Source organism: Parus major, chromosome 7, assembly GCF_001522545.3.
Source record: "Parus major isolate Abel chromosome 7, Parus_major1.1, whole genome shotgun sequence".
Lineage (NCBI taxonomy): Eukaryota > Metazoa > Chordata > Aves > Passeriformes > Paridae > Parus > Parus major.
In genome coordinates, this window is record NC_031776.1 from 17,881,560 (window position 1) to 17,933,816 (window position 52,257).

Sequence of the window (52,257 nt, forward strand, 5' to 3'; positions counted from 1 at the left end):
GGCATTCCATCTGAGACTTTAAGACTGACTAAGCTCAAAAATAGACATCTTCTGCTCCTATAGTTTTGAAAATGTTTGCCTGAATATTGGAATGGGCTTAGTAAAGTAAAATCAATGTCCTCCCTTCCTTGTCTCCATAACTTTTGAACTTGCAATCCTTACTCTAGTTTGTTCTATTTTGTATAGACATTGGCCCCCAAATTCTGGCCTGAAGCACAGTGTTAAGAATTCTTACAGAGTGTATTATGAAGAGGAGACATAATAGAGAAGAACCTTTTAACAGATGTATTCACAGTAAAAGATGCACTGGTGAATGATTTAGAGAGGGCACAGAGTTTATGACAAATGTCAAAATGTTTCAAAGATTCACTTCATTATTAAGCAGGAAATAACACAATGTATGTGAAATCGCTGCTAAAAAAGAAAAGAAGTCTCTTTAAACTATACTGAGCTGAAAACAGGGTTCATTATAGAAACACAGATAGAATCTTAATTATAGAAGCAATTGCATAGACTAAGGTTCTGGCTACCCAATTTAGGAATCACAATGCAAGTATTTAAGAGGCTTAATGTGCCTGCTTCTATTCAGCTGTAGATAGCAGCTGGCTTTGGGAGTACTGCAGCTAGGGATGTTGTGAAGAAGGGTTCATAATGAAGGATAAATTAAGTAATTTCCAACCAATTCATTACATGATACTTACATGCATTGTCAGTCATTTTTGACCCAAGTGGTTAGCCTAAAATCTGGAATTTTGAAAACTGCTTATACTAAGAGATTTTGTTGATAGTCAAATATTTGCTCCTGCACTCCTTTTTATTTACCAAGGATGTATACCTGTTTTCTTAAATACAAAAAATCAAATGAGAAAGCTTTTTTGCTCACAAAATCCATTCTGCAGTGTCTTAGGTGCTCAGTATTTTGTATGGTGATATGTACTACTCCAGCTTTAGTTCTATAAAGCGCTTTACATTCTTTTATTGTGAATTAAGAAGTCAGCTCTACATTTTGCTTTGTCTACAGTTTCTCTAGAGCCCTTTATCTAAAGTACAGGCTGAAACATTAATGACAGATGTTGGTCCACATGAAAAACCCCAAAACAAAAAATATATTTTGGAGTTTCCCAACTCAAATTTTACAGTTTAAGATAAAAGAGCAGTAAGACAGGAAAGCAAATGTACACCTTGACAGTACTATCAAACTGTCAGAGTCTGCTGAGGGATGTTTAGAACAGCTGTTGATGAAGACTCTTCTAGAAGAAATCAGTACTGGAGAAAGCCTTACACTAAAAATCCCCTGTATTTAAAAATGCATCATATATTAAATCCTTTAGTTTCCTGTTCTGAACAGGGTCCCATTTGTTGAACCTGACACAAAGGTCCTTCTTGGAAAAAATTCCAGACCTTTTTTTATAGGCTTTACAGAGTTATTGCAAACACGTTGAACATTAAAAAGAGAAATTACACCTGGCCTGACAGATCTGACCAGGCAGAAATGCCAAATGTAATTCTTGAATATCAGGGATAAAAGAAATCCCTGTGATGGTTTCATCCACAGTATTTGATTTTATAGCTTTGGCCTTCATAGATTTGGTTGTCAGAGTAGAGGAACAGTTCTAAAAGCCACAAGAAACAGAAACTGCCTTTGTACCAAGGCAGAGTTACCAGAGAGTTGCCTCTCCCAGAAGCCAATTATCTTCTGCATCCCTAAGTCCAGAAGAGGAGCTTTCTGAAACCAGGCAGTCTATAAACACTGCCTTGGGCTACACATGTGCTATTACTGTGCTTTTCCTCTTTTGCCTAACCTGCAACACGTGAATAGGGTGAAAGAGGGAGAAATACAAAGGTGCTAGAAGGTCGTTCTTTACAGAAAGAAAGAATAAAATATTATTACAGGGAATTTGAGATAAGTAGGACAGATACTGCAGTCTGACACAAGGATGATCTGACCCCATGGACTATACAAGTTCACTAGACTCCTCTTTCCTGCCCACAGAGCCCCAGCTCCCTGACAGCCCTGCTAAGTGCATTCATTAGTCACAGAAGGGCACATTCCTCCATCTTCTGGACAGCTACAAACTAAGCACCATTAGCCTCTTTCCAGCCATGCTCGAAACAATACATTGCTAGCTCAGAGAAAGCTCAATCTGCTTTAGCCTCAGGAAAATACCATTTTAGTCTTTGTTATATTTTTGAATTGTTTTCATCCTGACATATAATATGAAATATTCCACGATTATACATTTCTGAAGTTTTTTTTAGTCCTCCCTTCAGAAAAAAAAACCCAACAAAACCCCCCAACAAAACCAACATTCAACTCCCTGTCCTTTATCTTTTCTTGTCCTGAGAAGTCTTTTGTGATTAATTTTCTTCTGCCTCAGTAGCTGATAATTCCTTTTCCTGCAAGTATTAAGTAGAAGGATTCTATCTTCCACAACAAGGAAATGTATTTTTTGAGCTTCTGCTGGTATTTATCACATCCCTGAGAAAGCAGGAGGCCTCTCCTTGTGAACATTATTTATTTTTGGATTAGGTTTGGGAGCTTGAATACAATAAAACAAACTGGTAATGTAATAGATGCCATGGGAGTGGCAATCCTCAAATAATGGCCTTAAAATCCTAGGAAGAATACTAGTGGGTAGAATTATTCTGTGGGCAGAGTTTGTTAAAGCCAGATGACCGTTCTCTTAATGAGCTCTTGCGTGAGGGAGCAAATAAAATTGATTAAGTAGAGAGAAAAATCCTAGGATGTAATCAGATCCTGTAAGCCTAGCCAGAAAGCAGTTTCAACTCAATGCAGCACCCTACCTTTCTCCAAAAAAAAATTGGAATTTCCGCTCTCTCACATGTACTAATGAGAGCAGCTAGAAGCTGGAGCTTAGGTTTATCTTTCCTTTGCTGGCTGTATGTGTGCTCTTGGCACCACTTCCAAAGAGGAAATGCTAAAGCACTTCCTGGGTGAATTAGCGAAACCAATGAGTTATAGCATGAGAAAAAGTGCCAGAAGTCATTTTCACAGCTACCTAGGTATGTTAAACTGAGTTAAAGAGCAGTTTATGACAAGAATCACTGTCCCTGGAAAAGCATCAGTTTGATGTGGTTTCCATTTCGCTGCAGGCAGATGGAACCCTCCCTGCTTTCTGCAGTGTCCCAAAGGCAGCAGCTGAGGATGTCACCCATGTGTTGAGCTTAAAAATCAAATTAGCAGTTTGTCATCAGAAATCACTGCACTGAAAGCCAAATGACACAGAACAACGCTTTCCCATAATGCTGTCAAGAATGATTCAATGGCCCTTGCTAGTGCCACCTGATCAGATTCATTTCTCAGCAAGCACAAAGTTTGGGAGACAAGGGCTGGTGGGCCCAGGATGTGCTGGAATATCTTTTTATTTATTTTGAGATGGGATTTGCAGGTGTCAGTGCAAATGACAGGACTGGTGATATAGTACCACTTGGAAAGACCCAGCCAGTTTCTGGAGCTGCCCCTTTATTCCTGCTGGCACTGACTCCTCTTCTAACTGTTCTAGGTAGATCACTACTAGACCCAAGGGGTTCAAGTCCTGCAATACCTCCTTGAATGTATAGACCAGGTTTTATGCTATAACATACTGTTAAGAGTGTGGTGTCATTCACAGAAATGACTGAACCTTAACCATGAGGGCTTCCTTCTGACTCATGGGATAGTGTTGAGTGTGATGTTAGAGAGAAATTATGTACAAAGCATTAGTTAGGACTTTCAAAGATGTTTCTGGAAGATGCTTTATTTGTTTTCAGGGACAGACATCACCTACCAGGTGTATTTCTTTGAGTGTCTTTTCTTCATGTGGTGTCGGATTCAGTGAACTGTGGGATGTTACATGGGGCTTTTAACTTCCAAAACAAACTTGGATATTGTCCTAGGCCCAGGCACTTCTGGAAGAGGGTTTTGGGCCAAGAATCTGCTAAGGAAAACAACATCAAGGATAGAAAGAGTTAAATGTCTGAAGAAAATTGAAAACAGATGAACATTTGAATGTTTTTCCTACTTAAGTCAGCAGGAAGGGGAAAAATTGCGGTCACCATGAAGAGGCTAACAAACAGAAGCACAGAGGAAATTGCTGCAGCCAAGAAATGAGCAGAGGAAAGGCAGTTTACCCACTGGTTTTGGTGAAAGCCACAGAACTGCTTAGAAAAGGAACATAAGAGTGCTGCAAGAGCCAGAAATTGCAGGCTAAGGCCCAGATCCAGCAGGAGCTGGAAGAGGTACAGGCTCACAGCCACAGGCCTGCATACAGGAAATTCTCAGATCCAGGTCTTGGATCTCACCCATACATCTGTGTGCTGTTTCGCTGCCCTGGCCTTCTCTCCAACTGCTTCTTCCTACTGCTTCTCTTCAATGACCACTGAAAGCCCAGTGGGAAACAGGAAATCTGCTGACTGGGGACCATTGACACAAGCTTTACGGCTGTATTTTTTCGTATTAGAATATCAAGGACAATGGGTCTATTTCCTGTATGGCCCCATTTTGTACAAGCCTATTTTGTCCTTTAAAATACACAATGTAAGATTTGTAGGGGGTTTCTATGTCATCTCAGTTTGTTTTATCTCCTTGTACTTTCCCTGGTAAAACTGGCTACTCCCTTTTGCTCAATCTTTAATATGTCCCTTATACAGAGACTAAGATGGGAAAATGTGAACTAGAAAGTAGAAATTATAAAGTCTTCTCAGTGCAAAATGAAGTCAGAATGCAAAATTACACAGACATCCTGGAACAGTGAGTCTTGTTACAGTTCTTCCTTTTTTTTTTTTTAAATACACAACTCATGACCAAACTCTGCCATAATGAGAAACAGATATTAAGAGCTCTTGAATTAATTACTGTAATATGGGTAACAGTTTAGATAATCCCACTCAGTCAAAAAGCAAACAAAAGAAAAATGCAGGTTAGCTTCTAGTTGCCTTAAAAAGCTATGATTGCAAACTGTTCAGTGCAAAGTGTTAGCAAAGCTGTTGAAACAAATCTAAATACAACTACTTTAAGAACACCAACAACACAAACTGACTGTCTCAGTCAGTACCAGTCATTCATGAAGAAGTCCAAGCACATAAGGCACAGAAAAACCTGTCTCCTTCCTCTTCAATAATTTCATTGTTCTTAGAGAAACCCCTGACCCTGTATAAGAGTTTTCTAATGGTTAACCCTTATCAAAAATATTGAGATGATAGTGGGGGATGATTTTATTTCTCCATTGTAAATACACAATTCAATTCTTTATCACCTGTGAGATATTTCCAGCATGTTTAGTATTATATTTGTTCAGGCCAAATAAATATAAAAGACTAATAGATCAATTTGAAATTTGATTCTTCTGATATCTGCAAAGAAGATGAAAATATTTAGTCTCCTTTTACACTGGATCTCTGTTTGTTGGTTAGGGTTGGGGGATGTTTATTTGTCTTTAGGGGGATGTTTTGTTTTGTTTTTTGTAGGTCTCTAGATTTTAAGGTGGTTTAGATTTGATGACTTTGCTAGTCAGGTCTCCCTCCTAACTGCAAGTGGAATAATCTATTCTCACTTCCAGCTATATACTTAGGCTTCACCATCACATACAGAAGGAAAATAGGAGACACCAGGTATTAAATATATCCTCATTCTTCATTCTTAGAGATATTCGAAAGAAATCTGGACATGATCCTGATTAGGGGCCTTGGACAATATAACCTGAGTATTCACACAGGAATTACTGCGCCCACCATTCTTATACATTACCTGCAGCTGTGCAGCTGTACCACAGCAGCAAAGTTTGGCAGGGTAAAGTCACTGGATGTTCAGCCATGAAGTATGACCCTGAAATAGCTGGAAACCAAGGTGCAGACTGACAATAGGGATGCAGAGCATCTCTTGTGATCACCCTGACCTTATTTTTCCCTAAACTACTTTTTTCTTCCTCTACAGTCATGTCCCTTTTAGAACCAGGGCAGTACACCTGGTTCTAGTTCATTCAGTTTCATCCTAGTTTTCCTCTACGTAGCTGCACTAAAATTCAATAGCATTACACCAATTTTTTTAATGTTAGGCTCTAAGCTACCTCTTTATTCATGCTGTTAGGTCTTGATCTGTTAGAGAGCCATTAACAGACTACAACATAACTGCATAAATTAAGAATGTCATTTATCAACAGTTTCCTGTTTTGTTGTTTTTGTTTTTAAATAGCAAATCAACTAAATCCCAGGAATTACAGTCAACTGCGAAACAATTGCAACCATTACTGAACCAGCTAAAAGCAGTTCAACAGCTGCATCTTATAAAATGTTACCAAGTCCAGAGCTCTACAAATAACACAGGCTCATAAAACTAGCTACAATTACAATGTGACTTATAGAGCATGGATAAATACAGAAGAAATTATAAAGATCTTCAATTTATAAGGTAGTTTAAAAGCTATTTGTAGGATGTAGTGCATAACAAAAGAATGTACAATCAAAATACTCTGGGTAAGATATTTCTATCATTTGATTTATTTTATATGCATGCTTTAAATCTATTATTTTATATTGTTTTCTTCATTTCTTATATAATAACTGATCAAGATATTTGGTCTGATTTTGAGATATACATCCAGTTCTCCATGAGAAGATTCTGCATAACTTACTATGTAGAAGCTTTTCAAACTGTAATTGATTTATTTTAAAAAACAGTCAGTCTGAATGTGACTTAGTTTTAGTTTTACCAAATCACATCTCTCATTCACAACTACAGATAAAAGCCTGGTTTTACAGTATAATAGGTAAATGGGCCTCAATTTTTCTAAATCCTTGGTATTCTTTCTTGTAACTGCTGAACAGCTGCTCAGATTGCTGAATCTGCATTTCAGAGAGCACATCAGACTCAAATCACATAGAATAATCTGTTAGCTCGAATTATTTGCTCTACGAATCTGTTTCTATACAGTTTATTTTTCACTGTTTAACTTTGCCTTTTGCCATTTCAAATTCTTTTTAGCAATGAAACTTGTATTATTTAGCCTAGGAAACGTAACTTGACAGGTATCAACACTATTAGAAAATTAACCTGACTTAACATAGATAAACATAAGTTTAAAAAGTGGGTTGAAGAAAGATCTACCTCTCTGTACAATTCCTCTTAGTACCCTTTGCTGAGTGATGTAGATGGTTAAAAATGTTTCTAGTGCCTGTGGATGTAATGAAAAGATGTTACTGCCAGAAAAACCTTATGCATCTAAAATTATATAAGTAAGCAGCTAGGACTGGTAAATATTCATCTACATTCCTATTTATTCCTACAAAATAACGTACTCTATGTTGGTGCCTATTTAAAACTATATGCAAAGAGCATCACTCAACTGGTATCAAATTATTTCTTGGCTTCAACCAGGAGTGTGCTGTACATTTCCATTCTGCCTGCTGGGCTTTACTATTTTGAAATTAGCCCTGTGTGAATGTTCTTTGGTGAACCAGTTCTCTTTCCCTATTAATTTGTACCCAAGAAACCCTGTTGGGTTTTTTTTCTCATGTTAGAACAACTTCACAATCTGGTCTTCCATTCAAAGCTGGGCATAAGAGACTGGCTTGGCAGCGTGGCACAGAAGCTTTCCTTGTACACTCTCCACTATACGCACATTTAAAAGGATCTATTGATCCATTCACTGGAAGGATGAGAAATATGGAGTGCTGGGAAGACAGATAATATATAAAACATTATTTACTTCTAAAATTTGGTGGACGTCCTATATTTGCAGAATAATTTGTTGTTACAAGCCTTGAGATGTACACTTGTATATGAATTGTGCCTTTTTAGAAATTACCTGGGTAGACAGATGAATTATGTAGCTCACTACATAAACCCTAAACTGAGGGCATGCTCCTAAGTAAGGGTCCTATGTTTGTTTAAGCTCTTTTAACTAAGCGTATTTGCTAAAAAATGAGAGGGGGACAGGCATTCCTGTTGTAAATTCAAGCCATGTACGTTTTTCTGAGAATCCAACAAAATCGCTGTAGTATAATCCAGTGATTTCAGTTCCTTTTTTTGACTGCTTTACCAACCTAATGGAGACAGCTCTGGTCTGAGCTAAGGAAAAAATGAAAGAGCCTTCAAACTCCCCTGAGAACCTCTATTCCACCTCTGGCCTGCTTCCAGTACAGCAGTAATTGTACAATTATAGCAGCATTATATATAGAAAATTAACATGAATTCTTAAGTCGTTCAACAATAGTTAGGCATAATTATTTACACTGTAGTCACAGAATCTGTGAGAGGAAAAAAAAACCTCTAGGCTTTTAGGGAAGGAAAATTGTAGCAATTACTGGCCTAGTAGTTCGTTGATATATTTGAAAGAAAGAGATTTTTTAAACTACTTTTACCTGCAACACGAGCTCTAATGCTGCAATCAGACTGCACGTGCTCACTTCAGGAAGCAGAGGGAGCTGTCTGATGGCAATTACAGCTCTTACAGCCAGAGAGCCAGGTCACAATTAGCAATCTGGGACTTCACATCATAGCTTGCATAAAGACAGGCCTCATATGCTTGGGAAGACAAAAGAAGACCCCTCACATTATACTGTAAGATAAAGCTGGTATTTAATTTGTACCTACAGAATAATTACATTTGCTATGACTGAGTAAAAACTAACAACTACTAACTGATATAGGGTATTTACTGCAGGGAAACTAAACTTGATTCTTTTGTAGTGGGAAAATCCTCCACACCTCTTCTTGAGAAGTTATAGGCTAATAGAAGAGCCATGATGATCAAAACAGTATGAAGAAATATAGTACCCCTGAAACATAACTGAGTCAGGTACAAGTAATAGACTTTTAAAGTGCAACTAAGATATGTGAACACAGTGAGTTATCAGCACACCTACTGGCAAATTAAAACAATGAGTTATTAAGAGTCCTGGTTATAATGTATTAGTAAAAGTAATTTTTTTCATAGATAGGAAATCCTGCTGTAATCAAAACAGCTGTGGTTCTTTGGTTCAGCACTGTTAAACCCAGCATATGGAGATGTCATCCTGCTGCCCAGTGAAGCTGTACTCCTTGAGATAATCAAGAGCTGTGCTAGCGTGTTTAGTGATGGCCAGTGCTGTGCGCCTGGCAGGAGAGTGAATCACCTGGAAGAGACAGTCAATAAGGGCCTCGTCTTCAGAGGCTGCTCACAGCCAGAAAATGCAACAAGGAACCAGAAAAAACCTCACACTAATGGAAATAAAGAGTTTATCTAGTGGTAAGGCTGGATGTATACCCACAAGAACAAATGTCAGTCTTACCCTGCGGGCAGCCTTCCCAAAAATAAAGGAAGAAGCTTAATTGAGATTAATGGCCTTTTTTGCTGAGGCCTGTGGGATGTCCTAATAAGGCAATGTGTTAAACAGTGAATGTAATTTATAATTCATGCAAACTTTAGAAGATATAAATAACATATGACACTGAATGAGAAATGTCTTATGCCTTTCTCATGTTGTTTTTAGAGACACTTTCACCTGTTGGAGTTAAAGTAGGATTCAAGTTTCTGTTTTTTGGAAGGCCAGCATGCCTGCTTTATGCACCAGCACAGTTGAAATTCTTAATGATGTCACAGTGAGCAGACACTGCTTCCAACCAGCTTACACTGTGGTCACAGATGATAGACTTCCATAATCTAAGCTGAAGTAATTGTACTTACATTAGTGTTGATTTTGCCTGTAGTGACATTTTTTCTAGGTTTTCTTGAATGTTAAACCTAGTTTTTCTCCATTTCCTATCACCTTACATCTTTGTGCTCAGTCAGTCGTGACACAACACCTTTCCACAAAAAACAAGGCCAAAAAATTTTACACAGTAATTCCTGCATCAAACCAACTATTCTTAGATGAACCAGACTGATATCCTGTAAAAAAGTATGTAATTTGAGAATTTCATAAGATAGAGGTTTAATGATTTGTATAAACATCCAACACACACACATACATTCAAGGGTAAGGGAAAATAATTTACTATTTCCTTCACTGTATGTTTGTTTAATATTATACTTCAGCTGTCCTGAAAAGTCCTACACAAAACACTCATCATCGTGCAAAACTTAATTTTTTCTGATACACACTGAGTATGTAAGGCATGTACATGTTCTTTTATACCAAGACACATAAATGCACTCACAAATACACATCTCAAGTATACAATCTGAAATAATTACATTCAGATGCTGAACAGAGTACTTATACATAGCAGAAATAACTCAAGGTCTTTAATACTTTGTCTTCAGCTTTTTTCTGTTATCATCATTACGAAACAATGTTCCATTTTTCCTCAGTAGATAGATCTATTAAAGCAGAGAAACAGAACTTTATTTTTACCTGGTCTGCTTATAATCTTCATCTTGCATCTTACCTTTTCTTCTAACTAAAATTTTAATTTTGCTTTGTCCAAAAGCAATTCTTTCTTTCAACTGCTCTAATGAAACACAAATCCCTCTGTGTTTTGCAGCAATCCTTCCTTTTACCCTTTGCTTTCAGACAGTGCTTGCACCTTCTCATGTCTTCCTCACTTAGTTGCTGTTCTTCAGTGAGCAATACTCCCAGTTCATGTATCGTCACCCTCAGCACAACTGTCATAGCTTGCATATTATAAAACACTGCAGAAGAAATTCAGGCAGGTGTAATTCTGTTGACCACAGAGAGCTGTACTAACTGCAAACAGTCTTGTGGTCCTAACATTTTACTGAGCAGTCTGTGCGTAAGATGAACATTCCTTAATACTCAACCACACAATCATCTTCCATAATTTTTAGTGCTTTACATGATGGCATTTGTATGCTACACTAATTGACTTAATAAGCTTTTTTGCATTTACTGTTCTCATGACTAGTTTGTTTCATAAAAGATTTAACTTGGAAATAAAACTGTTCTTAAGAAAACCTATCCCACTTGAAGAATGTTCTACCCTAAAGCAATCAAAATCAAATTTCCTATATACTGTTAAAATCAATGACAGTTCTATGGATAATGCATAGAACAGCAATTAATCAGAATTTATCTATAAAATGAAAAAAAAGAATTATATACTTTTATGGATTCAAAATGCACTCTTATTTTTCAATCTATTCGGTATAAAAAAACCCTAAAATTACTTTATCTCTTACAAGGGAATGGGGGGTTACCCCAAAATACGGTCTAGAATCCAAAGTTTAAAGCACGTTTTTCATATTATGCACAGTACTAATGTCTCAACAATCCTGTCCAAACTGACCAAGGTTTTGTGCTTGTGGTTCTTCCTTAGTCTCTGTTGGTACAAGCTCACATTCAATCCACAATTAAAATTAAATAGTTGCCTTAGCATTTGCCTTACTATTTTTAAGGTGAGGGATAATGTTACATGGCTTTTGTCTCATATTTTTAAGGAAACAAAAGATCTCACAAAAATTATATGAGACAAATCAGTCATTTTTAAGATAAACTTTTATTGAAAAATTAAAACTGCATTGCATAACTTCTTTATAACTTCAACATTTCTTAAACCACAAAACAGAGATTCTGTTTAAAAAATCTCTTCATATTTGTCACCATTCAAAAAACAGATTAAGAGCTTACTCCATGATGATTTTAAAATTCTGGATTATTCCCAAGGCCCCTGCTTCTAGCTGTGTGTGTGTGTACCATGAATGGTATCATCTATCTTCTCTATAAATTACTTTTAATAACACAATCAGAATTTTTCTCATTCAAAATCACCAGCTGCTCTTGATTTTTATCCAGTGGTCAGTCTTTTCCAAATAAATTGTATCAGTTAATATGCACTGCAGCTACCTGTTCAGCTAAGATCTTGCCTATTGTTTAATTCACCCATGCAAAGTTACAGTGATTGTCCGTGTAATTTTAGGGATAAAATTGCTACCTCCAAGTATATTTTAAACCTCTGAAAAACAAAGTTGCTCACCTGGAATTAAAATGCTTCACATTAGTCAATACTTTGAAATATCCATACATCTTAATCTCTCACAGTCAATAGCATATGGATTAAAAAGAAGGAAAGTTCCAGGTCAGCATTAGTCTGAGAAGTGTGGCATATTACTCAGATGGAAATGACCAAATAAGAAAACAGATGAGTTTTCTCACTAATGACTATAACTGCTCTGTTGAAATCAGCTATCCAAGTCAGAAATTAATATTAGCATGGTGCCTGTTGAACACAGTATATGTAATAGGAAAACACCCCAGAATTTGATACTAGAATCAAAAGCTTTGCAAAAATGTAATTGTAGTCATCTGTGTCAAGACACAACACTGCAGAAAAGCAAGATAAATGCAGAGAGTAGAAAGATAAACTTAAGACCTCTGTCTTTAGAGACAACACCTATGCATTAACTGTCTCACTTCCAAAACAAGCAGGAGGAGCTCCATTATTCCCACCTAGCTGCAAACCATCAATGACAATAGGAAGAACATCATGCTTTAGACCTTCAAAACACAAGTTACTCCATGAAATGAAGAAGCAGAAATTTTAGTTAGCAAAACATTATATATGCACTGAAGAGCTCTAGATCTGTGTCTGACTACATCACAGAACTGTCAGGGGCTTGCTGTATGAATGCCAGTCAGCTGTATTATGGTCTTACCTACAGCTTCATGATTAGGATGAAGATGATTCTCTTCATCTAGTTTATATGCATCAAAGAGAATTAACATCTCAGATAAATTAAACTATTATGAGAATATTGAGATGGTGATCTGGATACAGGGTTCATGAGGTTAAAATATTAAAATTAGAGGATGAGGGGCAAGTTAGAGCTTTAGTAATACTGTTATTGACAAGGGAGGTGGAGGAAATCAGAAATTCCCATCTAAGAACCGGTGAAAATCATAAGAACCATGGTGTTTGAGTGGAAGACACAAAATCCTCTAGTGAAGTTAAGTCACCAGTTATATCTCTTTGGATTAATTATATTAGTTCATATTGTTTCCCATGAACAAGAAGGACTGAAAGAATTTTTTCAGTCTTCTGTAACTGCCCTTTGAATAAAGTAAAACTGAGACCAGATTACAGACAGAAGTCTGAAATAAAAATGTGACACGTGCTTCCTCAAAATGAACTTCTTTCTGTACTCTAAGATCAACTCTCAATGAGAGGTCCTCTAGTTTTGATGAATAGCTGGTATCTATAAAGAATGGCATTTAATATTATGGAAGTTAGTACTGAAGTCAGTGTGCATGCCAACTACATCTGTATGCAGGCCTCAGGTCATACAGCATGGATGTTTACACCAGAAAATATCAAGTATTGAATACACAGTAATGCAATAGGCTTATAATTGAGGAAGATTGAGGTTTAAGATCAAGAAGACAAGAAACCAACTACACTGTCTTGAAAAAAATCTAATGAAAGAAATACTGTACTGGTAAGATTACTAGGGAGTTTAATGATATGAAGTAGCAATTCAGATCTGTTTTGAAAATCATACATCTAAAGGTCAGTGACAAATTGACAATAATTTTTAGATTCAACTCAATTTTAAGAAAAGATTTTACAGAAGGTTATGAAAGAGGAATAAGCAAGAGTCCTATGAAAAGCTGGACAGGCTGTGCTGTAGGATACATTTACTGTAACAGCTTCTTTCTTCTCCCTGTGCTAACACAGCCACAAATGTGAGACACCATCCTCCAGAGACAGCCAGTGGGACCCGCAGGATGGAAACCTCTCTTGCCTGTACGTGTCCTTCCACAAGACTGACAGGGGCCAGAGAGACTGTAAACAACTGCACAGCATGACTGTATTGCACTGAAAGTTTCTACAATAATTCAGTTTTATTACTGAGGTGGAGGGGAGGGAGAAAAAGCAGTTAATTACTGACTTGCGAAGAATCACATATGAAAACACTTGGAATTAGCATATTCCATTTATCACCATGACACTAACTCAGTGAACAGAGGATTATTGAATCTCCATTTTGTTCCACTACTCTGTTTCCAGTATGGACTTTTCCACTCAGTAATATTGATTATCTAATGATTAAAATTGATCAAGCTGCAGATGAATCTGGTGTCTATACTTTGAAAAGCCTAACCAGTTGAAATTATTGGGACAAGCTAGCTGTATTAAAAGATACTGAGATTACTTCTGGTTTTAGTTGTTTTATAAGCTCCAAATAGATAGTGAATTCCATTTCACTAAAAGAATGATGTTGGTTAAAACTCCCACAGAATTTAGTTAAAATGGTCACAGAGGTCAGTTCTGAAATAAAATTCAAAAACAGGGGCCTTGGTTAGCAATCAATATTCACTAGAAAAGCATTCAGAACACTGAACAGACAGTCTAACATTACAATAAATAGAACTGAAATTTCTAATAATTCTAATAGATTAAAGGGATCCCATAATTTGATAGTCTGTACACAATGTCAGGATTCCTTATCTTCAATAAAATTATCTGTAAGTTATTACTTTAAGGGCACTAGGATTTAAAAGAAAGTGTCAACTAATATTTTTGTATTTTTTCTTTGGCTCACAAAGACACTAAAATACCATAAACATTATTTAGAACTTCAATAATATATAAATAGGTTACATTACAAACGGAAGAAAATACAAGACAACTCTTCAGCATGGTAAATCTCTGCATATAAATAAGCAAATATTTTGGATACCTACAATTAAACAGTTATCTTGCTGTAAAACTATTACATTTAAATCCCTTTACACAAAGTCATTTAACAATAATATACACAATCTACACAAATTAACCTCTAAAAATACAGCAATAATATACCTGTTACAATGACTGCTACTGTCATCCCCTGATTTGACACTAAAGGGCAAGTACAACTATTTTACTCAAAGGTGCTCTTAGAGATTGCTGTTTTCTATGTGAGAAAAGCACCAACAATAAGATCTAATACTGTTATATGTTTTCTTTAGCTCCTAAGAATCTACATTTTAGAAATGTTTCTGTATGTCTATTTCTGTCTGGCAGAAAAACTTGTAGCACATTATCCACATCAATGTTGTTGAAGGAAAACTTAATTTTCTTAAAGTGGAAAACATGCTGTGGCTTAGATCTAAGTTTATAACCACTTTATATATATATATGTATGTATATATATAATTATATATATATATTTATTTATACTGTACATATATACTGTGCAGAGTTCTTAATTTGCTATTTTAATACTTATTAATTTTCTGCTGCCTACAATAAATAAGACCAATGTAAGAGTCAATAGTACTTCAACTTCAAGATAATACATTTTCCCTCAATAATATGATCTACCAATACATATATATTTCAGTAGCCTATAGTTGTTTTGTTTAAGGATGTCTTAGGAGATTGGAACTTACAGAAAGAGAATTTCCTTAAAACATGTTCTGCAGAACTGGGCTAAAAAAAATAGCCAGTGCTGGAAAACAGTGAATTAGAGAAATAAATAATTCAAGCACTACAGCTCCTGCCCCAATCTCTCAATTTCCTCAATGAGGAAGTCAATGTCAGACTTAGTTGCTGCTGGGTTTGAGATAACCATTCGGAAAAAGTTGACTTTTTCGCCCTGAGGCTGATATCCAACCATGGTGGTACCTGACTCCATCATCAGTGCCTTAATTTTCGGTGCCACCTTTATCATTAAAGAGAGAGAGAGAGAGAGAGAGAGAAAGAGAGAAGAAAAAATTATTCTTTCCTTGTATGTCACAGCAGTTCTTAGTTCAGAAAAAATAATTTGACAGACATTTGTTTTAATAACCAATGTCTATAACAAGAAAAAGCTTGAAAAATTAAATATGTAGGATTGGCAAGTTAAAGGAAAATTGACAACAATGATATCCTTTTTTTTATTATTTGAAAATTAGTAACATCCCAGAGCATTCACTATGTAATAATCTTATATATTAAATGTACATCTCCTTTCTTTGTGCTGAAGATTTTGTCACAATGAAACATTTTCTGCTTCTGTATGAAAATCCACTCCAGACCTTCTTGAGGGTAATGGATGTTTTCCATGAGAATATTACGTATTCTCAAAGCGTTTTTTATGTGGGGACAACAATGGAAATTTTTTAACAAGATCTATGTCATAAAGAATCTTTTTTGTTAGCATAAGCCATAGAAACCTTCCAGTAGTTTTGCAGTACTGTGCATTTACCACAATCTCACTTCCTTGGCTTAATTTACAGGGAATAAAGTTCTGACAGTCTTAATATTTGGTATTGACTAAGTCCAGTTTTTCCATCCAGACCTTCATTCTCTTGCTCTACTCTTTGCCAGGCAAGGTCAGCTGTCTGGCTCTTTTACTGTTTTGTAGAATGCTTTATGATGTCCTCTAACATTAAGCAGGGTCAAATCAAATATTTCGTCCCTCTTGCTGTTTCTTACCTCTTACCTCTATCTTTCTTTATTCTCTCTTTTTTTGGCAATTTCTTTATCTAACATGGGACTGGCTTGACCCAGGAATTTCACCCAGGAATTTCTGTTATCTTCTATTCTCTTTACCCATTGTGATGCAGTCATTAAATCCTCTACAAAATCTCCCAAGTTTCCCCATTCTTCTCCCTTCCCTAACACACACAGACACAAAAGAGCAATTATTTTTGACACCTGTGAAATCATTCTTTTTTTCTCCTGAATGTATTCCATTCCACTTCTGTCTAAAACACTACTACAAAATAACTGTATTTTGCTTCCCTCAAGTCCTGAGTAACATGGTATCTTTTCTGGTGGTGCTTCTGTGATGCCTTCACTTCCCTCTACCATTTCAAATAAAAGTATTCCAAAGCCCTCCAAAGGGTATTCATTTTCACTGAAATGCATTAATGCATTGGCATTTAAAATCAAAATAAATACCTGAGAAGAAACTTAAAGGTTTTCATGTCCCTTACTTGTCCAAGCGTTTTCAAACAATTACCCTTCTTTTTCTCTTGTTGATAAGCTGTCCTATCCAAAAAAGACTGTGATGTCTGTAGGCCTGGCTACTTTTTGGAGGCTTGTAACACTTGTGAGCACAGGATAACTGAATATGTTCTGAATCTGGTTCTATTGGGAAAACGTGACTTCAGCATCAATATAAAAGGAATACAAAAGTGAACAAATACCAGGGTCATAATAAGCAACAGAGAACTGACATCTCAGAATTTGAAATTATCTTTTTACATTTAACCAAAAATACTTACCCTGTGTAACTTTTCTCTTCTCTCATCAGAGTCTGGCATGCCCCTGAGACTTGGAGGAATATACCAAAAACATACATTTGTATGCTCTGGCTGCAAAAAGAACCAAATATATACATCAATTAAAAAAATTATACAGATCAGTCCCACACTAAAGGCTAGTCAGTAGCATATTTTATCACAGACATGAAAGACAAAATATAGTATTGACTTTCCTAGTCCTGCATGTTAAACAGAAAGAAATGGATTGCAGTACTGCTGCTTGCCTCTGCTGCCTTAGATTCCTTATACATCATCTCATTTACAATATTTAGGTTGCTAATGAAGTGCAAATGCTTTTCACCTTTGTACAGTTTTATGAGTAACTGTTTTTCAGGATCACATCAAGGGCAACCCAATTTTCCTTTCCTTAGTAAAGGGAGAAATTAAGTTTATATTATGACCCAAAGGTTTATGTACTGGCACTAGCAACAGAATATACAGTAAAAATAGCAGATTCTCAGTTATGTACACAATAGCCTCCATATGAGTAGGTTGTATTAAGGTTGTATTAATCTTAATGCCCTAAACTGAGAAGGTCTCTGCAGAAAAGGAGGACATAAACCTGTCATTTATGGTACAAAACCACATGTATTTGACAAGAAAACCTGCCCAGATGCCAATAGTCATATAATTCTTTGGAAAATAAGAGCAGTTTTGCATAGCTGTCTTGAAGAACTGTGAGAAGCATGAAGACAGATTTGGCTCATACATATATGAAAGCAAACTTACCTCCCCTTCAAAAACCATCTCAAATTCTTCTCTGTTTTTTATTTTAGTGTAGAGATACTCTGCCAGTTCCAGGCATTTATTGATCTGATTTTCAAATCCTACTGTACCCTGTTTAAATAAGAAAGTAGGTATTAATTTTATGATCCTTTTTTTTTCTGCTCTGATGCAATCATCTTTTCAGGTAGGTTTAACTCTTTCATATTTTCAGGCAGAAAACATTTAGCAGTATTATTTCTTGTAACTTAAAAGTAGCATTAATAAATGGTAAAAAAGTGGCTAAAGGTGGCCCAATTGTAAATCATTTTGGTTTGTCTCATTTTAAGAGAATTTATAATGAAAATAACAAGGACTTCCACTATTTTTAGTAGATTATTTTAGGTCTTTTGTATTTTTTCCAGTTTCCAAAAAATATTATGGGTATTATGTCCTGGCTTCAAAGCTTCTGCTGAAATACCAGAAGCTTGGAATGGGAACTCACTTGAAAGTAAGAACTGGGAAATAAATTATTTCCTCTCACCAGTTTGCTAGAAATGAGCATTTAATCAGCATGCAAAAGTCTGCAATATGTTTACTAGAAGTCTCTTGCAAACCCACTGATATCTTGGCAAAATCATTATCCCAGAAAAAGTATATGGATGTTGATAATAAACAGTAGGGTTTTTTCTAAAGTACACTTTGTACATGAATGAAGAAGCAAGCATTTTTTCCCAAAGCGAAAACTGTTTTATAATTTTAGAGTGTATCATTAGATTTAATATAAATTTTATTAAAAAAAATAGACTCTGGAGAGGTTACCCTACTGAATTCCCATTTTGCCAGCAGAAGGGTAAGAATAACAAATGAGATGACTGTAGATAAAGCAATAAAGATGGAATGTGTTTTCAGACTACATGAACCCTCATTTTGTGTACATGTAAGCCTGGACATAAGCCCATGTTTAAGTTCAGCCATCCAGGCATACCACAGTAGTACCAGGTAATCAACAGTGGAATCATCACTTGGGCAATGCTTCCTCAGAAAAAGGCTTTGTTTTCCAAGTCACTTATAAAATCTATGCATTGAAATGTCATGCTCAAAGGACCCTTGTAAGTCATCAAGGCTACTCTGCTGTTACTACAAGAAATCTGTCATAGGGTACGTATGCAAGTGTAGAGCATCACAACAAAAGATCAGTTTGGTGCCCTGCCCTCAAGGCTTTTTTCTGAGGGACTCATCTAGTAACTTAAACCTTTCTTCAAGTTGTCATCTGAATTTACTGACAGCTAGCATTGCTCTGCAATTCACATAGTTCATTTCTAAGTTAATACTTGGATACTTGTGTGTTTAGAGATTGTAATGACACAAATATTTTTGTTAAAATAAAGTATTCCATTGCAGGACACTTAGAAATTAAATAAATACATTTCTGGTTTTTGTGCTAAATTCTTGTTATTTACCTTTGCTTTCCACATCAACCAGAATTTGAAAATGTCCACATGTCGACCACACTGTATTGCCTTATCTCCAGTGTCATAGGAGACATCATACTGTTTGTCTGGCTGGAAGAGATAGCCTGCACACATTTGATTGCAGCCTTGAAGGATACCCTACAATGAAAAATGAATAGACTTATATGACTTAATTGGCATTAGCACATGAGAGAATGTACGCATTAATAATGTATAAAAATGTATTTCAAACATGTTCAGGAGAATTGTTCTTTGATAGGACGTACTGACCTTGTTTTGGAAACCCGAGCAACAAAATTAATTTCATAGCCTAAGGTGGTTCTCTTAGAAGTCTCTGAGTAGTCATATGTTTTTACACACAAAAACAACCCCCCAGAGAAAACATTCACAGATTAATTTGGATACTTTGTGATATTAGCTTTACCCACTTCAATTTATAAGGCTATGTTTTTTAAATTTAAATTTATGAGTTGTTAAATTACACACTAGAATAAAGCTGTGGTCTCTTGGTGTTTCAACAGATTCAATCAACAGATTGCTACACAAAATAAAGTGAGAAAACTTAATTGAAGGTTTAAACTTTGTATGTTGTTCAGCTATATGACACTTAACATTAGTGATAAGCACAGATGATATAAACTAGACATTTTTTGGATATAAATAAATATGGTTCACAGACCAATAGAAATCAATGGACTGCTGGTAAAAATGTCTGGTTGAAACACTGGGCAGCAAATTCCTGTATGTTATATGTGACGTTTCTAAATGGTTTGCATTTCCTTTGAAGTTTCTTAGTGTTTTTTCAAGAAACTTGAAGACACCAGTGTGTCTCATAAATACAAAAACATCTATCAAAGTTCTCATACAGAGAACAAAAACTCTTTCCAAAATCCTGCAGTAGCTGGCACAATAAGCATGCATGCCACTAAAGAAAAGCTCATGGTTCCCTTCAATAGATGTGTTTTACAGAGGGAAATAAATGCTACAATCCTCAGTTTAGAGGTGGATCAGCTGGAAGAACAATGGCAGACCTAGGGCTGCTACTTACAACTCTTCCATCCCAGTTCTACGCACAGGGATGGAATTAAGTGCTTCTAGTAGCAATTGGAACATAAGAGATTAGTAGACAACATCATTAGTCCTATCCACATATGGTATGATTTTCTTTTTTATCATTTAATAAAAGTATGTATTACTTAAAAGAAGCAAGACACTAGGTTTGCTTTCATTGATGACAACAAAGAATCTCCATGCCAGCCCTAAAAGTACAGAGTCATAAAAAAAGTAGCATGTTTTCTTTTCAACATAACTGGGAAACTTCTATACCACTGTGTAAGGTAAAAGCTTGCCTCTTCAGCAGGTTAGACTACGACCAAGTACTGAGGTTCTATGTTCAATATATCATAGAAACGTGGGGCAGGTGCTCAGATTAAATAATTAGGACAGCTCTATTGTTGCTGTTAGAATATGCAGATATAACAGGTGAGGATCTGACCCATGTTGTCTACAATTTTAATAAAAAAAGCCAAAAACCCCAGGACAGATAAAACAACTTCCAAAACACAATGCAAACCCTCCTTCCAAAAGAAGTTTTGAAATTAAACAAATTTTGCAATACCCTCTTAAAAAGTAGGGCTTGATATTTACTTTTCAATTTTGTTTCTAAATGTTCAATTATTAAATATAAGGCAGACCTTCTCCCGGACAAGAATTGCAGAACATTGTAACAACACTCCCATCATCTTGTGTGGATTCCAAGTGACTGAGTTGGCTCTGCAAAAAAATTACAGTCTCAGATAGATCTGGAAAACAGAAACTTAATCTGAAGCAGTCACCTTTGTTTTCTGCTTTCAGCTGGAAATGACATTTTGACCATGATGATATCACTATGAATATTCTTACTGTCTTAAGTGTCTGTTTTCCCAGCTATGCTGTCCAGGAAATGAATTATTTTCATGTTAACATAGCAATGTCAGACTTGTGATTGGCTTATATTATTAGTAATGCCAGCTAATTAGTATCAGACTGATTAGCTGATTCAGTAACATCATCCCCAGAAGAGTTCTCTTTTAGAAATAGCACTAATAAAAAGAACAAAACTACTTTGACATGTTCTATTCAAGGAACTGACAGGGAAAGAGGGGTGTCAGAGAATTAAGGGACCAGTATAGATTCTTGGAGAATACAATTCTTTACCGAACAGCTGCTGGAAAAATAGAAAGGAAATAAAAAGATATTTTGCATTCTTACCTGCTTTCCTAGAGCCAGAGCCCTTGTTCGTCAAGCCCACGACTGTTAAAAGGCTCTAAAACTTCACAGCATATCCTACCATTCTGTATGTAAAGCTCAAAATTTCTTACATGTAAACACAAGTGAATGCACGAGATCACCTAATTTACATGTCAAACAGATTTTATGTATTTCAACATACTATCCTAGACAGTTTAATGGTGACACTGAAATAAATGTGCCAACATCGCACATCCATTGACCTTTTCACCCTAAGTAATTAATTACCAAGCGTTCCCTTGATTCACTGCATGTTCCAGAGAAGCAAAGTGCATAATTGTATTTCACAGACTATACATGTGTTTTTACAGTGTGGTTGAAAGAAAATTAAAAGGTATTTCCTCCTCTTCTACACCCTGCTCTCAGAGGTCACAGACACAATCAGTTTCTCTGTTTTGAGCAACACAGTGATGTTTTCACCCCAGTCTGATGACCGCTGTTTTCTACATACAATTCCAACCCCTGTATGTGCTAGATTAGACTGTAGCACCCCTCAGCTGAAAGAACAGTGCCGTGCTGTACCTGGGGACTTCACCATCCATCTAACATCGGCTGCTTATGCAGTGCAAACCAGCAGATAAATAGCTCAGACTAAGGAGGCAATTATCTTTTAGAAAAACTTCACTAATAGTTCAGATGGAGCGGTCAGGAAAAAGGAATTTATATAAAACTGATTTCCTTTTTAAAACATCATGCCTTCAGTTTAGCACATTCATTTAACTTTCAGGGTTTCAAACAAAGACAATTTTAAGCTATTCCTCACAAGGAGCATCAGGTGTGTTTTAACATGAAGCTGTCTCTCTCTCCTCCGTGCAGCCCCCAGCCAGAGGCTGTCCTACAACAGTCTCTCCCAGCCCTGTGCCATGGCAGCATGCCAGTCCTCCTTGCCAGTGTGTCCAAGTAGGACCTGAGTGTTAGCAACAGACCCCAGCTGGGGCCCATGACAGGCAATTACACCGTACACGTGGGCCCCATCCTGTGTTTGAAGATCTGTACAGCTGACTAGCAAAGAAATCATTTCATGCTTCATGGCCTGCTGCTTTCTGTATTTGCTTAAAATTATGGCCTTAATTAGCACTTCAGGGTTGACCTCAGGTCAAAAGGGGTGTGCCAAACTCCTGTGACCAAACCTCTGTATCTTAACAAAATTATTTTGCAATGCTGACTTAATATTAGACACGTTGTCATGAGTCACAAGCAAACTGGACTGGGCAAAGGTTGATAGGATTCTGCTGCTTCAGAGTACTCTACTCTACGTGCTGGTGTCATTGTGACAAAAGGGTCCAAGTGGTTCTGCTGTCAATTCTTTCATATCCAGTCCTATCCTTGATGTTGTACTTATTCTTCACTTACTGTATGAGATGCCCAAACCTAGGATAGTTTGTTTTCCCTAAGGAAAAGCATTGCTCACTGTACTCATTTTACATGGTGCCTGCATTCAGAATGGCAAACTCAAGGAAGCAAGTTGGTACTAATTTAAAAGTATATGGATAGAGGTTGCTTCAAATATTTTTTGCTTCCCTGAAGGCTGATATTTGCAATGATGGAAAATATCTAAAGTTTCTAATTCTTCATTGCCTTCCTGATTTCCTGATTTTTTTTCATATGTGCACCATGGTAGAGCGCTTTCAGAGGAAATCTAGAGACCAATACACTCATGGGTTTATAAATATAGCATCTTCTACACACTTGTCATCAATGGACATGGGAACAACTGTGCCAAAGACTACACCTGGACAGACTCCTGAGTCAAAATTGTAAGGACCGGTGGGAGGGTCACGCTCTCACTCTGCTATCACTACCAACACAAATGCTTTGCCTCTTTAAATTTGATTCAGTCAAAGGCTGGCTTCTGGTCTCACTGGGCATCTTGGTAAGCTGGCTTATGTACCTGGGGGTACACACATGCTTTTTTCTGCAGACTTCACTCTGACCTCTACAAGAGCTTCCTGCTTGTTTCATGTAGTCTCCACATGGCATCAACACACAGGCGCCTGTGCCCTGAGACAGGTGAGCACCTGTGACCCTTTCTGGCCTCTCTGTAAATGACCTCAGTCTTCTCCCTGGTACAGCAGAAGTGCAGCAGCTCTGTCTATCATAGCCCTTTCAAGCCTTAAAAGTACTGAAACTTGCTGCTAATTCAGTCTCTACCTCCTCTCTTTGTTGCATACACCTATCTTATTTTTTTTGTGTGTGTGTGTATAAATAAGAGTAATACAAGATTAAGTGTATATATATAAAATGTTCCATTTACAGAACACTCATGAACATATAGTCTTTATTTTCTGAAAAAACTGCAAACATCTTTCAGGAAAGAACCTTTACAAATTCCCACTGTGGGTATTCATACTCAAACACCTTCCCTGGATTCCTCATTTATCACTGCTATTCTCAAAGCCCTACATTTCAGAGATTGTCTAGCTCTCATAGTTCATTTTTTTCTTCAAATACTTCTTCATCCCTCCATCCATCCCAGACTTATGAACCCTACAAAGCTATGCATAGAACCATTTCCCTTCCTTTTTGCCAAGTAATATCCTTGTCTTCCTTCGAATCTGCTGAAAACTTACCTTTCACTCAATGGTACATCACAGATTTCTTCTGTAGTATTGTTTCAATCTCCCCAGTCTGAACCTTTCCCCTCTGTCTCACTATTGTTTAATATAGTGTTCAAACTCCTTAATGTAGCAAAGGAATATTTTCATGAATTGATGAAGTGTCATGTACCTTATGAAAATACTTTAGGAAAAGTATTACAAATAAGCTCTGTGTAGTACCTTTCTATTCCATTCAGTTTATGACGGTGCTTTCGGGACATTAAGAGTCCACCTCCCCAGGCAGCCTGGAAAAGACAGAAAAAAAGAAAAGACTCATTTTTTAGAAAAAGATCAACAGATTTTAGTTTACTCAGGATCTAATAATAAATATTTTAATTCAAGGGAAAAAAAGTGTGTACTAAGATCATTTTTTGCCTGAATAGCATCGCTTTTTTCTTACTTACATCTACATGGAGCCAGAGGTTGTATTTCTCACAAATATCTGCAATCTCCTGTATTGGATCAAAGGCTCCATATACTGTTGTGCCTGCGGTTGCATTCACAAAAAGAGGAACATATCCCTACAATAAAAATAAAAATATCAAACATAAATTGAAAACACTTTCAGAAAAAAGAAGGGGAAAAAAAAGAAAATTATTCCAGAAACGTTAGCTCATTTTTTAACCTAAAAACATTTTTCTTCCCATGTGAAAGGTGCAACATAAGCAACAGAAGAAACTAACTAACCATATACATGGTATTTTCTTGCAATTTCACTTCACAAAATTAACTAGTTAGAAGATAAAGAAAATTATTTTGTCTAATCTCTTTCAATGAGGAAATTCAAACAACATAGTGTAAGATGACAAAAATTCAAATAAATTTGGGACTTTTACAGCAGTATGAACAAAAATTAATTAAATGTGATTTGTAAGTCGTGATTTGAAGGCTTGAAATTGTTCCTTTAGTCTTTATCTACTAATAAAGAGAACAAAGCAGAACAAAGCAATCTAAAACAAAAGCAATAAATGAGAAACTATCAGATCAAAGAGAGACAATTTTGAATTAGATGAAATAAATGTGAACTGCTATTTCATAGAGTGCCCAAATGTAAAGAAGTTAAGAAATAAAAAAAAAATAATAATCTTGATTTCTCTTTGGTTATTTTATTAAAAATTCATGGGTTTTTCCACTGCATTGATTCAAGAAATAGCAATTACTGCCTAAAATTTAAGCTTATTATCTATATTTAACAAATATTCTTGCTACTTACATGAAATCTATAGGGTTTTCCAAGGGCTCTGTAGAATCTTTTATGGGTTTGACTAAACTTAAAAGTTTAGATAAAAGTAGCTTAGATTTTCTGTTTCCATGCTTGTTTCCAGATATTTACAAACAGGAAGTTGTTTTTAAAAGTCATGAACTACAGATGTGGTTCAAGAGTTAAAAGACTTTTTGTTTTAATCAGAAAATGGAAACCTTACCAAGACACATAGATAATTCTGTAAACAATAAAGGAATATATAATTAAGTATTAAAAAATACCAGTATTATATTTATGTCATGATAATGTTCTCTGTAATGACAACACAGGCTTCAAAGGAAGAAGCAATTTTACTAAGCCAAGCATTTAAGCATAAATTTTTAAAAACACAAACCTTTTCTTTTGCTTCCAGAATTTTTGCCTCCAAATCAGCTGGTATTATTTTTCCTCTGTAATTATCACAGAAACATAAAGATAAAAAAAATTAAAGAATGTATATGGAAATAATAGCTGCAGTTGAAATAATTCAATAGGATTTTCTCAACAGGCCATTAGCAACTTGACACACTGTACTGAATCAGTCCTTAAACACAATAAAACAAATTTAACAGATGAGCACATGTAATCTATCAAAACTATAGTATTCCTCCTACCTTTCATTGCATTTTATCAAAATAACATTGTCTGTTCCAAATCCAAGTGCAGCTCCAGCTTTCTTTATTGAGTAATGACTCTGCAGCAAACATACGAACACAAAATGGAGTGGTTGTTTAATGACGAAGCATTTTCACAACATATGTCAGTAAATTAAGAATTATCAGTGTATTAAACTCACATGCTCTGAGGTAAAGAGAACCAGTTTAGGGACTGCAGCCATGCCTTTGGTTTTAACTTCAGGAAAATATTTGTAACGTGCAGCCATTATGCTGTACATGTTGGAGATTGCTCCTCCTGTGAATGAATAAATAAATGAATAATAAAACAGTAATAATGAAGAAAAAAGTACATTATGCCACAGACATACATGTTTCATTTGCATAATGCAATGAAAGTGGCAGTGAACTATGAAAAAATATTTCTCTGAAATGCGCAGGCATCTGTCTAAATAGAATAGGACAGACTCTCAAGAAAGCCAGACTAATAATCAGAATTTCCTAAATGCCATCTCTTTCAATTGCTATCATTTTGTAACACATTCCTAAAAAGTTCAGCTTTCATTGTGCTGCTTTTGCATGATAACTGCTTGTTAGCAAAAACAACAGGAACATATTAACTTGTCTGAGATTGAAGGAATGTCACATATTGGATGGTTTTATCCCATCTTACTGTAGACATAAAAGTAAATGCTTAAAGTTAGATTTCTACAGCTGAGCTACTTCTTCTAAACTCCCTCACAGTCAGCTATGGGAAAGAGGCACTTCACAGGCTATGATTCAGCTAATCTATTTTCACAGTTACTTTTGAAGAATTTCAGAAGAGGGAAAGCACCTATTTCTCTTGATTTGCTGCTAAAAAGAGCCCTGAAAAATTAGCTCAGTCCTTTGGTGCAGACCTCAAGCTTTAATAAAATCAATCTCACACCTATAAGCCTAGGATGACTTCTTCCTCTAAATTTTTTCATTGATGAGAACAAAGGAAGATTTGTATATTTCTAGCAGATAGGACTGGAGATCAAACACTTTATGTGGGCTGTTCCAAAAGCAGGTGGTTTTGTCCTTTATGCTCTGTAACAGGATGGTGTTCCCTCATGCCAAACCCAGAAAAGTTCTGCTGGGCACCCACAGGACCTTCACATGGTTCATCGTCAGTTGTTTCTGTCACTGCTCATTGCCTTTATGGTCCTTGCATGGGAAGGCACTTTGTCTTGGTCTTTATGCTAGAATCATACTTGTGAATCCAAACAGATTATATCCCAGATAATGTGTCCCAGAAAGTGACAGACAATCACAACCTTTTCCTGACTGTGAGCCCAAATTCTTGCTGACCACCAAAGAAATCAGTACATGATTCTGAGAACTTCTAGTCAACAGGTTGCTCAGCACCTCCAGAAATGAGGCTCATAAAAGGGCTGTTTAAATGCCTAACTGTGCACCACAGTCCATAGTCAAGTTTTAAATGCTGATCAGCCATAGTACATGTACATAGTACAGTGACATACACAGGGATAAGTTTTTGCCCCAGCTTTTCTGTGGGATGTTTAAACAAAGCATTCCTAGTTCTAAATATCTGCCTCATTGTATGGCAGATAGTGTGAATAATCAGACACAGCCTATGTTTATTTTAACTTCTGAAGTTTTAGTCAAAACACCAAAACAGAGAAGAAAAACTCACCAGGTGAGAATATTCCATCACCATCTTTATTTGACCATCCAATGATCTCCCTCATCTTTCGAAGTGTTATTTGTTCCATGAGGACAAAAACAGGGGCAATTTCATAGGTAAACCTGCGTGGATAAAGCAAAACAAACAAACAAACACAACATAGATACAGATTCTAAAAACATGTAATAAATTCCCAGTCAGTGATTCTTTTTTAGAAACCTCTAGTATTTTAACAGTATTGTAACCTGTAGTTCTGATCCTTAAGCTTTATCCAAGCAAAAATCCTGAGGAAGACAATACTGGAAATACTGATGAATAAATCCTGCAGTATTAGTTATTTTGCAGCTTTCTGTGTAACCTAATATTCAACATCACAGCACTGCTGACATCTGTACAAGGTTGTCCTGTGAAATAACTGTTTCCCAAAGTGCCAATTCCACACTTGTGGAACAACATACTGCTAAATCCTTATGAAAACAGTGAACTTCACGGAGCCAAACAAAACCATAATTAGAAGTATTGAGCTAGGGTTTCAAAGTCTAAATATAATTAATTATGTGGATTTATTCTGTTGATGATCTCCAAGGACAACTTACTTTTACAATACAATGTGATCGATAACTGTCAAGAGTAATTACAAATGATGATTTTCTAATTACTAATTACCAAAACCAAGTCAGCAGTCAACTACTGTATCCACTTAATGAGGGCAAAACACATTACATATCCTGGCATGCCCTGATGTCAGAGTCAGATATGTGGATGGAAATTGACATCCATACAACTATTTTTGGTGATCAAGGTACATGGATAAATTACTACTGCTGTAAACAAATTCTGCTGGCTGTGCATGGGTCGAAAAAATAAGGGAGAAAAGGAAGCAGAGAGAAATGAAAAAAATCAACCTCTAATTTCCAAAGAATTCTATAAGAGTATGACACCCTGACACTTTGGATTTGACTGATATCCTCTGCTTGAATAATTGCGTCAAAACGTATGTGTTGTTTCTCTAACACTAAAATGATATTTTGAGGATAGGTACAGCAAACTTGAATGAGACACGATATTAAGAAGGGAACAAATGTCTGAAAAAGTTTGTCTTTTATTTACAGCTACACCAGTTGCCTAGACTGTTAATATTTTCTTCAATTTTTATGAGTCCTGAGTTCATCAGAGAAACACCATCATTATTTTTAAAACATTCCCTGAAGATTAAAACTCTGTAATTTGTTTAATTATTGTGACTGCTATTTTCAGAAGCCAAAATACTAGTAATTTTGTTTTTATTATCTTTAGAACTGGTAGAGACAGTTGAAAACTGATCTGAAGTTTTTGGATGCTGCCACTATTTACAAATGGACAAAATTAATAAACCAGTGTGTGCTAACAGTGGTTTGGACTTATTTTGTTTTTAAGCACTGCAAGTCTAGAATATATTCCAATCTTTAATTAGGCAGAATGATCAACTGATGTCCACAGGAACACAGCAGTGTATAGATAGTTGTAGCTCAGTGCAAGGTACTCTTAAGTCAGTGTAACTATTTTTTTCCCCACCAGTTTAAACACATTTTGAGTTTTTTCCTGAGACCTTGCACACTGAATTTTGAAAATATTAAACACAAAGAAAACAGAACTTTTTATTCTATTCTGCAGGTATTTTCTGAGTCTCCAAAAACTGACAAGAAATAAATGACAGTAGATGTTTATAAATTACAAGGCAAGTGAAGCTATATTAGGCAATGGCTATGAATTTACAAATCACATCTTGTTCACTCTGCCTTATTTGCTTTAAACTTAAATTATTTTGAAAAAATCAGTAAAACTCAAAAATGTGTTTGGTTTTAAAGGAACCATGTAACTTTAGAATCAATCTCCTAAAAAAAAATGCTGATTAGGTTTTTCCCATAGTTACAACATTTACAGGTATTTCTGTGAATTAGCTATAACAGTCATAAGTATCAGCTCTTTGCTAACAAAATGTAATAATGCAGGTTTTTTAGTAGGACCAGTGCTGGAATAATTCTGCTCTTACCTAAAGGACAAATCACTTTATCAGACCAAATCATTCTAGTTACCGTTCTCTTGTTGGCCAGTATGTAAAAATCAGTCTGAGAATAAACACAGAGCATTTTACATCAATTTTCTATTCATAAGCATATCTGCATAATTCTGAAAACAGCAATATATTCCCTTGTCTCAGGTAACAGCGGGCATAAACAGAACTTCCAGATAATATTTATTTTTAACCTCAGCTGCTGCTGCATGGTGAGAGAATCCCTGTGCTCCAGATCTCTAGAACTGGATGAATAATGAAAGTCTGAATTTCCATGCTGAAGGTCTCACGACTAGTGATTGAGCTATGAATAGCACATTGATACATTATTTTCAAGTCAATGTGGGAAGCTTATTATGTTTAATTGTATATATTATCTTCACAGTGACATTTAAGTAATATTTCCTAATGACAATTTAAAATTTTAGGAGAGTACAGATGTTTTGATTACTCAAAACTCATCTGCAAAAGAAAACACATACTTTTAATTGTTCACAAATATTTTAAGTACTGTTTATCTGTAGAAAAGAAAAAATGGCAAATGGAAAACATTCCCTACCATAATTCAGTGTTATTGTTGCTTATGTGTTGTGTGCTCATGTAGCTGTAATAGGTTAGAACAGCTTCTAGGTAAAGGTCAAAACCTGTTCTTGTGTGCTGGAACACTGCTCAAAACAAATAGTATGTTCCGCAGAGCTCACAAGGGGTGATTTGGTTCTTTTTAATAACCTTCTCTGTCAACCCTTTGAATCACATTTCACAAACATCTTGCTTTAACCTTACTTGCAATTACTGTGTTACTTGAAAGCACACCATGTTGACTATGGTTTGCTGAAAAAAAGGGCACACTAAACCTCACACTGACAAATAGATACTAAATTTTCAGATTCACAGCAAAGTATTTTCAAAATATTGTTTAAAGCACAAAAGAATGAGAAACTAGCTATTTAACACCTTACTTTCAAAAAAATAATGGGAAACATCAATTAAAAGAGTTACCCTTTAAGAAGTGACTGTGATGTTATTAATAATTTCAATATTTCTTTATTTTAAAACATGCTCAGTACAGGACTAAAGAAACCAGTATTACCTGCTGAATATTTGGACTTTGAATATATATAAAAACTGACTAGAAGGTTTGGAATGTTTTTACTGGTTTGGGAGGATTTTGGTTTGGTTGGTGGTTTTTGGCGGGGTTTTTTGGTGGTTTTTTTTTTGTTGTTTTGTTTTGCAGGTATTTCTTTAATGTTGCTGGTTTGGGTTTTTTTCATTAATTGCACTCTTGCAAAAATTCATCATAGTGGCATGCACTGACATTTAGCTTTCATTAACTTTGAGGTCAAGAAAAATTAGGAAAAGTTTCTTATTTGATGCATTCGGATGTCAAATTTTACTTTTTTTATACTTCCACTTATTAATTTACACATGACTTTATTAATCTTAGACTAATTCCTTCATTAGCATAAAATTATTTTTTCAGTGTTACATTTTTAATCATTTTGATGCTCCCCAGAAGCCACTTCTTTACTGGCACGTAAACAGAACATACTGCCTCAAGCCTGCTATCTCTGAAGTCAACAGTAGAGAGGAAAATTAATTTTTCCATATCTCATGTTCTAGTGTTAACATGGCTGCATAGTGGATACATAGTGGATAGCTGCAGACTTGTTCAGTCTAGAGACAGAGCTTTAAAAAAAAAGAAAAATATAGAGAAGATTGATCCAAAAGAAAAAAGTAATTTAATGATATTATATTAGAATAATCATTTTTACTTACCCTGTGCTCTCAGATATTTGCATTTCTATTCAGTTTTATGTAACTATTTTCATTGTATTACTGACACATTAAGAAAAACATGAGACATATTTCCAGAAGATGTAACACTTATCATTTAAAAATGAAAATTATTCATATCTGTGACAATACCTATCTACCATGACACTTGGCAGCCCATGTAAGCACCAGTCACAGACACGGGTGACAAGACACTGCTTACATGTTTGTATTAGCAGTAGATGTCAGCCACTCCCCAGCCAAGCCAATAATGTCCAGTCCTGTGGACAGCTGATTGAAAAAGCGAGGATGACCTGAAAAGAGAATCGAGAGCAACTTAGAACAAACTCTATGAATATCTCCCAGGTTTCAAATTTAAACCATCCACCCTTTCTGATACAAATCACAGGTTTGTACTCAGAACTTGCAGCAAAGAACTTTTCAAAGCAAGTCCTGCTTATGGGGAGACTGATAGCCAACATTCACAGATGTCTTATTACAAACTTGAAAAAATACTTTGGATATGAGCTTCTGTATGGAATCATTTGCATTTGAAAGAGAACCTTAGAATCGACTGAGCCTGTAAAAACCTCCGGGAGCTGCTCAAGGGCTTGGGCTAGCCCATTTCCAGAGCCCTCCTCTGACTTCCGTCGTGCTGTGAACTCGGGTGAGGAGCCGCGGTGGGGGACACCCCCTTGGCAGTAATAACCTCCAGGTATTGGGGCTATTTGCATTTAAATGGAGGAAGACTCAGACTCAGGCGCTTGAACTGGGGCTGCAGGAGTGAGAGAGGGGTGCGGAGGAGCCAGTCTCTTCCCGAGCTGTAAGGACACGGGAGAGACGCTTCAAGGGACAGGAAAAGCAGCAGGGGTAGAGGGCCCCCCAAGAGCTCCTCGACTCGGGCCCTTTCCCCACATGGTTTATAAAGCTGAATTCACCTCCTTAAACATGGTTTGTTATTGAACCGAAATAAATCACATTCCTGTATTTCAGCCGAAAGTGCTTTAACGATTTATATAAGCAATAATCCCGATTGTCGGAGGTCTACTTATCTAGCATGAAGAGACGAAATTCCTAACAGCCGGGAAGGGGCGTTGAGGGGAGGTGTCACGATTTAGACCTCTCTGTTCTCTGGGGAAGGACACGCAGATAGCACACTGGGGACACCCCGGCCCTACAAGGGAGGTCAGCTCTCGACGCCTGGAGGGACCCTGTCACGTCGGATTCTGCTCAACACTAGGAACATCAGCATCTTTTGACATGAAGAAATAAATGCGATTCTGCCCCGAGCGATGTCAGCAGAAACCTTTTGGAGGCGTGAGCCTGCCGGCGCTGCCACATCGCAACACTTCCTGACGAGGATGCACCGCAGCCGGGCTGCTCCCGCCCGGGGAACCCACGGCTCGGGGCTAGAGCCCAGAGATACACCACTTAGCTGTTTGCTTTACAAATCAGTACTTCTCTCCCTCTCCAGGACACACTGGCTGGGAACTTATCTTAAGCGACATTTCGGTGACCTCCCATAGCTGTTAATGAGCCCGGCATCTCCTTAGGCTGGGCTGCAGATTCAGACCCGGTAACTTCGAAGGGAGCTCCGCCTTGAGAGAGAATGTGAGCCCCAGAAGCCACAGAAGAATGCGTGTCCTGGGCAGTCAGACAATACGAGCAGCTCTTTAAAGCTGCACCAGACACCGCTTTGAACAGAGCTTGTGTCCGGTTGGATACCTGCCTCTCAGGTCCTGGGGACACGTCCTGCTGGTCCTACAGAAGCTCCAGGGGAGGTCGGGGTGAGGGGAGGAGGTTGCTCGGCATGCGGCGCAATAGGGGAATAATGGTGCAAACACACAGAGCGCAGCCACTCTGACTTAACTTCTGGCTACCTGTCAAACAACCCACGCGTTTGGGAGTGAAACACTCTCCCCTTTGATTAAGAGTACAAAAATCAAAATATGCTCCTGACTCCCCTGAATCAAACAAACCACCATGTAAATAGGAAGGACAGAACGCTATGTGCCACATCTGTAGTCAAGATTTTGCTCCTTGAATGCACTGCGTTGGGTTTTCACTGCTACAAAACTAACCACAGCAGAAAGCTGCTGCCCGTGCTCCAGGAGCCGTGGCTCGCAGCTTCCCGGCCAGATACCGCCGGTCAGCAGCCTCCTCCGGCTCTGAGCTCATCGCTCCAGCTCGGCGGAGAAATCGCCACCCGCTGCGGTCGAGCCGAGCCGAGCCGACCCGTGCCGTGCCGTGCCGTGCCGTGCCGAAGAGGGCAGCGGCTCGGGCAGAGCTCGGCAGCCCTGAAAAGCTGGAGCAAGGCTGGGGAGGGGAAACTCGGCGCGCTCCATTACCGCTCCAGTTCCTGACCTGCTCGGGTACGTATGGCAGTCGGGGCTAGTCGACAGCCGGGATTTCTGTAGATACAATGTAAAATATTTCAGACCAAAGAGCCTGAAAGAGCATTGACTTTGCTCTAGAGCCTGGCTGCCGCTCACCCTGTAAAGGAAGTGATTACAAACCGGGATTTCTGTCTGATTCAGAAGGACCTGGACAGGCAGGCCTCCTGGGTAATGGGCTGAAATCCACAGGGTTCCTTTATTGATGATTCCTAGGATTTCAGTCTCTTTTTCATTAAACGTTTGATGAACATAAAAAAGAAAAATTGCAAATTCTATGTCATTTATGCCCTAATTTACCTAATGATATTGCTCCCCGGAGATACAGACAGCTCGCATTTCATCAAGTGAATTTACGTCTTAAAAACTTGTTTCTGTGCTCTAAAAACAGCACAGAGCCCTACCCGGCGGGGACGGATGATCATCAATACATGAAGCTTCTGAGTAGAAACATTTCCAGCGCCCGCAGCCAGCCCTGGAGCCGAGCCTGCAGGCAGGCACAGTCATGGGCTACAGAGGGTGTGCTCTTACCTCTGCGAACTCAGTCACGCTCTCTTCAGCGTGAGCCTGAGAAAAGTCCCAGGAGGGACTCGCCGCAGAGTAGCGCTCAAAACCTACCTGTCCTCACTCCGTATTTCAGTGTGTCCCGACAATCCACCAGAATCTGCTCCAGGGACTCAGGGTTGTCCGAAAGCTCCAGGTTGAAGCCCTCCATGCCCTCCAGGAGTTGGTGTGGGTGGTGGAAGTCCAGCACTTTGGTGGATCTGTCAAACGTCTTCCTCACGTAATTGAGGAGGATGTCCACAACCTCCAGCAGGAACTGCATGGTCTGCTCCTCACCATTCTTGGAGGGCAGCAAATCTGTGGGGCAAATCAGCTGTCAACCCTTGCTTTGGGAGAGAGAATCAGAGATGAACCAGCCTCGGCTGCCCGCAGCGCTCCAAGGACCTGGGAACTGCGGCCCCAGCGCTGCCTGGTTGCGGCCGGGCATGCTCCCGGTCCCTCTCGCCCCGTGGGGAAGGGCGAGCCCAGGCAGCCCACGGCAGCCGCAGGGCCAAGGCTCCCCGGCCCAAACGCAAGCCCCGCAAAGCTAAGGCTGTGCCGTGCGAGGCACTCGCTTCCTGTGGGCAAAGCCTGCACCTGCCCTTACCTTGCGACGTCCCCACCTCCACCCCACAAAGAGATTGCTTTCCCTTTCCCACCCTCCTTGCAATGGCCCCGTACCTGCAATCACAGGCTGCTTCATTACTATTTTACTAAGGAGGATAAAAACATAAAATTACTCTCCTCCCGGATCCTGGATCTGGAGAAACCCCTGGAACCGCTGAAGCTGAGCTGTAGATGATCAGACAAAGTACTTAAAACTGCATTTCAGGCAGTTTGCATACCTCTCTAGTGCAGCTCCCAAAAAACATAGACGGAGCTTCCTTCAAAAACATTCAAGGAAAAGCACGGTCTGAACGTGGCTGCACTTGCAGGGGAGATGAGGGCAAGACTACTAAGGGACATGCCTGAGCTGGATCAAGGAGAAACTGTAAAGTGTTTACCTCTGGCATACAGATTGGAAAAGTCTGTCTCGGTGCGCCGGAACCTGGATCCTTTCTCACTGTTCTCGCATGCCAGCAAGCCCTTGGAGGACTGCCTTTCCTTCAGAGAACTGACGATCCGGCCCTTGTCTTCCAGGCTGTTGGTCCGTTGCAGGAACCCTACATTATTATCACAAGGTGCACAGGTCAGAGTTTTCTCACTTCCCAACATGTTTAGAAATATCGAAAGCAGCTCTCTAGACAACAGTTAAAAGCGGCGTTGGCTTAGATCTGACTAATGAGGTCAGGAATAAGGGTATTTATGGGGATTATTTGCCTCCAGGAGGGAGAGTTCAAAATGCCATCAACTCCAAAAACGCAGCCATGCAAAAAACAAAATTTCGTCATTTAGTGCAGTGGTAAATTCTTATTAAGTCGATCAGACAGATTCCACTTCAGTAATCAGCCACTGGAAGAGAGTTCAGGATGAGTCAATGCTATTTCAGCCTGCAGGCGAAGTTTATGGACCTAGCAGACAGGGGCAATGATGTATGATTAAAATAAGGGCCATTTTCAGCTCTCCTCGTGGTGCTCTCACGCACAAAAGGCACGAGAACAAGCAGCCATTCTAGAGCAGCCGTCCTCAGAGTGCTAGAGCTCTGAGGATACCAGTAGTACCCGTAAAACCCCACCTTCCTATTAGAAGTAAGTACTGATGCGGAATTTCCACCTGAAAAGATGCTTTGATACTAATAGTAATCATCCCCGGAGGTTTTAAGAGCTCCGCTCTCACCGGAAACGCATCTTTGGAGCCCAGAACCCGAACACAACTGCCGCTGTGATATGCCACGGAAATAAAAAACCCACTCACCCCAAGAATTATGGGGGTGGGAACCATGCGGAGTCCGCGGCGAGTAATGAAATCTGTCTACTTTAACAAGGCAGGGGGAACAATTAATTTTCTGGATTTGATCTATTAAATCTATGATGCCCACTAAAACAAGCACAGTGTCGGGCTTTTCATCACTAAGGAAAACATCGGATTTTGACCTTTCCGTTTGCAGCAAGTGTGCCTGTATGTTTGGAAGAGGCACTACAGCAGCGCCAGTCTCCTTTATTCTTTCTTTCAAAACAAGGGACAATCGAAACCAAGGCTCGTCGCGGCTGGGGATACCCTCCAGAAAAGAGGGCTTAGCAGGGAGGAAAAACAACGTCCTGAGTTCGCTCACAATCGTCCCCCGACGCCGCTTCTCTTCAGCACCCTCCGCTTTCCGGCCATATGTCCCTGCTCTCCGGAGCCGTGGGGGACCGAGACTGTGGGCACCTCCCATCGGGAGCCCGTACGGGACCCCTGCATCTTGGGCAGGCATAGGCGCTGAATCTCGGGGGGGAAAAGGGAGCGACAGTGAGCTGCCGGGCCAATTGCTCCCGACTTGGTACCTGTGCCTCGGACCCTGCTGTCAGCCAGCCAGTCACGAAAGAATTCTCGAAAACGGAGCATTCGGCTGGCAGGCCCTTCTGCATCAGTCGGGCACCCATACGAGTCTCCAGGAGGGTCGCTCACAGGTAAGTTTGTCGGAACAATACTTCTTGTGAACACCTCGTGTTTTGCGTCTTAATTCTGATCTTCTACTGATTAGTCTTTCTGTGATGCTTTTACGAATGAGACAAAGACTATTTAAGGGAAACTCTCTTCGTGCATAAGTTAAGAGTTAGCCGCCCATATATATTTGTGTTGTTACTGCTTCTAATAACTCTTGCAGCGATCATTAGCTCCTGCAACAGCTAGTGCTATTTGCCCGCTCATTAGGAGGAGGAGCTAATACCAAAGCAGGTGCCGTCCAAACTGAACTATGGATCCTCTTTTACCAGGTCCTGGGACTTCATTTTGCCTTTTTTTCCCCCTCACTCATCATTTTTTCAGGCTCTCAGCAGCGATGCTCAAGCGGGACGAGTTCCGTGAGAAAAGACGTCTGCGGGAAGAGCGGCGCTCCTCCTGCCTCGAGTGTTCCTCGCACAAGTGGCGCTCCCCTCAGCGTGCAGACACGCATTCCTCAGAGGCTGGGAAAGGAGGAAGCACCGCTTCAGTAACAAAGGCTGCAGTTGCCACCAGTTTAACTCTCATCAGGCCCAGCGAGGCCGCGGCTTCGCTGAAGGGTCTAACCTAACTAGACGCTGCGGGCAGGGAGCTCAGTCCTTGCCCGAGAGCCTCTGCCGCTGTTCTTCCCCCGGCGAGGCTCCCCGGAGCCGCTGTGTCCCGCAGCCGGCGGCGGGGATCAGCTGCGGCTCGAAGCGGCTGCACACGGGGCCCGTCAGCCCGCGCCTTGTGGGGCCCGCGGGGCTGCGCGGCCGCGCTGGGGAGGCTCGAGGGCCGGGATTACAGGACGAAAAAAAGCCTGAAGGCAGGATCGCGCTGTCGGCCGGCATCAGCCCATCCGGCTGTAGGTAACGTGTGCCGTTCGCTAAAGTCCATCGGCCACGGCAGGGACGTTCCCCAGCGCTGTCCCGGGAGGCAGAGAAGCGTAACAGCCGGCCCGCGAAGGCTCCTTCCGCTCCCGGGGAAAAGCGCATGACTGAAGCCGACCTTTCATCCGTATCCTACTTGAAAAGCGAGGAGAGTTCCAGCAAGCAGCAAAGTATGAAATAGTGTCCACGCTCCTTCTCCTGGAGCAGCGGAGAGCGCAGCCCTTCTCAGCTGTAGGTCCGTCCCGCAAGTGCATTTTCACTGATGCGCTTTAAGAGGCCGAGTTTTCGAAAGCCGAGTGACACCAGACTGGCCAGGGAGTCCCTCGGTGCCCAACGTGACCACAAACTCAGCGTGATTTCACATCAGGCCTCGCACAAGGCAGGTGTATGAGCCCCCCTCGGCCTCGCAGCCCTGGGTGGACGCTCATCTTCCGAGGCGGGGGCAGAACGCAGCCGTCGGGGGGTGCACGTCGGTGGCGGCTGCAGGAGATCCCGGTCCCCCGCCGCGGTCGGGGTGTTTAGCACCACCTATGTAAATTATGCTTGGCAGCATAAATCCCACGGAATCCGGAGACGATCCCAGTTTCTAACATGCATGGCTGCTTTGGAAGCCCCACTCTCCCGCGTTGCTCACTGGGTTTGGAATCGTCAGCTGGCCGAGGCCAAGCAGAAGACGCACCGAAGCCATTTCACTACATTGAGCACTTCCGCTGATGCCAAGCAAATATCAGCAGGATCAGTCCCAGCAATAACAATTGCCAGGGTGGGAGTGTAGCATACAAATCCAGATACAGGGGATAATCTGCCCATATTTTTTTCCATCGTGACAGTTCATTAAACCATTTATAAATAGGGTTTTGGTTTTTTGGTGGTATTTTTTTGGTTTGTTTTTTTTTTTTAAGTGCTTATGTGCAGAGACGGAGAGGTGGGGAGGGTTCAAGAGGGGCGGGGGTGGTGGCAGTGGCAGCGTTCTTTTCAGGCAGTGGCTTTCAATCAGAAAAGGAAAAGAAGCTAATCCTTAAATTGCTCAGTTATTTAAGAAGAAATGATGTACATCTTGGATACGTAATTATTGAAAATGTCAAACACATAATATACAACCCAGATGGAAGAACCAACTCATTGCTTTTTCTCTGAGGTCAACCCTTATTTAAAGTTTGCATTCAAAATTAATCGATTTCAAATCACAAGCACAAAAGGAACAATTCCAAGGCGCCTTTGTGACTATACAATATTTAGGGTGATATCATCTGCAACAGTCAAACGTCAACTCCTTTAATATGTTTAATTAGGATTCTTGGCAACCTTAATACTTCACTCAGTTTACCATAGGCAACCTTCCCTGTATGCCTTTGTGAAAGTGTTTGATTCAAATGGGAGGACACATACAAAAAATCAGTGGTCGTGATCAAACCTGAATATTCCACACTGGTGTCACTCACTATTCAGGGTATATTTTTCATGTAAAACAGAATAAGAGCCAGCAAAGGAAAATTGAGCATCAAACCACAACCAAATATACAGTTTGTCCTGAACTCCCTTCACAAAGCCTTCACTGCACTCTCTTAAGCCCTTCTCAAATTCAAAATGGTGGGATATTTCATTTTCAAATGTATTTGATGGCATTGAGAGAAGCTGCGCTGTCCCTCTCTAACCCCTGTAGTCTAGCAACACGGAGCAAGCCTAAGAGCACGTTACTTTATCAGTTCTGCTTGCCGGGCTAAATTAAAATGATGGTGAAAATGCCCATCGCTCCAGCCACTGAGGGGACTGGTAGGAAAATGGTCCATTAAACCCAGATCAGGAGCTATTTATAGAACTAAGCGACTACTCGTTAATGTCGCCAGCGGCTACCAGCGAAATCTCTCACAGACACAGGGCTAAACATTTGCACCCTGGTTCTTTTCCCGTTCAAACTTCCAGGTGACAAAGCGTTTAATGAATGAACTTCGACCCGAGGAAACAGGAAAAGAGGTTTAAAATTTAAATGTTCCTTTACATCGAAAAAAAGGTTAGTTTCTCCCACGACATATTTCCCATCCCCCCAAAAAAGAGACGTAGAGGAAAAGGGGACATAATTTCTATGCATAAGGGATATGGGCTAAGCTGAATGATTGTCCCCATCAGAATATGAAAATTTGACTGTTAGTCTCTGAAAGCAAAGGCGCTACTGAGATATCTAGAGAAGGAAGACAGCTTGTTATCTGCAAATGAATCTCTTGCTATAACGTTGCGATCTGATTGTGCATTTGTTTCCCTTCTGCATTTCATGTGCCTGCGCGCTGACTGGCTGCCAGCGCTATCTTACCAGCACAGCAAGCTGACGAATTGCTCTTTAATAAGGCTCTCGTTAATCTTTTTTCCCCAGGAGATCCGTATTTTCTAGTCAGATAAGGTTGAAAAATTTCAGACAGTGAGAGGCGGCGAACCGGCCCCCCGCCCCCCCGCTTTTCCTCGCTGACGGCGTCCCCGGCGGGTCCTGTGCCTTCTTCGCCATGAGAGTCTGGCGCTGGCACCCCCGCGGTGTGGCAAGAGGGGTAGCGGGGTGTACAAAACCGCGGCCCCCGCCAGCCCAAGGGAGGGCCCAGCGGCTGGGCCGGGGCCGCCGAGCCGCCGGCAGGGGGCGGCCGAGGCAGGGCCGGCCGGGGGCGCTCGGCCCGTGCTGCCCCCGCCGGGGCGGCCGCGTGGGGTGAGGGGTGTCCTACGGGGAGGCACGGCCACGCTTACCGCATATCTTCAGCCCGATCTTCCTGGTGCACCCGTGAGCCACGCCGCACCACGAGTCGTAAGCTGGAAGAGAGAGCAGAGTTGTTCCCCTGGGGCGGCGGGGTTGTACGGTCGCCGCGCCCCACCCCGGTTCCCCTCACGGCTGTATCGCCGTGAGAAACTGCTGGGCGCGGGGCAGCTGGGGCTCGGATGACAGCGAGGTGACATGCTGGCCTGCCCAGGGGAGAGGAGAAGGCACCCGGGACCCGACATCTCATCATTTACTGGCGGGGCTCCAGGGAAGTAGCAGCTTAAAATAAAGTGGCGTGAAATGGGGTCACAAAAGAGTTCAGGAATTAATTGGGTGAAAAATAGTATTTGACTAGATGATCGGACTCGCATCATTGAGCCTCGGACGGACTGACGGGCCGCCGACAGCCCTACTAGGATGGCACCCTCAAGAGGGAACCGGCTGCTTCCCAGCCCCTCGAGTCGTGGCTCGGATACGCCCCGATCGGCTCCAGCAGAGCCCACGGGAAGCGGGGATCGAAGCCCAGGACCGAGGTGTAGGGTGCTCCAGACACTGCCCCGGGCACTGCTGAGCCTCTCCCGTCCGTCGCCCGCGGCACGGGGTAGCAGCAAATTCGGCAGCGATGGACCCCAGAGGGCGACCGGGGGCGGTGGGGTCTGACCTGGCGTTGGGGCGTGAGGGGAGAAGGTTTCAGAGGAACCGGGACTAGGACGGCTCACCCAAACACTGAGGACAGCGGCCCGACTCTCGGGGAGAGGGAAGCGCCACGGCGCTCCCGGCCGGGCGGAGAGCTCTCTCGGCAGGGGCGCTGCCAGTGCCCGGGGGCGGGGAGCCCGTGTGGGCAGGGAGGGGTGCTGCTGCCAGCGGTTATCTTAGTTTTAGCCGTGTTGCCAATTAATTCGATTTCTGCGTGTGACACTTCAGTCGAAGGCAGCAGTGTCTGCCATGCGTGCCTGAAACAAGACCCAGTGCTGCCGTTCGCCCCCTCCCCCGTTTTTTCCAGTTTCAGAATAATGACAATAATGACTCCGATGCTCGTGCCCCGTAGCTCTTTCAGGGTAAAAGCTATTACCCGTTCTGCTGTCCCTGACAACCTTTCATTTCTTACTGTTGCCCGCTCTTTGTCTCTGATGCTTTATAGCATCGACCCTCTTTTTAAAAATTATTATTATTTTTTCTGTAGACAACGGTCTGAACTGCCTGGCAGGGCTATAAGCTGATTCTCTATCCACCTGCAGCAGCCTTTGCTTCCCACTCACACCTCAATAACTCAAGGCGAATCCAGAGCAATTAGGAATATAACGCTCTGAAAAGCTGCAATTAGCATCCAAATTTCGCTTGATTACAGGCTTCAGCGTAGGCTGAAAAGAAGCTTCAGCATTAGCATTTATAAAATGTAGCGGGGAGACACCCGCTTTAATACCCTGGTGTAACTTCGCCCTTTAACGGATTCGTTTTCTCCACACCCCTACCAACATCCCGATTTTTTTGTTCATCTGGGAGATCAGTTGATTGTCTATATCTCTCGAACGTGTCTGTAAGATAAAGACAACGTTGGCCAGTAAGGTGGGCTTTTCCTCGCAGCGTTTTATTCGCCACGGACCGACCTCTCCTGTTCCCAGTAGGAAGATGGTTTCTTTGTGTAGAGCACTTTCCGCACCTTGCTTAATGGCGCGGAACAGGGCTTCACAGATGTATCATTTCGTTTCGAAACGGGTCTTTGTGACCCTAAATGAAGAAAGCCTTCAAAACACTTAAAACAAGGAAAATATTAAAACCTACTTGTAGGTCGCAAATTAGGTGGGGTGGGGTCCGGAGCATCGTTGGAAGACGAGGGAGCGGAGGAAGCCATCCCTTCAGAAAAGTCCCAGTCCTCGGAGTTCGTATTTCCTCGATATTTCTCTGAGGGGTGGGCAGCAAGGAATTTGCTGGAAGGAAGAACAGGCGGATTTAGTAGTCTAGTCTCCTGGAGCACCGGAGTCCCGTCCAGACGACAGCGGGCGGCAGCCGCGCAGGTCCCGAGGCGGCGGCAGGACCGGCCGAACCGAGAAAATGCCTCGACAGACTGAAGAGCAAAATCTTCCCTTCGCTAGATTCCACGGCGCTACCCCCCGCGCCTGAACGACGGATTTAGCAGAGCATGAAGTCTATAGCAATTATATCGGTGGCCACTGAGCAGGGCAGTTATATGGCTCGCATCAAATGGAGACCAACGTGCAAAGAGGGCTTCGAACTCACCAGCCCCAACGACCTACAATCCCAAACAGAGCCCGCTTCTCGGCTTTACCAAACACACGTCAGGTTAAGCGTTCAGGAAAGACTGACAGATAAACCCCCGCCACCACAAAGGTGCTTTTTGCCCAGGTCCAGTGACAGGCGCCACATACATGTGTATTTTTACACACATGTTTCAGCAAACCGGGGCCGGTATGTGCTCCGGCACTAACCGGGGATCTCCCGTGCCCGCGCTCGCTTTAGCGGCGCAAATGGCAGGAGAGGGATGTCTGTCTGGGAAAAGGAAGGTGCAGGACCAGCCCTCGCTCCTCGCCAGATGTTCAGCTCTTTCCTGGCGGACACGGCGTTCTGATAACCAATATAGGGTCGCCGATCGAGAATTGTCGGGTCACTGCCCGGCTCGTCTCTTTGTCCCCACGGTTACCTGCGATTTATTTTCTTCCCCTTGTAAAGAAAATGAAGGTCGCGGTAACGAAAGAATGCTTTCTTTGTTAGCGGCTTTTTTTCAAATCGGTAGCTACTGGTTCATTTCCACTGCTGGGTGGATTTACACCCGCTTGTAAACGCAACGGTTCAACGATTTCAATGGAAAATCGGTATTTAAATTTTTTAAGACGAGAAAGAAAACAGCCATAAGCAGAAAATATTTTCTAGACAATGCCTGGAAGTGAAGTAACAGGTTAACACTATGTCTAGGGCGGTAGCTGTATCAAAACCCCGTTATTCCTCTATTCATACGACAGCGAGCAAAACCGATCTGGGGAGGAAAAATTGCTCCAGATGTTCCCAATGGCTTGGAAAAAAATAGGATGCTGTTTAGAAGACACTTACCGAGGGGGCGAGCGGACACTGTTATTGCCGTAGTCCAGGTTAGCAGGGCGACTCTCGCCTGGGAGCGACCCGCCGCTTATAAACTCTGCCAGAAACGACGTCGGAATACCAATCGCGCCGCGGAATTTAATGCGAGATGACCTTTTTTTCCAGAAGTGCTCGGATTTGCTTTTTTAAAAGCGTGAATCGCCGGTTGATCTGCTTCGACGCAGGCATGAGTCACAGGACTGCCGCCGCCGCCTCCGCGCCGCTCCCACACGGGGGCTGGGGACCGCTGGGGCGACCGGCTGGGGCGGGGAAGGGCGGCCCACCGGCCCCGGCTGCTGCCGCTGCTCTGCTTCGCCCCGGGGCGGCGGGGCTGACTCCCGCGGCGGGTGGGGCTGTCCAGCCGCAGCAGGGGCGGCACCCCAGGCAGGCGGTTCTGCCGTGCAAGCCCCTCGTGCGGACGAAACCCGAGGCTTTCCCTAGACAGCACCGGCTTGACCCGAGGTCGCCAGCTGTGCTAGTAGGCACCGCACACATCGGCGCACCGCTGAGACGACGGGGCCGAACTCCCACCCCGGCCGTCCCTTTGGCCCCGGCCCTCCCCCGAGCATGGTGAGGGACTCGAATGAGCCAGGCGGGGTTCGTGTGAACTAGCAACACCCCCTGTCCCCCCCTTCGCCGTGCCGAGGGTCTGATGTGACCCGCTGTCTCAGCCCGCGGTTCCCGCGGCTCGCTCCGCTCCTCCCCGCCAGAGGGTGGCAGAGGCACGGGTACCGCTGCAGGAGAACACCTGGATGCCTGTGACTTGCCCTCAGTGTTGCCATTAGATTACGATTTTATACCAGACATCCCTTCGCTAAAGCCAGAAACATTAAGGCAACAAGTTTTTTGTACCTCTGACTACCCATGTTTGCGTTACTCCATCCCACACCCCGAATATGCTTAGCCAACATCTAGTGGTGGTGACCGCGGTGCTGTATCTCAGCATGCCACAGTAACTACGCAGATGCCTAAACCAAGCCCTTCTCAAAAAGATGTCACGTAAGGGGCTGTGAGGAATCTGCAATGAGATGAGAGGAGGGGAAACAGCCCTCTGGAGCCAGAGAATTTCATCGTGTGCAGGAGATGATGGGCAGCGCAATGAGCAGCAGGGCTGTGTCCTTTCTGAAGGACTCGAGGGAAAAGCAAAAACTTACAAGCCTGTTTTGTAAAGGAAACCGTCCGACTGCCAGCAATAAGTAGCCAAGACGACTGTTTTACTCTCTAGGAACTGGACGTGCAACAAAAACACTGACATCACAAAGACTAGTTTTTAAACATAGCTTTACAGATATTAATGGCCCTAGCTGACACGACCTTTTCTTATAGCTGGACTATAATTTTAAAGCTGGTTTCAACCAATCGAGCAAAACATTTGCTGAGTGCAGAGTGTGAAAAATAAAAATATAACTCTAACTAATTGTCTTTATAAACGTAAACAAACGTTCAAAGGAAGTCATGGCAGAATTGCAGTACAAAGAGTCAACGAAAGGCCACGTGAAGAACCCCTAAGCCATCAGTGACTGTGAGGCACAACCCAGCCGGGTGTATGTCCGACACGCTTATTCCTTCCCTTCTGGCTTTCCAGAAGTGCATGTATCTGGAATAAACAGACATGTTTACATTTATGTTTAACATAAATATTTACATCTTCGTAGAAGCTGAGGCCCGCGAGGGGAAGGAGCCAGACAATAAAGGCCAGCGAGCCTTCCGTGGCACGCTGGAAACACTCTCCAGCACCGCGAGGAGTCCGGCGGCGCGGCGCTCCCGGCTCTCCCCTGAGCTCAGCACCGCGGACAGCGCCCGCAGCGGCCCGGCCGCGCAGCCCTGAGCCGTGAGCGGCACGGTCGGGGGCGCGGGCAGTGGCCTCGCACGGCCCGGGCGGCTGCGAGGAGCTCTCGATCCCTCCCGGCCGTGCAGGACGACGCCGAGAGCGAGTCCCACCGAGCCCGGCCCCGCTCCCCGCCTCAAGGCCCCTCTGGGTGGCGCTGCATCTCAAGCGCAGACGCTCCGCAAAGGCCTGCGCAGAGCCCGCCCGGCCGCGGCTGCGGCTGCTCCGAGCCCCTGCACACCATGAGCTATCCGTCCTGGCCCCGGCGGCGGCAAGGGGAAAGCAGCAAACCCTGGGGCTCTGCGGGTCCCTCCCTCTCTCATCTACAGTGTGGCTGTACAGCGCGCCCGGAAACGCTTCCTAACTCTCATTTGCAAAGGACCCGCTTGGAAATCCGTACAAAACCCGAACCACTCCAGCTCAGCGGCTTCATTCTGAACTCCCACACCAAGTGAAATCTCTGAAACACGCTTGCCAGGTGTACATACACAGGCTAGGGCACTTAGAGATATACCACTTTCCCCGTGAGTCTTCTCGTTCAGCTGTGCTGCTCAAGCAGTCTCTTTGCATGTGACTGTCCCTTCCCTGAGGCTGCTGCTCCAGTGCACTCTAGGCACAGCTTACAGAGAAACTCTTCGCAATTGGGGACCCAGAAGACTTGGGCTTTACTTTGAATCCAAATCCATTGCTGAGGATGTGAAACACACAGTAAAAACCACTGATAGGCGGTATCAGCAAGGCAGTAGGATAAAGATATATAATTACCTTAGCTGAAGCTTGTAAACAGTGCATCAGTTAGAACTCACTTTAAAAAGCCAGACCATGGGTATTTCTTGAATTCACCTCCATCCACAAACTGGACATGCTAAAATATGAATCTTGAATACCCTAGTGGACAAAGGAATGAATGTGATGCAGTAAATATCTTTAGTAACAAAGACTACTTGATAGTTATATCGTTTTTATCGCTGTGGACATGTAAATAATGACTGTCAAGCAGAAAAAACACCATTTGTGCTTCAACCTGTAGATTTGAAAGTCATTGTGTTTGGAGCTGCATACAATATTTTAAGAGAGATGAGTGCCTCCTGCCTACATTGTAAGGAGGTCACGATGTAACTACATGACAATGTAAAGGCAAATAGACAAAAGTCCCTGTACCATAACATTTCTTGTTTCTTCATATTCTGAAATATAGTGACATTATATATGCATTTATCTGCAGGCAGGGCAGTAAACTTGACTTCTGGTGATTATTATTTTTATTGTGAGAGCTTCCCTCCATGAATGGTCTGTGTTGCCTTTTAACTGCCATTTTGTGTGGATTATAAAATTTTTAGCAGGCTGGGATTGGGCAAACTCTTTCCTTTAGAAACTGTATACAGTTGTCCTTGGAATTGTATACAACAATAAGTACACAGAACACACACATCTGTGATGTTTCTGGACTTGTGGGTTTGTATTTTTGTCTTTGCAGCTTGTGGTTTTTGTTTGGGTTATATAATTATAATTTTTAATCCAGTACATTATTACAAAATACATTTATTGCATCTGGTATCTCTTACTTTTCCTACCATTTCTGGTATACAAAAATGTCTACTTTATCTGTATCTTAGACAGAATGGAATAAATTCAATAATAAATTTCATTAACTCTTGACACGGAAAAATTGGAAAATTGTTCAAAACAAAGTATATTAGAACTTTTCTGGCTATCATCTTCAGTACTCAAAAACACAGGTCATAAATTCCTCTATATCTGTGGCAAAAAAACCTGAATATGCTGTGAGGAAAAAATACCAAATTAGTGCTTTGATTATTTGGCCCTGTCCAGAAAATTCTACAAATGAAAATTTGGTGAAGACTTTGGATTTATACTCCTAATCTAATGATAATTTTTGCTATTTTCTGTCACTTGACAAAAATTAATTGAAGATGAATGATACATTTGCTTTGGGTTTTATGAACACTCAGTACTGATGTACCCAACTGGCCCATATTTAAAGATCATGTACATCACTTGAATTCCAAAGATAGCTCAAGATGAACTGCCAGACAAAACATTCAGCACTGCTGTAATGAAGGGCATTTTAAAAAGTCTAATCTGAAGCACACTGTTTTACATACTTTGTGGCTTCTTGTTTCAGGTTGTCCCTTTCCTGATCCATGCTGGTATGTCTTCTTGTCCATTTTGACCTGCTTTATCTGAAAAACATCCCCAAAACAACCTATATCCTGAAGCAATAGCAGCTGAAAATCCCATCTCCAATACCCCCCAAAAAAACATAGAAAGAAACAAATAATACCCTTGCTTTCAAGCTGTAACAAAATAAAATCTTTTTTATCTAGATGGATCAAACAGAATTACTTAAGTTAGGTACTGTGATTGTAATGTAAAAAAATAACAGAAGTGATAGTACACACACTAAGTCCACTCTCTACCAGCTTTAGGAGATTGCAATTTTACCTGGAAAGAAAATTTATTTCCCGTCTCCCCCAGTAACTCTGTAGAGCCAAGACAGCTAATGCCTGATATACTTCCTCTTATATTATAGTTGTTACATATTACTGAATTGTATCTTTTTATCCCATAGGAGGGCATCAGTTTATGATGAGAACATTCAGGAGTTTCAGGAATGCTGTTGCAGGAGATCATACAGTTTGACTCTCCAATCTCATAACAAATTTGGAGAGCTGGATTCTGGGACTTTTTTAACACATGATTGCTTAAATTAAGCATAATTCATAAATAATCCTCAGGAAACAAGAAGCATAGGCTTTTCTGCTACTTTAAAAAAACACTTGCCAAATCATAACTCAGTTTCTGGTATGGGCTTTTCAAGTCTCAAAAGTTTTTGGGATCATTAGAGTTGTGATTTAAGCTAGACTTTCTTTGTTTTGGTTGCTTGCTTTGGGTTTTTTGTTTGTTTTGTTTTGTTGGTTTGTTTTGATTTGTTTTTTCCCCTTTCCCCCCTCTTTGCTCAGTGGTGGATAAGTCAGGTTTTGCCCTGACAGGTTTGTTAGTTCACCCTGGACAGATGTCAGTACTAGTGAAATTGCAGACTTTCTGCAGGACTGCTTTTGAAACCCTTCTTTCCTCTGGTTTCTTTTCAGCTACACTATTACAGAAATGGAAACAAAAATTGTTTCCAAAATGGAAGGTTAAGTGCACCTGATTGAAATACAAGGGGTCTAAGCAAAGCACCAATACATACATTTTTTAACACAGTGCAATCAAAGCACAGAAACACAAACAGGATGGTATGAACCACTACAAAGGTGGCCAACTGTGTTGTACAACCACACTGTACTCTGAAAAGTACAGTGATATGTGCTTGTCTACCAAGATGTGTTTGTCCACCAGAAAAAACAGATGTTCAGGTAAGAAAAAAATCCTTCTCTCTATTAGACTGAGTAGTTAATTTCCCTATTCTGAGTGGATCTCATTAACATTTTTAATACTAACAAATTCCTATTTGGAGATAATAGAAGAGTGCATGAACTTTAAGCAAAACAATAAATTCTTACACAGGCTTCTCTATTCAGTACAAGTATGGAAGATTATGAAAATATTGAGGGACATTTTTAAAGAAAAAACTACTTCTCCCAGATCAAGAGAGAGGTAATTCAAAATTGAAGACATCTCCCAGACAGAAAAATCAGATTAGAGTTGACTTGTTACAGACACATATTCCAGCCTATTTATGTAATAAAATCTTGTCTACTTTGGCCTTTCAAAATTCTCCAAGCACACACTTACCTAATGCTGTTGACTCTTCTTGATGGTATTATGATAGTTGCACTTGAAGAAGACAGCCACAGGAAAAAGCAGAGCTGCAACCATCTGGGACAGCATTAACAGCTCAACACTAGAACAGGAGACAGAACTCAGCCATGCTATCTTTAGCAGTTTAGACACAAAAAAGGTTTTTAAAGTTAATAGTCATGAGATAAAGAGCAGCCCTGCTCTGAGCAGCGAATAAAGCATAACCCCTCTCTTCATAACCTTAAGGAATACCTAATGTTTGCTAGGGTTTAAATGAACCTGGGAAGTGTCTGGGAAGGGATTCAAGAGAGTGCAATGGATCACACTGGTTTCTGCTCTCCCCTGCTCAGGTAACAAGGTTACTTGCATTCCTCTCCAGCTACAGAGAGAATACCAATGATAGAACACCAACTTGGGACTTCACTCCTCAACATTCTTCTACCAATCATCTTTTTTCTTCAGAGATTATTAATCTGTTTAAACAAATGTCTCAGCTCCACTTAAAGTAACATGAGCTAGCAAAAATGATGGAAGATTTGTCAGATATCCACACTCAAGCTAATCATGCCATACAGAAAAGATGAAAGATGTTCCACTGGCTTCCTCCTTCAGAGAAAATTCTGTTACAAGGGCTGCAAGAACAAACAACATGTAGCTTTTCTAGAATGTTAAAGAGTCAAGAATTTCCTTCTCCAGAATCTGAAATGTAAGACAAGGAATCTGGCTTGTGTATTGATGTAAATTAGCCATAAATGTCATCAGATTTTCACATAACCACTGCTTGCTAGAGACAGGCCGTATAAAAGGCTGCAATAGACTGCAGCTGTGGTAAGCAAGACTGCATTCTGGTTACTGGTTTTTAACACATTAGAAAAAAATCACTGTCTTTGTGATTGAATAGGTTTTTCCTAAGATATGGCAAGGCATCCAGGTGGGTGAAGGACAACTCCTGAGAATTTTAAGAAATTCTTGTTTAAGTAAAGGCATTACAGATTGATCTGCTACTTTAAAATGGTTTTTGGTCAACAGTCAGTTTAAACATGCATATTTTAACCAACCAACCAACCAGCCAGCCAGCCAGCTAACTGAGCACAAAAGATGCAAAATCCTTTCAAAAACCATTTAACACACAACAATCATCCTTCATTTTCATTTTGCCTAAATTCTCTGTAGAAGAACAAGAATATGCTGGTAAAATGACAGGGACTCCAGGGACCTGAGATGCCACTGGAATACTGAGCCATTGTACCTTGGACCAAGATAAAGGACTGAAGACCTGCAAGGGCACTTCTCCATCACATGACGATCTCTTTGAGTAATTAATCTCAAAACTTGTAATTTCATGTTCTTTATGCTGCTGGGGTTAAGCAAAGAAACAGACCCTGCAAAGCTAAGCCCTGCTAAGAGGCACAAGTATTTGATCAGCATTCTCTGTCATGTTTATTCAAACAGATCAGCATTAGAAATTACTGAAAGGAAAACAGCACAATACAGAAATATCACTTTAGCTAAAGGCAGGAAGAAACCCATGGAAGTTCTTTTATATGGGCACACCTATCTAAGCATGAGAATATTAACCTATTATTTCTCTAAGACTTATAAACTTCATTAAATAGCATTTAGACCTATCACTGATAAACAGATTTTTCTTACTAATCTAAGGCAAAAGATAAGATATACACTTAAAATTATAGCATGAAATGGTTACTATGTAGTCTTAAATATTAATACCAGGCCCTAAAATTTCTGCAGTGAGAAGCAGTACTAAATTTTAATGTACTCATGTGTTTAATAAAATGTATTTATTGTATCTTTTCTTCTGCCTACCCCAGAACAGCATGTGAGCTGTGTTTGGTTTTCATTAGTTAACTTTACTGAATGTGGCTACACTCAGTCCAATTCTCCACACCCATATAACTGTATGTTTTGTACACTAAAATTATTAATATCTAAAAAATAAATTTAAACTGTTAATAAAGTAGGAGTTGGGTACAAGCCTTACCTGGAGTAGCATGACTCAATCAAAGTACTTTTTCACCTCCTCAAAACCTGAGAGTAACACTGTCAAGTTAGATGCATACAGTTTTATAGGAACGCCTAACAATGTATATCCAAACTTCTAAAAATATTTTTACTTATTATCTCTTTCCACATTGTAACATGGTTCACTTACTCCTCACCATGTGGACACCAACTGATTTGAGGAAAATACATATGGCAGACATCTCACATAGATGTCTGCATTAAAAATGGCAAAAAGATTAGTATAAAATGTAAACCATCTTGAGTTAAAATATATGATCTATTCTTGAGATACTCTACTAAAGGAGAATTTGACTCTCAAGAGCATATCTGAACAATTTTCAAGTTTTAATGCCAGTCCAGAAAAATAAACACATTTATCAAGTAGGAGGAATGGTTTTTTCCCTGTCATTAGTAAAAACATTCATATGAATTCACTTATCTTTTCAGAAAATTGCTTTCTCTTAGAAAAAAATGCAAACTCGAAAACAAGCAATAGGAGATGAATGATGTGGACACTAAAATGAATGTGAGTAAATCTGAAATCATAATCACAAAGAGGTTGATAATTTTCACTCCTTTCAATTTAATTCCACTTCTCTCTGGAAAGCAGCTGGTTTACTTTTCACTTATCCATGTCTAGAAAAGAATCTTTTTGTCATTTTTAAGGTCTGGCTGTGTCCAGAGAAAAAATTAATTCTTTGTGGTAAATTTGCTCAAGGAATCTCAGTCTTATAATCTCTTATGCAGACCAAACTCCTTAGGGTGTAAATTCAAACCTTCCCAGTTGATTATGATTATTTGATATTTCCCAGTTGATTATGAATATTTTACACCACAGTG

General features: G+C 40.6%; 1 protein-coding gene across 1 annotated transcript; it reads right to left on the reverse strand.

Annotated features, from left to right (window-relative positions):
- Positions 1-9,881: 9,881 nt before the first annotated feature.
- GAD1 (glutamate decarboxylase 1) lies at positions 9,882-44,321 on the reverse strand. The gene is made up of 17 exons (XM_015635009.3): positions 43,773-44,321; positions 42,489-42,634; positions 40,697-40,759; positions 35,525-35,683; positions 34,596-34,838; positions 31,808-31,898; positions 27,768-27,880; positions 26,272-26,387; positions 26,090-26,169; positions 25,831-25,885; positions 24,637-24,753; positions 24,413-24,477; positions 21,041-21,119; positions 19,335-19,484; positions 17,899-18,006; positions 17,131-17,220; positions 9,882-15,581 (listed from the first exon to the last, which is right to left on the reverse strand). Exons 2-17 carry the CDS (start codon positions 42,556-42,558, stop codon positions 15,408-15,410), a joined length of 1,773 nt encoding a protein of 590 aa, XP_015490495.1. The 5' UTR covers positions 42,559-42,634; positions 43,773-44,321; the 3' UTR covers positions 9,882-15,407.
- Between the last annotated feature and the right edge of the window lie 7,936 nt (positions 44,322-52,257).

Bases quoted from the DNA above. Each gene is read 5' to 3' on its own strand.
- GAD1 (XM_015635009.3), bottom strand. From the start codon at position 42,558: ATGGCTTCCTCCGCTCCCTCGTCTTCCAACGATGCTCCGGACCCCACC. The intron at 40,760-42,488 runs GTAGGTTTTAAT...TCTCTCTTCCAG, and splicing joins ACCTAATTTGCGACCTACAA to CTTACGACTCGTGGTGCGGC. The intron at 27,881-31,807 runs GTAAGCAGTGTC...TTATCCACGCAG, and splicing joins TCTACTGCTAATACAAACAT to GTTTACCTATGAAATTGCCC.